We start from the raw sequence: 70410 nt of genomic DNA, 5'->3' as shown, positions 1-70410 counted from the left end.
AGGAGTTTGAGAAGCGATTTGCGCGCCTTTCGCCACTGGACCAAACCGTGCTCGACGTAGTAAGGTCATGCTATTTATCAAGTCGGTCGACCCCCTTGATCGGGAAAGGTAGGTCTCCTATAGGAGATGGATGATGGACTCACAACCGATTGGACTGTGGTAAAAGGGGTCAATGCAACTGTTTCGATAAATGGCAAGAGTGGAATAACGAGGGCACGTCGTCGGCAGGCATGACTATCGAGAGGATGACCGGAAAAGTACCGATTCGGCCAAGTGAAACGAGTCAGAGAGTCGAGTTAGCGCCGATACCGACGAACGTTGTCGGCGACTCAATGGGAGATGCAACATTGGAGGAACTGACCAAAATGGTGTGAGACCTCTAGACTGCGCAGGCATGAAGGGAAGGTGGCGGTTAGTCGCGCGATCGATGCCCACCGAACGACCTGAGGTGCATGTGGTGCGACGCCGTCAGCCACATTCGGAGGGAGAGCGCCAACTTTGTCTACACACTCAAGAGCAATGTCGTGTACTTATGGAATGGTCGGGTACACGTGAGTGAGACCCGGAAACCCCTCGAGATGAACACCGGCCAAGGGGGGATGAAAAGACTAATGGAGGAGGTTGCGGCGCGACACACAAAGGCTGTTCCTGACACCGTATTTTGGCCGGTGGTGCTTGAAGGCTTCTCCAGAAAGAAGTTAGGGAAGCATGAGGTGGACCGCGCAGAGAGGCGGGTCCGGGAGGTCACTAGATGGGATGACCCGGTAAAAGAGAAAACATGCTTTGTGGAAGCGGCATGCCAAAACTGCGAGATTCTGGTTGAAGATAAGCGAGTCTGAAAGGTCGAAGGGTTAGGACCTTCGGGGAGATATGACACTTGGAGCGGATTGAAGAGAGGTGATGGTGGTTATTACCGATTAGGAACATTGTCTACGGTCAATCGTTCGACGTAGACCTCAAGGTGACTGTGTTGCAAGGAATGGTACCGTCGTACCGTAATACGTAATGGGATACTCCCTCATATCCTAGTAGTGTATAAGGGAGACGGCTACAACCGAACTCGTTAGGAAGTGCACTAATATCCGCACTTACGCCTACACCCTTACGATTAACAATACGCAACAGAGAACAAAGAACACAGTAGATAAAACCACAGATATGCACAGAAATAAGAGAAGATATTATTCTATTAGAAAAACGCTCTATGCACCAAAATTACATGCTACCTCTTACAAAGGATTTCTGCCCTTTATATACACAGGGCCTTTAGCCGTTCATGCTTCCCGCGTGAATCGTTACATGCGTTTCATACGCTTTACTATATTATAAATCTTATGTGCTTCTGTCTGTCGGTTACTATTCCAGCGGACAATAGTGGTCCGACCGGCTCGCAGGAGAAAGCAAAAGAGAAATTTCCGAGCTTTCGGCTGAGCTCAAAAATTGAGAAGACTACAAACCTACGGAAGGTCTTGGAGGAGCGGATCCTCGACAATTGGGTGGAACTCTCATTATGTGAAGTGCTGAGAATCACAAAGAAAGAGTTCCACGACTCAATAATCGACCTGGTGAACAGAAAGCGGCTCTCAACGGAGCCAAAGAATGAGAAACCAATCGAGGTAAATGCGGCCCACATCGACGATGTGGTAGAAGAGGACGACTATGCCGACAACCATTATATTGAGGCCGCACTGGGCAAGAGTGACAACGGAGACCCCGGTCTGGATCGGGGACGCAAAGGAGCCGGTCGTGGCGTTGATCGACCATGGGTTAGAGATCAATTTGATGTCCATGGATTTCTATAAGAAGGGCAAATGGCTGATCAACACGCACAAATGAAAGATACGTGCGACAACCCGCGCAATAGAGGAGCTTCAAGATGCGTGCCCGAATGTCCGGGTGAAGGTCCGTGACATCGAGATCGACCAACACTTCTTCATTCAGGAGCCGTCTGCCCACCCGGTCATACTCGACGAACCCTACATTACGTCGGCTTGTATGGAGACCAAAGTGCTGGACAATGGTTCAACCTATGCGCGAGTCAAGAGCTAGGATAGTTGGCACTCCGTCCAATTTTTGACGGTCCGACCGAATCATGAACAAAATCGGGTTTCCCTCGGCAACGAGGGACGAGAGGATTTTTGAAGAGGACTATCAAGGTGTGGGGCCGCAATAGTCCAGATGAACGGAAGAAACCCCACACATATACATTAGGTAGGAGGTTTTGGATCTCCAGTAATGGAGGTTGTATAGTAACCGACATTGCTAGCTGGGAGAAATGATAGGTCGAAGGATGCTTGAAGGCTTGCAGAGCTTTGGGCCTCGACGATGAGATCAATGGCCCCATGGAGGCGGTCTGATTCGACGACACTCTCGAGGAGATCGAGAGGGTGATCGAAGAAGGCCTAAGCGAAGACCGGACGATACCGGTTTGTTCGATTGACATGTACAAAGAGATAGGGGAGTTCAGACAGATGATCGGGGCGGATCTGACTGCCTATGTAGACAACAAGTACAAGACTGTGGACCAGAAGGTGAGGCCAGTCGTGACATCCTTACCAGAGGACAATTGGGAGAGGATGAAAGGGGTTGCGACCGACCCAAGTGTGAAGAAAAGATGCTCGGCCACAACCGAGTTGAACACTCAAAGTTCAAAACAGAAATGGAGATAAATGCACTTACACAAACAACAGAGACGACACGAGATATTTACGTGGAAAACCCTAATCGGGAAAAACCACGGGAGCTCACAGACTCCTACTATCACTATCTGATAAAGAATACAATGCGAGACTCAAAGGCAACGACTTCGAGCTCTATGTCATCGGCAACCGACGGTTACAAAAGAAACAAGTTTTGTTTCTGTCTTGTTCTCTCTGTCTCTGTCTTTATCTATCTCTGTACAACGATAACAATATCATACATATCATAAGCGATTGCCCTAAGTCATATTTATATTTTTATAACTTTGAGACTATTTACAAATATGGCCATGACAGACACTGTAGAAACATATTTACAAATATGTCCCTGAATCTGGTTCACACCGAATTCATTCGGATATCTTCCGATCCGTCCGGTCCGGTTCCTCTGGTTCTCATCCAGATCCCATATGGAGGGACCAAATTACCAACAAACTCCCCCTTTACTCCGGCATGGGATGTCTTGTCAATCCGATCCGTCTCCTACACACACCCAACTTGTTGGCTGACAACACCTTGGTCAACATGTCCGACCCGTTCTCTTCGGTATGGATCTTCGTCAGCAAGAAATCTTTATCTTCTACCTTCTCCTGGAGCCAATGATATGTCCTCTAAATGTGCTTGGTCCGGGAGTGGTAGGTCGCGTTCTTCGCGAGGTGGATGGCACTTTGACCGTCGTAGTGGAACCAGAACTCCTCCTGTTGGATCCCTAACTCTTCGATGAAGTCCTTCATCCAAATTACCTCTTTATCGGCTTCTACAACTGCCATGTACTCCGCTTCCGTTGTCGATAGTGCAATGGACTTCTGCAGCCTCGACTGCCACAATACGGCTCCCCCCGCATAAGTCATGACATATCCGGACGTAGACCGACTGGTATCCGCATTAGCCGACATATATGAATCCGTGAATCCCTCAAGTTGGGGATTTCCTGAGCCAAATCGGAGGCACATAATCGAGGTGCGTTTCAAGTACTGGAGTATCTACTTGACCGTTGTCCAGTGTTCTCTTCCCGGATTGCTCATGAACCGGCTGACCACTCTGACTGCATATCCGATATCTAGCCGGGTACACACCATTGTGTACATTAGGCATCCGACGGTAGAGGTATATGCTACCTTCATAATCTCCGACTTCTCCGTCTCGGTCTTCGGGCTTTGTTTCCCGGACAGCTTGCAGTTTTCCACGAGTGTCAATCCGACCTGTTTAGCATCCGACATGCTGAACAATTGAAGTATCTTTGTCACGTACTTCTCCTGTAACAGCCACAACTACTTCTTTGACTAGTCTCGTATTATGTGCATCCCCAAAATCTGTGTCGTCGGACCCATATCTTTCATTGTGAATGACCGGCTCAAAGCCTTCTTTAGCATTCCAATTTTGATTTGGTCCCGCCCGACGATCATCATGTCGTCCACATACAACAATAGTATCACGAAGTCTCCTCCGTCGAACTTCTTCACAAATACGCAGTGATCGGCCTGCGTCTTATGGTATCCTTGGTCAGTCATGAAGGAGTCGAACTTTCGTACCATTGCCAGGGAGCTTGCTTCAGTTCGTAGAAGCTCTTCTTCAACCGGAACACTAGGTGCTCCTTCCCTTTCTTGGCAAACCCTTCCGATTGTTGCATGTAGATCTCTTCTTTGAGGTCGCCATGTAGGAACGCCGTCTTGACGTCTAGTTGCTCTACCTCGAGGTCCATGCTTGCCGCTATGCTCAACACCGTCCGGATGGATGTCATCTTCACTACCGGGGCAAAGATCTCATCGAAATCCACTCCTTTCTTCAATTGGAAGCCCTTCACCACAATGTGGGCCTTATACCTTGGTGAATTTCCAGAGTCTCCCGGTTTCAGCTTGTACACCCACTTGTTCCGGAGTGCTCTCTTCCCTTTCAGCAGCTCTGTCAATTCGTATGTGTGGTTCTCATGAAGGGAATCCATCTCGTCCAACATGGCACTAAACCACTTGCGGCTATGGATGTCTTTCTTTGCTTCTTCGAAGCTTTCCGGAATCCCCTCATCGGTCAGAAGCACATGCTTTGCATTGGAAATCTCTGGGGGCCGCTTCTCTCTCTTAGAGGGTATCTTCTTCCTTGGTTCACATCCACCGGTTCCGGTGTCCAAATATTCTTCTTCTTCAATTGGTTCGGTCTCTGGTCCGACTCCGGTCGGTTCTTCAAGCGTCATCCGGTTTCCGGCCAGATGAGTTATTGTATCTTCCGACCGATCTCTGTTGGTCGACTCGGAGTTCGCTATCTTCTTCTCCGACTCCCGATCAACAATGTTCTTGTCTTCCATGAAGACTATGTCTCCACTCCGGAAGACCTTCTAGTCGACGAAGTCCCACACTCAGTAGCCGAACTCATCATCACCATATCCAAAGAATATTCTTGGCCGGGACTTCGTATCCAACTTTTCTCTCTTGTCCTTTGCAACATGCACATAAGCGAGACAACCGAACACCTCCATATGCCGGTAAGATATGTCTTTACCACTCCATTCTCTCTGTGGTGTGTCTCCGTCCAAGGGTGCCGAGGGTGATCTGTTTATCACGTACGTTGTAGTCATCGATGACTCAACCCAAAACGTTGTCGCGGTATTCCGCATGCACGTGTCAGATCGGCGGGACCACCGGGGTCATGGACCAGGAAGAGATGGATGCTGGGAGACCGACTCTCACTGGAACCGTCTTCATCGGCTATGGCACAAACCGGGCGATTCCGGACGCGTACCGGAGGCTACCGAACAGGAGAGAGGGAGGGAGAGAGAGAGCGTACACGCAACACCGACTCAACACACGCCACTTATGTACAAAAACGGAAAGACGAAAACACACCCGACACCAATAGAGACATAGATATGCACAACCTGATGTATGTGTATTTACAAGACAACAAGATACAAGAACCTGCCGAGCGGGGTCTTGCATGAGGGATGGGGCAGAAACGAAACCGCTAGTACATGCGAGCTCTCCGCCCGACTAAACCCCAAGTGGGTATGAGATAAAGAAACCTTCATAACGACGAAGGAGAACACCTCCTAGAAACCCTAACAGAAAAAAAGAAGAAGGACTATCATACCTTGGACCTAATGGTATACCCTCCTAACTCAAAATGGGCAACCCCCCTACAAGTGACTTCTCCCTTCCTTTTATAGCCTAAGGAGGGAGGGGCATTACAATGTGGGATAAATACTCCCATTTTATTTCTATACACCATTTCCTAATATACATGTGCACATGTTGTACACCGCCGACTTGCCCATTCCACCTCGGTTTCACACCATAGCCGGAAATCTTCACGACAATGTTTTCGGCAACTTTGCATATGTTAGCATGTTTCAGACTCTCTCCATTACTATCCGGTTTATTCTCTCAGCCAACTCTTTCAGCTCTAGTGTCTTCGGCATGGTAAATTCGAGCCGAATTCCCTTCGACCGACAGTACTCCTCGAACTGCCCCCGATATTCTCCTCCATTGTCCGCTCGAACCGCCTTCAGCTTCCGTTTGGTTTCTCTTTCCATTCTTGCATGGAGCTACTTGAAGACGGATAATACTTGATCCTTCGTCTTCAATGGTGAGACCCACAACTTCTGGTTGTGGTCGTCAATAAATGTCATGAAGTACTGCGATCCAGCATGTGACTTCGTGTCCACTTGGCAAACATCGGTATGCACAAGTTCCAACAGTGTATTCTGTCTCGACTGTGGTCTCGACCGGAAAGAGGTTTGGTTCTGCTTGACGGCCAAGCAATCAATGCACTTCTCAAGATGCATGTTTTTCACCGTCGGAATGAGGTTATCTTCTGCAAGTCTTCTCATGTGGCACAACCTTTTGTGCCATAGCTCACCGGCATTTTTGAATGCCACGTTCACTTCTTCCTGGCAGGTCCATGCATGCATCAGGTACAATGTGTTGATCTTCCGGGCTCGGGTCAGGATCAAGCTTCCTTTGCAAAACTTCATGACTCCGTTCCTGATGCTACCCGTGTAGCCTTCATCATCTAGCCAACCAGCTGATATTAGGTTCAACCGAACCTCCGAAACGTGTCAGACATCTTTCAACAACAACTTGCACCCGATTGATGTCATCAACCACACGTCTCTTATGCTAACAATTTGGCATGCACCTTCATTTCCAATCCGGACAGAACCGTGATCTCTGGCTCTGTACGATGAGAAGCACTGTCGGTCGGGGGGTCAGATGGAACGACGCGCTCGAGTCGACCACCCATGTTGTTTTGTCGCTGACAAGATGCAGCTCACTCTCCTCGGTGATTAGCAACCGTTCTTCTTCACTTGTCGCGATCGCTGACGTTCCTCTCCTTTTCGAAATCTTCTTCGGTTCAGGAATGTCGGCTCCCCCTTTGGTTTTCTAGAAGTGTTGGCAATTCTTCTGGAAGAGCCCCGACTTTCCACAATAGAAGCAAGTGGGCCTCCCCCTTGACTTCGACCTCGTCCCCAATTTGTCCTGGTTCTAGGGACTCCGATTCCAGACTCCCGGTCCTTTCGGCGAGCTTCTTCATCCAGTAAGCTAGATTTTACCCTTGCTAGGGACAACTATTTTCCTTCTAGCCCAAAGTGACAAATATCGTCTCCCAACTATTTGGGAGGGAAGTGAGCAGGAGCAACGCAAGTACCTCATCGATTAGAGGTACTTCCAGCGAGGTTGTTTGATTTATGAGCCCTTGGAAAGCATTCATGTGCTCCGCCATGCTAGATCTGTCTTGGTACCGAATCTCACTAACTTCCGGAATACCGAAACCCAATTTACAACGTTCTTGCTCTCCAGCATGATACTGATTTTCTCCTTGAGCACATGAGCCTTACTTTCTTCATTAAAGTTGTTGTACATGCTCATGTCGATGAAGCATCTAATGTATCCTGTCGTCTTCATATGCATCACCTCCCACGTTGTGGCATCGATATTGTTCAATTTCCTATCACCGAACTGCACCGGCAACCAAAGATCTTTAACCATGAGCATGTCCCTCATCTTCAACTTCCACACTGGGTAGTTGGAGCCGGTGAGCTTGAACATGCTTTTGAATGACTCTTCCATTTGTTGTTCACTCTAATACTAGTTTGTGAGGAAAAGACGCTCAACCACAACTGAGTTGAACACTCAATGGAAGATGAAAATAGAAATGGAGATAAATGCACTTACACAAACAACAGAGACGACACAAGATGTTTACGTAGAAAACCCCAATCGGGAAAAACCACGGGAGCCCACAGACTCCAACTATCACTATGTGATAAAGAATACAATGCGAGACTCAAAGGCAACGGTCTTCGAGCTTTATGTCTTCACCAACCAACGGTTACAACAGAAACAAGTTCTCTCTCTCTCTCTGTACAACGATAACAACATCATACATATCATAAGTGATTGCCCTAAGTCATATTTATACTTTTATGATATTTTGGGACTATTTACAAATATGGCCATGACAGGCACTCTAGAAACATATTTATAGATATGTCCCTAAATCTGGTTCACACCGGATTCATCCGGATCCGTTCGGTCCGGTTCCTCCGGATCCCATCCGGAGGGACTAAATTCCCAACAGCAAGCTTGCGAGATCCGGCAGGCATAGGGCACCAATTCACTGACGAAACGCTACGAAAACTGAAGGTCAGTGGGGGTGGCTTCCTACTGCCCGTAGAGGAGGATTGATTTTGAGAGGATGCTCGAAAGACATGCGAAGGATTTTGCATTCCCGCTGGAGGAGATCCGGTACGTCGACCCGGTGATAGTTGAACCAATGGTGATCTTCACGATACTGCATGTAGCGTGGAGCCTGAAACCAATTCCAGTGTCGAGAGCTCACATCCCGAAGCTGATGGACATGGGGATCGTCGAACCGTTGAGCGCCCCTTACTCAAATTGGTGATTCACAGTGCCGAAGAAGAACGACACATTGTGCTTCATTCAGGACCTACAAGAGGTCAACAAAGTGACCATTTGAAATGCAAGGGTCGGGCCGACCATTGACGAGTTCTTAGAGACCTTCTCTGGAAGGTTGATCTACCCGGTCGGAAATCTATACTCGGGGCACGACCAATTCGAGCCTGAAACCGATTCTAGTGTTGAGAGCTCACATCCCGAAGCTGATGGAGCTGCTTAAGGAGAAGATCGACATGGGATCCTCGAATCGTTGAGCGCCCCTTACTCAAATTGGTGATTCACATTGCCGAAGAAGAACGACACATTGTGCTTCATTCAGGACCTACAGGAGGTCAACAAAGTGACCATTCGAAATGCAAGGGTCGGGCCGACCATTGACGAGTTCTTAGAGACCTTCGCTAGAAGGTTGATCTACTCGGTCGAAAATCTATACTCGGGGCATGACCAATTCCAACTAGCCGTCGAAAGCAGGGACATCACGACAATGTGAACACCTCTCGACTTAGTTCGGATGTGTACCTTGCCGCAAGGAGGGACAAATTCGGTGGTGCACATGGTGCATGCGATGACTAAGGTGTTGAGGGATTGCATCCTGGACATCACCATGCCGTTTATGGATGATATCCCAAGAAAGGGGTGTCTAGAGGACACGAAGGATAAGACGGTTGGGGAGGATGAGTTTGTTGGGATTATGGTCCCTCCGGATGGGATGGTCAGATGTCCGGGAATCGGGAATGAAGACCCGAATGAGGAGTACCCGGTATCAGAGCCGGATGATGAAGACCCGGTTTCGGATCCGAATGATGAAGACCCCGGCTACGGAGCCGGATGACGAATGTACCCGGAGAGAGATCCGGATGCGGGGACATATTTGTGAATATGTTTGCCAAGGGCCCTCTAGGCTATATTTGTAAATAGCCCGAAAGTCATATGTGTATAAATATGACTTAGGGCAAACAATTTTGTGGTTGTTGCTCATTTTTCTGTTTTCCACTTAGAGGGAGCGAAGTGAGAGCAGCCGAGAGAGAGAGAAAGGAAGAGGTCGACGCCTCTGTGTAATACCGCCGCCTGTGGCGAGGACAGCGAGCTCAAGGTCGTCGCCTTGCAGCTCGCCATTGTACATTCCCTGCGTATAGTGATAGTTGGAGTCTTGCACTCCCGTGGTTTTTCCCGTCTAGGGTTTTCCACGCTAAACCCTGTGCATTCGAGTCTCTCTCTGTGTTTTCGATTTACTGCTGCATTGACTCGTGTTTCCTCGGTTGTGGCCGAGAGGCGAAGGTTTTGAAAGCGTCAATTTCTAACAATCTGGTATCAGAGCAACTGCAGTGCAGAAAATGGAAGGCGGCAGCAGCGGGCAACCGGGGATGATGGTGCTGAATGCGCAGAACTACGCCGACTGGAAGATAAAGATGGAGGATCTGCTCATTGTTCGGGACCTGTATGAACCGATCGACAGGTCGGAAATACCCAAGGGGGTACTTGAGACGGAATGGAGGCTTCTGAACCGGAAAGCCGTTGCAACCATTCGGCAATACGTCGACGTGAGCGTTCTACAACATGTGGCGAACGACACCAACGCATATGAGATGTGACAGAAGCCGTCGGCCTCTACCAGAGGAAGAATGCGTTGAACCGGACCTCCCTGATGAGGAAGATAGTGAACCTCAAGTACCGGGACGGCGAGAGTATGGTGGAACACGTAAGCACGTTCATGGGATTCGTGAACCAGCTTGCGGCGATCAAGTTCCCGTTGGAGGATGCAATGCAAGCCATCATGCTGATGTGTACATTGCCGGAAAGCTGGGAGAACTTGGTGGTGACTCTCAGCACCTCCTGCACCGAAGATAACTTGTCCCTACAAACGGTAAAGACAAGCATTTTGAACGAAGAAGCACGTCGGAGAGATAAAGAACCGGCCTCCGATCCGAAGATGCTGCTTACCGAATCGGATCGGGGAAGACAACGGAACCGGAGTCCGCAAAGACGGGAGAAGTCGGGGACCCGGTCGCAGTCAAGAGGAAGGCCCACATGCTTCCACTGTGGGAAGCCGGGGCACTTCCGAAAGAATTGTCGACATTACCGAAAAGACAACGGAGCCGACGACACCGATTCGAAGAAGTCTTCGGAACGGAACGGTGCTTACCAGGGAGCCACGGACCGGAATGGTTCGGATCGGCGAGGGCAGGACCGGAAAGGAACGACGGCACTCGCGGCAAGTGAAGAGGAGATCATGCTCATCACCGAAGAAGGTGAACTAAACATTGCCGGCGATGAGACTACCTGGGTGGTCGATTCCGGAGCGTCGTTCCACCTGACCCCGGAAAGAAGATACTTCTCATCCTACACAGCTGGTGAGCATGGCTGTGTTCGGATGGGAAATGAAGGTACGTGCCGGATTGCCGACATAGGAGACGTGTGGTTGACAACCTCGACCGGATGCAAAATGTTGCTGAAGGATGTCCGACACGTTCCGGAGGTTCGATTGAACCTGATTTCGGCCGGGAGGCTAGACGATGAAGGCTACACAGGTAGCATCCGGAACTGCGTAATGAAGTTCAGCAAGGGGAGCCTGATAGTGGCTCGGGCCCGGAAAGTCAACACACTGTACCTTATGAATGCCTGGTTGTGTCCGGAGGAGTTGAACGTGGCAGCCGACACTGCCGGTGAGCTGTGGCACAAGAGACTGTGCCACATGAGTGAGAAGGGGATGAAGAGGCTTGCAGAAGACAACCTTATTCCAGTGAAGCATGTGCACCTGGAGAAGTGCACCGATTGCCTGGCCGGTAAGCAGAGCCGAACCTCCTTCCACTCAAGGCCACCGACGAGACGTAGCGCACCATTGGAGTTGGTGCACACTGACGTGTGTCAAGTAGAAACGAAGTCACATGGCGGAGCCCAGTACTTCGTGACATTCATTGATGACCACAGCCGGAAGCTGTGGACGGCACCGTTGAAGACAAAGGACCAAGTGTTGTGCGTCTTCAAAGAACTCCACGTGAGAGTGGAAAGGGAATCCGGCAAGAAGCTGAAAGCGATACGAGCGGATAACGGAGGGGAATACCGGGGGCAGTTCGAGGAGTACTGTCGCTCGAAGGGAATCCGGCTCGAGTTTACTGTGCCGAAGACGCCGAAACTGAACGGGCTGGCCGAGAGGATGAACCGGACCATAATGGAGAGGGTCCGGAGTATGCTGGCGCATGCGAAATTACCCAAGGGGTTTTGGGCTGAGGCAATGTCGACGGCGACATACGTGATAAACAGATCACCCTCAGTACCTTTGGACGGAGACACGCCGCAGAGAGTGTGGACCGGTAGGGAAGTATCCTACCGGCATCTGAAGGTGTTCGGGTGTCTCGCATATGTGCATGTGGCAAAGGACCGGAGAGGAAAGCTAGATCCAAAGAACCGGCCATGCATATTCCTTGGTTACGGCGATGACGAGTTCGGCTACCGAGTATGGGACCTGGTCGACAAAAAGATATTCCGGAGTCGTGATATCATCTTCATGGAGGACAAGACACTCGCCGACTGGGAGTCGGAGAAGAAGATGAAGAGCTCCAAGTCGACCGGTGAGGATCAACTCTACGAGGATCAGTCCCGACCGGCAAGGGACCGGTTAGCACTCGAGGATCCGGCCGAAGACGGTGAAGAAACAGAACCGGCCGAGGAAGATGAAACTGATACCGGAACCGGCCCCGATCCCGAAATGGATTCGGATGAAGAGGAAACGGAGGAGCCGGTTACCGAAGCTCCGGAACGGAGATATCCTCTAAGAGAGAGAAGGGCCCCCCGGAGATTTCCGGAACTAGAGCACGTGCTGCTAACCGACGAGGGGGAGCTGGAGAGTTTTGAAGAAGCAAAGCTTGACACCCATAGCCGCAGGTGGTTAAGTGCCATGCAGGAGGAGATGGATTCCCTGCATGAGAACCACACATATGAACTTGTGGAGTTGCCGAAAGGAAAGCGGGCACTTCGAAACAAGTGGGTGTTCAAGCTGAAACCGGGAGATGCCGGAAACCCCCCGAGATACAAAGCCAGGATCATGGTGAAGGGGTTCCAGCAGAAGAAGGGCGTCGACTTCGACGAGATATTTGCCCCGGTAGTGAAGATGACCTCCATCCGGACGGTGCTGAGCATAGCGGCAAGCATGGACCTCGAGGTAGAACAGATGGACGTGAAAACGGCATTCCTTCACGGTGACCTCGAAGAAGAGATCTACATGCAGCAACCGGAAGGATTCGAGAAGAAAGGGAAGGAGCACCTGGTATGCCAGTTGAAGAAGAGCCTTTACGGACTGAAGCAGGCTCCCCGGCAATGGTACCGGAAGTTCGACTCTTTCATGACCGACGAAGGGTACCACAAAACGCAGTCCGATCACTGTGTGTTTGTGAAGAAGTTCGAAGGAGGAGACTTTCTAATACTCCTCCTGTACGTGGACGACATGTTGATCGTCGGACGGGACCAGGTCAAGATACGGATGCTGAAGAAAGCGCTTCACCGAACCTTCTCAATGAAGGACCTGGGTCCGGCGAGGCAAATACTAGGGATGCACATCATCCGGGACCGGAAGAAGAAGCAGTTGTGGCTGTCACAGGAGAAGTACGTGACAAAGGTGCTTCACCGGTTCAACATGTCGGAAGCAAGACCGGTCGGGTCAACCCTCCCGGCAAACTGCAAGTTGTCCAGCAAGCAAAGCCCCAAGACAAAGGCTGAGAAGGAGGACATGATGAAAGTACCATATGCCTCAGCCGTCGGAAGCTTGATGTACGCAATGGTGTGTACAAGACCGGACATAGGATATGCAGTCGGAGTGGTGAGTCGGTACATGAGCAATCCCGGCAAAGAGCACTGGAACGCGGCCAAGTGGATACTCCGATACCTGAAGGGCACGGCAAACGTGTGCTTCCGATTCGGCTCCGGTAAGCCCGAACTCGACGGCTTTACCGATTCGGATATGTCGGCTGATGCAGATACCAGCCGGTCCACATCAGGGTATGTGATGATGTATGCAGGGGGAGCTGTTTCGTGGCAGTCGAGGCTACAGAAGACGGTTGCGTTGTCAACCACGGAGGCGGAGTACATGGCGGCTGTTGAAGCCGGCAAGGAAATAATATGGATGAAGGACTTCATTAGAGAGCTCGATATCCGGCAGGAGGAGTACCGACTCTACTGCGACAGTCAGAGTGCCATCCACCTTGCGAAGAATGCGGCCTATCACTCCCGGATGAAGCACATCCAGCGAAGATATCACTGGATCCGGGAAAGGATAGAAGACCAGGAGTTCGTGCTGACGAAGATCCACACGGACGAGAACGGGTCAGATATGTTGACCAAAGTGCTCACACCCGACAAGCTGGAAGCGTGTCGGAAGAGGGTCGGACTGGAAAGACATCCCATGCCGAAGTGAAGGGGGAGTTTGTTGGGATTACGGTCCCTCCGGATGGGATGGTCAGATGTCCGGGAATCGGGAATGAAGACCCGAATGAGGAGTACTCGGTATCAGAGCCGGATGATGAAGACCCGGTTTCGGATCCGAATGATGAAGACCCCGGCTACGGAGCCGGATGACGAATGTACCCGGAGAGAGATCCGGATGCGGGGACATATTTGTGAATATGTTTGCCAAGGGCCCTCTAGGCTATATTTGTAAATAGCCCGAAAGTCATATGTGTATAAATATGACTTAGGGCAAACAGTTTTGTGGTTGTTGCTCATTTTTCTGTTTTCCACTTAGAGGGAGCGAAGTGAGAGCAGCCGAGAGAGAGAGAAAGGAAGAGGTCGACGCCTCTGTGTAATACCGCCGCCTGTGGCGAGGACAGCGAGCTCAAGGTCGTCGCCTTGCAGCTCGCCACTGTACATTCCCTGCGTATAGTGATAGTTGGAGTCTTGCACTCCCGTGGTTTTTCCCGTCTAGGGTTTTCCACGCTAAACCCTGTGCATTCGAGTCTCTCTCTGTGTTTTCGATTTACTGCTGCATTGACTCGTGTTTCCTCGGTTGTGGCCGAGAGGCGAAGGTTTTGAAACCGTCAATTTCTAACATGTCGGAAGTTCGTGGCCGACCAAATCTCCGACTATGAGAAAATATTGCAGAGGCTGGAAGGAGCACGTCTCACCTTCTGCGGACAATCAGAGGTCTTGGTGGTCGGTCACCTGTGCAGGCCATACGGCCGAAACCGTCTCCGACGAAGGTAGAGGCCATTTTAGCGATGAAGGAAATATGCAGGTCGACCGCGGAGGTCCGACGATTCGTGGGAGCGTGTGCCTTCAACCACAACTTGATCCCCCATTACACACACATTGCCGAGCCGCTCTACGGCTTGCTGAAGAAAGGGTGGAAGTTCGAGTGGAGGTAAGAGCACGCAGAGGTGGAAAGAAGACAAAAAAGGATGTTGATGGCAACACCGGCTCTCCGGAAGGCGGTCTACGGAAAGGGAACGTCGATGTACGTTACAATTGACGCAAGTCCGACCGGAATCAGATGGGTGATTAACCAGGAGGATGAAGGCGGAACGCAATTCGCCATCCGATTCGGCGCAAAGGTCCTATTGTGAGCGACAAAGAGGATACACCCAAGTTAAGCGCGAAGTATGGGGTATCGTTTTGCCGGTTAAGGCCGTCAAAGATTAGTAACTTGATCGGGATGGAGGTAGTAATCGAGACGGATTGCCTCCAAATGGTCGAGATGGTATCTAGATACACAACTTCGGACCTGGCAATGCTCAGGTGGATCGCGTACATTAAGTCCCTCAATCCGGAGACATGGCACATCTTCGGAAAGGACAACTCCATGGCCGATATGCTATCGAGAACACGGTACAACAACGAAGATGGCATGGTGTCGGAAGATGAAGAAGTCGGCGTGACTTTGAGTCGACTTGACTATCGGTGAACAAGCGAAGCACTCTGGCCCTGCACAGGTTCAATGAGGACGACTATGATGGGGAGTGACTTCAAATCGAAAGATTTTTTAGCACGATGACGACGGATGCAACGTGGACAAAGGAAGAGGTCGATCAAATCTGGAGGAAGGCTTACAAGTTCCTTTTACGAGACGGGGTGATCTAGCGATACTTGAAGAAACGGAAAGGCACACCACTCCGGGTGGTGACGAAGAGAGAAGAGCAGTCGATGCTATTGTCAGAGTTCCACGAGAGCCCTTGGTCTGGACATCGAGGGACGTGGGCGACGTTCAAGAAGCTGAAGGTGAAGCCCTTGGATCCTACGACAGGCCCAGATCGGTTACGTGCCTGTGTGTCGTGCGCTCGCCCATCCGGAATCCGGCAACCGGCCAGATAATCCATATACATTCGCCCAATTTACTCTCTTCAACGGCTCCTTGGTTCAAGACCTTGGCGGTCCCACCCTGATCCGACACGAACTTGCAGAAAACAGTGACACCGTGTTCATTGTGTATGTTTTTACTATTGATACTTTTAGGCACAATAAAGTCTTCAAGGTATAGTATAGAACTTTATTAGTTGTGCCAACACGAGGATACTCTATAACATCACCAACTATTGCTATCATAGTACACTATAACATAGAAATAAAATTCCGAAATACATTTGATGAGAACACGAGCATCAAAACTCACATCCAAAATATTTAATTGTTTTAAATAATTGAGTTTTTTTTTCCAAAAAATAATAATTGAGTATTGTATGTAGATGAAATAGTATTATAACGTTAACTCTAAAAATAATGTGGTTTTCTTGTCATGGACACAAATTTGGATGTTCTAATGGCCCCGATTAAATCAAAAGGACAAATAGCTAGAAAGTATAGTTAAATATAATATGGAGATGAATGTAAGATGCCATAAAGAACAACACATGTAAAAGAGTTTTCGATTTCAAGCACAAAGAATACAAGCAATGCTTGTAACACATTGTCCCCATATGTGCAAGAAGAAGAAAATATTTATGTATTCAAGGAAACAATCTCGTTTACAAGCGCTGAAGCAAATGATTAGTGGGCATGATCAGTTTCTCACCACGAACCACAATATCTTTTAGTTCAAACAAGTTATTTCATTTCCACGCTACTAAAAAATAAAAGCATTGCCATCACTCAATGGTTGGGAAGCAACATGTTTTAGAGAAATTGTGTTTGCAAACTAAAATAGGTGAATAAATCAATAATATATATATTCCTATAGATGTCATACATTACAAGAGAACCCACAACATAATGGTTGCAAAACAAGATCTTTTGGCAATGTCATAATCCTTTTCGATGACTTTGGGAGTTCCCATATTTTGTCCAAGCCAACTTAGCAAACTTACATCAACATACAAAATAAATGATGCTCAAACATACATTGGCATAATAACTCATCATTGTAGGCACATCTTTTATGTTTGCAATTGAGAACACAAAGATCAATTACCAATACCATATCCATAAATTGTATTCCTCCATCATTGTGGGGGGAACTTGGAATATTCTTCTCGAAAGCCTATGCTTTGCACCACACAAGGCATCATTTATGGGTATTGCCTGTTAGATGATGTTATTCTTTTTATTTCTTGTTGTGGAAAGTGACTTGTAAAGCCATATTTATGTTATTCTTTTCAAAAGTAATCGTAACGTTGTAGGTTTAGCAACAAACAAAATTAATTTGTGTGATTCGAAACAAAAATTATGAGGAATATTTATAATAAATTTAACATTGAATCCATTGCCCAAGGGTTGAGTGTTTGATTTGCAACCTTAACAACCACAATACACAAGCTCCACCATTATATCCACGCCCATTTTGAAGTTTAAGAATTTTGGCAGGGCAAGTTGTGAATCTATCAACGGAATTTTGTTAGGATTGAATAGATGGGAAACATGATGTCTAGAATATATTGTATGCTAAGTTGTTGACATTTCTTTTTCATAATAACAAGGAGTAATAAACTAAATGGAACACAACATAATGTCTACACAATAAACTATGGTGACAAGCTAAGACATAGTCTAACAACATAAGACTTGTACAACCTAAAATTTGTTATTCGTCTCAAATTCTCTTTTTTTATACCACTTTCTTATGAACGGGCACACTCCTATACCTATTTCATAGACTTGGATATACACAATGATATTTCTATGGTTTTCTAAAAGCATGTACTGAAACTAGTCACGTGGAGAGTATGATAGTCCCAAAGTGACAACCACAATTGCATACAAAGGCCTTATAGGTCGATGTCTATTGTCCATGTGTGAAAACCAACAATAAAGCTAGGACATGGGGGGATAGACTAATAAATATTGGATGGTTAGAACTTAGGAGGAGAGTCAATGTCACATTTTAGTGTCCAAATCTAGAAAGACATCTTACATGCATATAGCCGTGGACAATGCGCACATAGATCAATATTCAAAGCCAAGAATGAATTGTCAAGATAACGAAAGGCAAATGTGCATACGATACATGCATAAGAATTCAAAATTTGGATCCACGAGTTTTTGATTGATTATTAATAAATGATTTCTTCATTTTCACCCACATAAATTTATTACGTTCTCCATCCACTTGTAAGTGATGGGAAATTATGCATTTTCCTCTCATAAGTGTTGAAAGGAACCCATTTCTTCTTATTGACATTTGTGTTTTTGTAGTTGTTTCTCCTCTTTTCTAGAAGGGTGGCTAATTATGCAATTTATTACCAACAAATTAAAAGGTGTATTGATCAAGACAACTTGTTTTTTAAAGACATCCATTATAGATGCTAAGGAGATTGATATTGAATTCAACAATGAGTATGCACATTTCATACCATCCTACTACTTGGTCTTTCTCGAGATGTGAGTACATGCCCCTTGATCTTCAATCAAGTAAGGCTAGATAATCACCGAGAATTATTTATGAAAGTCAAGACAAATTCTATTTTAGGAAACCAACCACCCATTGGTTGCTGTGAAATTCATAGGTTTTGATGCATAAACACCCACACCCTAGTTCGTCAATAATATGTACAAAGGTTCCTTGTAGAATTGTGTTATTAAGAGAAAACTTGTGCACATAAACCTAAATAAAATTCAATGCTGAAGAAAAAGGTTAACAATGTTGTTCATTGATGATTTCCCCCTAAGATTAGGTAAAGCTATATAAAAAAGCATCAACATTGTGATTACGTATCCAAGAATATTTGTCTTGAATACTTGACCATTGTATTTGTGACAAAACAATTATTGGATATTGCCGAATTTGGTTGACCTTCAAAAGAAACAAAAAAAGAGCATCAAAGGCCCCATAAAAATAATGAAAAGAGAAATGAAATAAAAACGATAAAAGAGTGCTTCAGAACAAATGAGAAGTTCAAAAGATAACTAGGAAACATGTTATGGATATGAAATTGGTGATAGGAATCTACATTGGACCATACAACATGAAGATTGAAATGTGAAAGAAGAACAACTACACCATATTTATTGTGTATACACAATGTAGGTAAGGTTGAGATTGCAAAGTCAAAGTGTTATCTCTTTCCTAAGGAGATATCTCGATGTGGGTGCCCTTACAATTGACCAATGGAGGCCAACCTTAGGATAAGCCAAAAACAAAACAACCATGTTAAAAAGTGGTGGCATGGTCTTGAATCTTGATGAGTTCCGAAAACTATTGTCCTCAATGTGACTGTTTTGATGATATTATAATATAGAGTCTCGAAGATCTTCAAGACTAATTGGAAGGTCTACAACTAGTTTGATCAAGAATTTTCCTTTTTTACACATAATTTATCAACACTTTTTTTGGGGGGTGATCATAAGTGTTATCTAATTGATGGGGTGAGTGGCCACTTCCATACGTTTTTGACCAAACTCATCTATTCAAAGCTATTGTAAATTTGTTATAAAAATTGATGAGAGTTGATTTCTCATTAGGGGCACCCTTAGGCAAACAATTGTGCAAGACAAAGAAGTTTCGACAAAGTATAAGTTTACTATGCTATGATTTTGACTCCCATACATCAGAATTTTCTTACTTGTCCATGTAAAGGAAGATAGAAAAGAAGATAGTAACAAGGCCAACATCAAGTATAGTCTAGCTCTTGTGTCCAAGAGTTGTAAAATTAACTAAGAATGGAAGTGTGCATAAACATTTTATAGGTCGATGTTCTCATTATACGTCAAATACTCTTTCCAAATTTTTGTATGCCAACTTTGTCGTGGGTGAACCATCTTTGATGGAAATCCTTAATAATGTTATATTTAATAGAATTCCTTTCTCGAGAACTCAAGAGCCGAATTCAAATGCACATGTACATACTTGTTTTTTGTATCAAATTCAACGTTTAATGATATGTCTCTGCCTGAATTCTATAAAATAAACGAAGTTGTCTTGTGTGATCATTTCAAGACACCTTGCACAGGGTGACAATGTCAAAATAAAATCAAATGTAAGAGTTATTCTAGCAAGAAATTTGTTGACATTAACAACAATCTCATGGTCTCAATATAACAGGCACTCACTATAATTTTGCATAAAGTTATCATCTAATGAGTATTTGCAAATATATTGATTGTGAGCAAGAATAGTTGAATTCCAAGGAGAAATATCGCAATCTATATCTTTGACTTTTAGATGTGGAGATATTGTAACTTTCTCGAGATCCTACAATTCCCTACACTAATAAATAAAAGGTCGTTGAGAATCATAATGTTCTTCTAGAAACTTTGAAATATCATTATCACCACAATGAAACAAGACTCTTCAAACATAGCTTCCTAATTCATAGGCATCAAGTGGTTGCATATAATGGGTCATAATTTGTCTATGTGTTACATTCATAGAAATCTGAATAGGCAACAAATAAAACACAAAGCTCACATTTGAACCATAAAGAGTTTACATGTAGTCGTGCTTCAAAAATCTCCTATGGAAACGGCGTTGTAAAGTTTCAAGAGTTTGCTCTTATGCTCTAGTAAGGAGAAAATGTAAGTGCGGAGATGTGACAACTAATGTGAGGAGTCATATGAGATAAGTATCTTTGAGGGATCAAAGGTGGGAGGGAATGGTTGCTTTTGACATTAGATCGTAAAACATTATTTATCCTAAGCCTTTTGGACAAGCATTACATTATTTATCCTAGGGCTCTACATGCCCCTTTCCAACTGTGACATAATAGGTAAATGTGTAGATGAGAGATTGCTTGTTTGTCCTTGAATGTCATGGGGTGAGAACATGGGGTTGGTTGTGTCCAAAGATTTTCTCAAAAATTCCATGTTGTGTTGATGTGAGTAATAAAATTCCAACATGCAAGGCATCATATATTCTTGCCATCAGGAAGTCTATTTACTTCTGACATGTAATTACAAAATTGAACCCCTGAACTAGAAGGAAATTGGCAAAGAAATTTGATGTTTTTAAGAATGGGCTGGTAACACAATTTCTCAAACTATACTGAGTGATAGCTGATGGAAGAATGATAGGCAATGCATGGAGTTTTTGTCATTTGTATTTTAAAGATCTACTTTCTGGTATTCAAACCAGGATTTTGAACACAGAGCCAATGCTGACTTTTTTTTATTTATTTATGTTCTGTATGGGATATTAATGGCCAACTGGGCAGACACTGATATGTTTTTGTTTATTTATTTATGATAAACAATAATACAACATACAGCTCCTTTTATTAAAAAAAGATATAAAGTAAGGGCTGATAAGAAACTCATTGTCATATCAAGACCTACAAAATATAAAGGGCTTACAACTCTTTTAGCAGTTTACATCCGAATGAGGGGAAGGGTTGTCCTAGTGGTTTGGTTCTTTTCCTCATTAGCAAATAGCTCGGAACTTCAACACCCTTTCCCACCTTCAGTTGCCACACATTGTGAGAAAAACAAATAAATAAACCTTTGCCATTCAAAGATTAGGGCAATGTCTTAGGTAAGTGTCCTATACATGGTATGATTGATTTGATTACTGATTTTTTCAATCTTCATCAACCGCCCCAATGTAATATCAATTTGATTAACTAATTTTCTTCAATCTTCATCAACTACCAGTGTATCTATATATTGATTATAGAACTTTTGGGCAGCCTCAAGGTCACCAAGCTCACAGTAACAATCAGCAATGGATCCAAATGCCTCTGCGTTTCCATGAGTAGTCCCTGTTCGTTTAGAGATTGATAGAACCATGTTATGATAGTCAATCGCCTCTCGAAATTTGCCTTGTCGTTGAAGCGATGCACCTGTAGAATTGTGTTTTGTCTAAACGATTGTGGACTCAGCTATAAATTATACAGTTTTTAAATTCAACGTTACTATTTTCCTCGTCCAAGATAGAACAAATCTTATGCTTTTGAATAAAATACAAAATTCTTCCATCTTTTAATTATGTAAGAGGTACATGAGATGACCTAGAACTAAAGATTCCAAAGACGCAAAAGCCTTTTATTGCTTCTGTGTAATGCTATACTTTTCTCAAGCACGATGTGACACTTTCGCTTTAGGATTTCTAATACGCAGTAACCTTTTCTTGCTTGACACACACCTGAATAATCCATTTGCTTTGGTATGTTTTCCCATATTTTCTCAATGGTTGTGCTTTTATATATACTACTATTTTAGACACTGTAAAGCAAATTGGTTCACCACCAAACACACAAAGAAGCATGAAGATGCATATGTCAAGAAGCACAAAGAAGCATTGATTTTTACCTAGTCCTCTAGCCGCTTTTTTCTCCTCATTTGTATCACCAATTCGTTGCGCGATTGGAAGAGCCCTCTTGAATTCTTCATATGCAAAATCTGGCCTTTTCTCTCTAAGAAACTTTTTCCCAGATTTCAGAAGGTTCCTCAGTGTTTCCTTCTCATTACTCAATTCTTTGTCATCTAGTGGTCGACCAACAGGCGCATAGACTAGACCAGGGGCATATGTTTCAATCATTGCCTTACTCTTTAAGTAGTCATTGATCTTGCGAAGCTGAGTATTTAACTTTTCTAGCTCTTCTTTTCTTTGCCGAGCTAGAGTACCTGTAAAGAAAAATCAAAATGAACTGTGTTTGGCTGTTAATATGCCACTTTGGTCTTTTGCAGTCATCATAATTTCTCTCTCTGGTACCTTTGGCTGTTTTACAAATTTTGGTACTCATTTTGGTTTTTTGTTCTCAAAGATGAGGCAACGTTTTAAGATGCAATATCTATTTCAGTTTGCCCTCTTACAAGACATTAACATGTATTTCTTTCTTCTCTTTCTCATGTATCAGATGATGCTCTTTATCTCTCTCTCTCTCTCTCTCTCTCTCTCTCTCTCTCTCTCTCTCTCTATATATATATATATATATATATATATATATATGATAGAGACACTTGGTTCCAAAAACTATTTGATAATGTTTTTACCCATTAAAAATTTGTCTGGAGTGCAGTCTAGTTCAAACTGTTATTGCAGATCTAGAGGCATCCCTAATGAGTGGGAATGAAGCAGAGAACCATGATCCACGATAAAGCATCCATACCTACAAGATTGCAGGGGCTTAGATGGTGTACCATCAATGGTCTTATTTTCCCAAATGGCATTATGGTTTCAGCATAACCTCTTTGGATACATCTCACAATAGCTCAGGGATTAGCAAAGCCATCAGGCAAGATTCATTCAGCTAGAGACTAGACGGACATGGATTGAACCTAGGCAGGAGTTATTACAAAGATAGGCATCTGTCATGACCATCTTCTTCACATTACTCGTGATGGATGTATTTCACTAAGCCCTGGATATGATATATCCATATATCTCATGGATTGAGATGCCACATCGGCAGATCTACACCTTATCACACTCAATTGGGAATAGATATAGGTTAGTCCCAACATCCAGTTGGATCTCTCCTGAGCCCTCAAATGCCTGATTCTTTGCATTAGAAGAGGCAATTATATCAGCGGATTTGGAGCACCATAGTGCAAGATTGCTGAGGATATGGAGGTCATTCTAGAGAGAATACCCATATGGATTTTTTTAAGATAATTTTGCGTTGCTGGTCAGTTAGTTTGGAAGATATGACTGGATGTAGTGTATTATCATGTCCTTTCTTTGTTTTTATTGTTATCATGTGCTTTATTAAAGCGATTACATCATCCAATGAGCACACTTAACTACATATCTTATCAAATGGATATTGAAGTCATTCTAGACAAACCCATGCAGGACTTCTTGAGATAATCTTGGATTGGGTACAACTTATTTGTTCTCATAGCTCTGTTTGTTGGATATCTCATAGGATGTAGCTTATCAAGTTGTTCTTTCTTTAATTTTCTTGTTATCAGGTACTTTTATAAACCTCACTAGATGTACCTTATTTGGTTGCATAGGCCTTTCAAAATGTTAATAGAACATTTCATTGTCTCATCAAAGACAAAATCTTTATTATTGTCAAAATCATATATAAGATCTGTCACAAATCATATACAAGAGCCATAGGTCATACATAGTGTACCTAATGCTAGTGCATCTGTCTGACTGACTGATATGATAAAAAACAAGACCTCTCTCTAGATGGGTGAAGAGAGGTCTATACACCATCATTTTTCTCTATAGTTCTACATGGGATACCTTTCTAATTAAATTCTCACAGAATCATCCTTCTTTCCCCTCAATAACCTACGAAAAAGATTTGTAAGGCCTATCTTTTATTTTATTTGTTTTTGAATCAGTGGTAGGTTGGTGGGATTGGCTTATATTCCAATCAACTCAAGATAGTAAAAGGGCATATAGATCATATTTACCTACATTTGAAACATGTCTATCACTTGTTTCTGGAACAATAGACTAACAGAGCATTAAAAAAGTTTAATGAGAGGCAACCTACCACACAACTGACCTTACCCCAGGTGTGTCACGAACATGCAAATGTACTATATGTTATCACCGGGCAGCCCCCATTCCTCCACCCACATGGCTCATACCCAAATGTAAGAAACGCCATCGATTGGTTACAAATTGGGAAGACCCATGATCAAGATGGATTAGTACGTGAGCACTTTATTTATGCTTGTCACATCTTGCTCCAGTTGCCAGCACACATGTTTAATAGAGCTATGTGTGAAAATTTTACCTACTAGGTGAACAGAGCATATCATTGTGTCAATCTTCAAGAGTGGAGACCCCACAATGTTGAACAGTTACAGGACAACCATGAATTGAGTATATGAGCAGAGAGAAATGGCTGCATTCAGCTGGATATGTAGGCTTTTGGAAGGGGTGTACAACTTTTACACGGATCACCCCAACATCTCTTGGGGTAAAGATGGCCCACTATGAGACACTTTTTACATACATCAGAGAATGGATTCATCATCAGGCCCTCTTTTATGGGCATACATCTACCCTATATGTTCTGCAGTGTGAAACGGTAATGTGAACTTCTTTGCACCAGTTCGAGATTAAGGTAGGCAGATATGCACGAATACCTCTAGAAGAATTGTGTCATCACTCCTACTCATGCTAAAACTCAATCAAGGACTGCAAACGGGCTCCCAACCAAGACATTGCAAAGGGGTTACAATAGATCAGTTAGGCAATAGAAACACATAGTGCACATAGGCCTTGTGGACCACAATCCCACCGTCCTTGTCATTGACAGATAAAGGACATTATCTCCCACCATTGGAGGAGCTTCCCTCGCTTTGGAGACCATTCCTTTCTGGATCGACATATGCTAGAGATTTTCTGAGGATAAAATTACAATGTCTGACTTGAGTAGCATACATATACATATAGCAGATGAGATTCTTTAGTCATGTCTTATTACTTTTTTACTTAATTACATCTATTTTGGTTTGTTGTTCTCAGAGACAAGACAACATTTTAAGATATAATCTCTTGTTTGGTCTTATAGGCAATTTTGGCCTCTTCAAAGATATTAATGCAACTTTCTTTCTTTCTTTCTTTCTAGCTTTTAAGGCAGCTGCAGTTGGTGCTTATCACTGAAATAGATGGATTCGATCTCTAGTCATGAACCTTTTACATCATTTTTCTCTAGGGTTGTACATTAGGTACAGAATAGGAACTGTAGATTGTATATCACCGTTGAATGTCTAAACATACCTACAAGGACTTGAGACCGATGAACAGACAGTTTGTATTCATAATCTCTAGAATACTTTGAGCCAATGCATTTGGGATGAGATGGCTACCAATCATAGGCTTAGTCATATCAGTTTGCTTCATTGTTAGCACATCTTCAATATGGACATGCAAAGCTGGATCTTCAAGTCCCAGGGGTTAGCGCATTTCAAACTTCATGGTTTCAGTTTGTCCTACTTCTCTCAAGCATTCCTGGAGGCATGGATGGATCATATCCCATCACCCAGAGATGGATAGAACATTGCCACATGGGACACATTTCAGGAGCAGAAAAAGCAAAGGCAGGAAATGTGAAACTGAAAACAGCTATCACTTTGGTCAATGGCAGAATAATCAGGCAGGCTGAAAACCTCAGTCAGCACAAGAATTCAGATCGAAGATGGCATGCTGTCAAGACCACTTCTCCGCATTACCCATGATTATATGTAGTATGCGATGGTGATAGACACCCATTGTCTCATGGATTAGAATGCGCCATTTAAACATATTCACAACTTAAAACATCAGCAAGATATACTCAGTATAGGGATGCACCTCCTAAACATACTCAGTGTACATCAGCAAGATATACATCCAGAGATTGAGGAGCACTACATAATACACATGCTACAGTAGTGCGCAAGGCATACTATGAAAGCCGAAGACTTTATTGCTGCCTTCCTTGATAGGAATTTGGACCGTTTTCCCTGGTCATGGATTTCATAATATATATGCCACTGTAGGGTGCACAGTATCCTATGGAACACAATGACATGATTGGTGCCTTTCTCGATAGAATTTGGACTGTTTCCCTTGTCATGATTTTTATGATCACAACTATTTTGGATTTTTATATTAGATATCCACTGATTTTGTGAGTCTCTCACGACAATTAAGGAGCCAAGGAGCCAAGGAGCCAATTACGGAATATTGCAACAGAGGATATGCAGATTCCCCATGCAATATACCATGCAATATTGAGGACTCGGGAAATTGATATCATTGAACATTGCTCTACGAGTGTAATGTAGACTAATATATATTATTAGTGCTTCATAGCCTTTCCACTGTCTATCCAATATTACAATATAGATTGCACTTCATAGGTGTATGAGAGTTTTCTAGATTAATCTATATTATAAGTGATTCATGGGCACCTATCCAACTGCTTTGTATTGTATGTACCATATACCACAATATTACAGCATAGAGTGCACTGCAGCTCCCTGCATATTGAAAAGGAACTTCATCTTTGCAGAAATTACTGATCAGTTTTTTGCCTAAAAAATAGCCACCAAACCAAAGCTAAAATAATATATGGATTAGGGCAGCTAATCACATTATTAACATTGAAGTTAAGTTGTTCTTTGATAACCTGATTAATGAATCAGAGAAGACAAAGACAACAATTAATTGTTGAAATGGTTTCCCTATTAGCAAACATTACAGAATTCAGTGCACAATCAGCACTTCGTCCGAGCAAAATGAGAAACGAGGGACGAAGAAGAAAGTATGAGATTATTACCTCCAACGGCTGCACCAATAAGTGCAATTGCTTGAATAGCAACCAACGCATACATGATTTGTCCATTAGGAGCAGAAAATATTGATGGCACATCACTCACATCTTGTACGGCAAATGCTTGTTTTGCTCCCATGCATACAAATGCAGCAAGTGGTGCAAAGCATGAACTTGCCTTTAATTTGGTTTGTTCCTAAAATGATAAATCATGTCAATTTTTTTGTTCTCATAAACAATGAAAAGTGGTGTCTATTTAGTTATTTTGTTCCTGTAAACTAACAAAGTGGCGTACATTCAGTCATATTTTCCCTATAAAGAGTATAAAGAGGCATAGGTTCAACAGACATCAGCTATTCCATTGTTTGAGACATAAGAATCCATTCTTCAAAGAATTAACAATCATAGGCAACATAGGACAGATTAGGTCCTCTATCAGCTCTACCAATTTGGGCAGCTTAGAAATATTTACACAACTTTTCAAAAACCTAAAAACTTGAGATTTTCTTCATTATTGAGAACAAAATTAAACAGAGTGGCATCAATTAGGTCCTGCATCAGCTCTTAACAATTAGGATATAAGTTTAAGAAATGAATCAGGAAGATACCACATTTATAGAGAATAAACAAGAACTTGACTTTGAAACCCATTTTAACATAGCATACAGGAAAAAACACTATTTAACTTTCACGTCATTGGACCCAAAATAATTTAAATGAACTGCGAATTCGCATTGAAATTTAGATTTCTTGGTCAAAAACTCTAAAAGAAAAGACTATCTTTTATTCTTGTTCTTCTTTAATTAACGACAAAAATAAAACATGAGTCTGTTGTAAACCAGATTTCCTTTTCAAAATCCCTAACAGAAAAAAAACTAACAATACCTGTTGAGGAAGAGAGGAAGTGATAAGCGGAAGAGGTAGAGGAAGAGGATGAACATGCGTGTGGAGGAGGGGAGAAGGTAACGATGGGAGGAGAGGGGAAGGTTTTCCTATTAAACGCAGGGCCATGGCAGAGTTTTCCTTGGTCTTTCTTTCTTTCTTTGTTCTCTAAAATTCAAGCAGAGAGCTTCATCATGTTACTCACAAACCAATGAACTTCTTCACCCTCAGTAGATATCACCAGCATGTAGGCACGCATATGATAACAGAGGAGATGTGTGTTTCTATATACATATACATATGGTATGGTATGGTATGGTATGGTATAGTATGGTATGCAATGTGCATGCACATACACACCATCAAAACTACCCTCATCCTGCCTCCACACTTGGGAATTTGTATTCTAGGCATGTCATGATATGAGAGAATTGGGGATCCTATGGGATTCTAGCAACTAGCAATTGATTCATGGATGTCTATATTTTTAGAAGAGATAGAGACAAACATGGGAAGCTAGAAACATGACCCAAATTTTGTGTTAAAACTAAGGTTTAGGGTTTTTGGTCCAACACCACCACCAAATTTCTTAGGATTTTCTCCATCTAGTCACACTTTGTACAATTTCCAAATTCCATCTTCACTATGAAATATACTAAAGTTGTGCATTGATAGTTAGGGTGACTTTTCTTAAATCTCCATGTTACTATAAAGTTTGATTTATCTCTATTTGTAGAACGGCTTTAAAAAACACAATCTTCTAAGAATGTTGTTTTTAAGTTGAATGCCAATTTCTACGTATCGCACAATTGTGCATCTAACAAATATTGTTAACACATGGATAACCACCTGCAATTGATGGATAATGGTCATGTTTTAAATTTCATTGATAGGTCAATAAGTTCAGAATAATGGTTTTTGTACTCCTGGTGTATCAAGACCCATCAACCCCATGTCTTTTTCCCATGGTTGGATATTGCTTAACTCATCCAAAAATAATAGTCAACCCCGTAACTTGTTCTGCCAGTTGACTGAGTTGATGCATCACATTTGTAGTCATTTCCATGGTCATAGAGAGTGAGCTATGGATAGAAACTTGTATTAATGCAATGCACAGTTTGCAAATGTCAGCAAAAGGTTAAACGCCTTTAGAAATTAGTGGAGCACTTGTCATAACTTAATAATGGATTATAAAACTGATTCAGTTTTAAATCACACAAACCACAACATGATATGTGTACGTCTTATGTCAGCATCTCATTCTTACAGAGCTTACAAAGATTGCATGCTCCCAACATGAAATGTTTACCATCTTCAGCTATACATGTTGGCAAGAAAAGAGGTTTTTGCCAATAAGGCAGATGACAATCATGGTGGGAACATCGTCACAAACAAACTATAACAAAGAAGACTTGCCAATCGGACTACTACAAGAAAGCAAGTTTATCTCATCCACATAACTGTAGTCACGTGATAAATTTTCTTGAGCCTTTTTATGAATAAAATTAATCCCTGCAAGCTGAAAACTTAAAAAAACAGAGTGCTTTCATAAATTATGGAAGATCACTGGAAAGATTATCACAGCAGAAAGAATTGCACAAAAGCCATCACAGAAAACTATATAAATAGCTAAAGCAGAAGACTCTTTCTTATCAGATAATCACAAAATGAAACAACAATGGGCATGATATCAAATGCACAAAAAGAAAAAAATACAAAAGATGCAACCAGAGTTTGGTTCAGATTCTGAGTTTAAAATTTGGCATTATTAACATCAATTGAGACTTCCTTTATATCCAATCTTTCACATACATGATCCAGCGCAATCCTTTACCAATGGTTCAGGATTTATTTGAAGCTTTGGTTCACACATAGATTGCAAAAAAATTTTGGTAAGCCAAAACAAATCAAGAAAGCAGTGTATGAAACCCTAACATGCTTAAGGAAGGGTTCGATTGTAAGGAACTTCTGATCCTAGAGACTCCCTTTCTTTTCTTTCTGCTTTCACCTACAAAAACATGAAAGTGGAGGAAACAGGATATTTAAATACATAAAACCATGGCTTTCATTACCAATTCAATCAATCACCACCACCAATAGCCTTATTACCAGTTTCAACATATCTTGAAGATACGGCTGGAAAGGAGTTTGCAATTTCTGCGTAGGAAAGAAGACAAAATAAACTCATCACCAGACAATTCTAAAGGTATATAAAACTATGACACAAGTAAGCATGAAATGAATACAAAGGTCATTAACAAATATGTGAAAACCATGAGATGAAAGGCAAAAGACATGAAAATGTGAAACAAAACTAAACATGAGGTGAATGCAAAAGGACATGCTCTTCAAACCGCATCCCATAAAACAGGTGTAAAGGAGAAATTAGATAAGCATAAAAACCTATCACATTTTACTTAGCAGAAAATAAAAAAGAAATTGTCTGCTGGTTAGTTATCTTAAAATTCTTAAAACTAGAGAAAATTCTTGATATTGTCTAGTAGCACCTTAAGATCTTCGGGAAGGTGTGAATGTTTGAGTGAAAGATCCATGGCACGCTTGAGACGTTGGTTGCGTGCATCAACCACAGATTGCGGCAAACGTGTCAAGGCTTCTTTCACGTCTAAATCATGCATATCATCATACAAATCATCATAGCGCAGGCCTGAAATTAAAATGAAACCATGGAACAATACCAATCTCATTAGTTCAATTGTTTTTGTATTCATTGATAATACTTTTAAAGCAGATGAAATGCATAAGCATGTTTACACACTTCCTTTCAGTAGTACAATACATTACTGGTGCAAAACAAAATACTGCAAACATAGGAAGAATGACTTTTCTCAACAAAAATTGCAATAATTCTCCAGTCAATTGAACATCGCCGAAGGAAAGTTTTAAGGCTGTCTATTTCAATATCAGTTTGCATTGCAACTTGGGTGACACCAAATGCCAGGGTTTAATTATATAGGTTTTCCAAATAAATAAGGAAATTAATGGTCTGGTGAGAACAAGAAGCATATACAACTCGGTAGAATATGCAGAATGAATGTTTTAAGACTGTCTATTTTAATATAATTTTGCATTTCAAATTGGGATATGTGGGATGGCAGGGTTTGAAGGTGTGATTTTTAAGCATTTAATTAGAGATTACAACAAAGATTGTTGTTATAAAAGCTGGTTCACTATAGATGGTTGCTAACAAAGACGAAGACTGATGACCTATTGGAGTAAGAAAAGGCTCCTTAATTTCAAAGAGTTTAAAAGTTCTCGACAAAAATGAAGTTTTTTCCACATCATTGGGAAAAATAGGAAGCGTGTTTTACACAATAAAGAAATAAAACACAATATGCGTATGATATTATCCACATAAGTTGTGGAAGCAGGGATAAATTTTGACATTTTGAAAGCAAATAGGAGGAATTTTTAATAAAATTTTAGAAAAATTCATTGTAAAAGCAAAAATTGAGATTCTTAAAAGCTTTAATTTTCTGTGTTTTTCTCATGTTTATAGTATTAAGAGATTGGTAATAGCTTAATTGTGAAAAAAAAACTATATTAACATCTTTCTAGAGACAAAAACGGCCTAGAAGACAGAACAAGAGATTACATCTTAAACGTTTCTCCTTTATGAGAACCACAAACCAAATAATAGGGTAATAAAACTTCTGCCTTCAAAGAATCTCCAACAAAGGCTGTTCCAAGATGGAGAGATCTCCAAACCGGGGGATGCAACTTTGGCACCTTTCTTAGTCAATGACAAGGGTGACAAGTCTGTTGTCCAGATGGGCGTGTCCTCTGTGCACGGTACACAGCTATTGCTTCATCTATTATAACCCACTTCCAAGTGTCTTGGTCGAGGGTCCATTTGTGTAGCCCTTAGATTGACTTGTAGCATGAGAGCAAGTGTTGGAGCTAAAGAAAGCTGTGACTGACTGTTCTGTGTTGATGAGCTATTGTGGTTGTATTGTTGTTCAACAACTTCTCCTATGTCTCTTGCGTTCTAACAAGAACAGTCCTAACCTCTGTTAGTCTTTGTATTTTATTAACTTGTGTAGTGGATCAAAGCCCTGTTTGAGGACGACACAATAGAGAACATGGTTCTCTTCTGATTCCAGTTCCCAATTATATGATCAGCAGATCTGTTCTATAGATTCGTATGTGTATCTGGCTAGATCTATTTATATTGGATGTGAAGAGGTCTTGATTGAAATCATTCTTGCATTTCAGTATACCAACAATGAGTACCTACATAACTAGCAACTTGTTTTGATTACGTAAGTGCCCATCTTGAGTACCTTTGCATAAAGATCTCCCAAATACATTGGACACCAATCACCTTGGTCACAATTGGGGCTGCTCTCATCTCTGCTCAAATAATATCATGGAGCATTGATGTATTGCTCTTTATCATGAAGGCAACCATTGACACTAAAGATCTCCCCTAAATTGCGTAGTTATGTACCCTATGAAGGCTTGGTCCCCAAATTTCTATTCAATAGAAAGAGTCAGTTTTACAATTGTAGCAAACAAACACAATTCAGTTCATGGTTCTTGGAACTGGAGATGTGCACATATGTCATTTAAGGACACCAAAGGCAGCATACCATGAGAATGTCGAGCATAGGCAGCTTCCTTTAGGAAGAACCGAGGCCTATGAATGTTACTCCTCAATATAACCAGGATTTGTATGCCACCTTTTCCTTTACCAAGCAGAACTTTGGCTCTGATCTCTTTGGCTTTATCAAAAGGTTGATTGAAAAATCGTTATCTATACAAAATTATTTTCAAGTATTCCTTTGCAGTCCCTATGACGAGTTCAAGATCAATACACTGTCATAGGCATATAATAGTATCAGTATGCTTGCCCTTGCAAAGCATGCTCTTGAATGACCCATCCTATCTATATAGTTATATATCTTATCAATATAAAGACTGAAGAGAGTGGGTAATAGTTGGCACCCTTGTTTTACTCCAATCCTGCAAGTCACAGCATCCAATAATCCAGTCAGAGTGTGCATTTTTTCTGACACTAATTCATAGAGTGCCTGACTTCCCCATTGCATATCTGTTAGTGCTCCAAGGGTTTCCAGTCGCTGCATGAGGTAAACACGTACTATAGTTTCGATGTCTTTCCAGAAATCACAAAGCAACAATAGATTCTCCTTTTATGATCTCTTCCCTCCTCAATAATAATTCACAAGGTCGATAAGTGATCCAAATTTGTGAACCCCTTTTTGATACCTGTTTGTCTGGCTAAACAACAGCCATTTCTCTTTGCCCATGCACTCAATTCTGACTCTGGGACCAAACCATACAGTTTACCCGAGTAATAACCAAACATTATAGTCCCATAATTGCCAGGTATCATGGGATCTCTGCTCTTGAATATTGATACATGCTATATTTGATCCAGCTACTACGGAAGCCTTCAGAAATAGAGCTATTAAAGATGCGTGCAAAGAGTGGGAGCAAGGTGCATGGGCATAGATAAAATACTTACCTACCAATCCATCATGATCTCGAGCTTTTCCAGATTGTAAGCTATTAAAGGCATTTCTCACGTTTTGTGGAGTAAAAGTGGTGAACTCATACTGGCCTGAGCCATGTGGGTGAGAGAGGGGGGGCTTCTTGGAAATGTCATAGAGCACCGAGACCAGTTGTGTCCTGAGTTGCCTCTCATTAGACATTTTCCATGCTCTTTTATTTTTTCCAAGGAACAACAGGTATACCTCTGCTTCAAGTTTAGCCAACATGAGACAGAGAGAGACAGACGGAACCCATGTTGAGGACATCATTGGCACTTCCTAAAGCAACATGAATGTAAAAGGCATTTGTTTTGCTTCACCACATTTACAACAATGAGCTCTCACAAATTTCCTTCTTATGCAAGTGTTATAACGCAATCAAATTTCAAACTGTTTTAGGGTGCTGCAAATTTGTTGGTTGTTTCAAGGCCCTTCACCTGATGTTTTAGATAAAATTTGTGTTTTACTGCAGGCCATCAAAAGACAAAAGAACCACTATTAAATGTGCATAGCTCATCAAATTTAGCGTTCTTGAAGTGGTTCACCAAAAAAATTTGTCACTTCCTTCGACCAAAGGTTCACCCTTACAAGACTATAATTTCTAAAGGTTGAACTTTTCATGTGGCCTTTATCATCCCTTTCTGTCTTAACATCATTACCATACATTTCATACAGGTGACCAATTGCTTCGAAAGGCGCTCCAAAGAACCACCTTGAACAAGAGTGCAAACATTGCATAATCACTATCAAAAAAGCTTCTGTGCATATTTCACCCATCTAGAGCAATGAGGGGAGTGCTTATTTAGAATAAAAAATTCTTTACTCCCTTCAATCCCAAAACTTGGATACTCAATGACATCTTTATCTTTAGTTCAAAATACCGATATAGCATTCTATAAACTCAGAGTTGAGGACTGTTTCTGAGATGAATAAATGGAATGCTAACATACATAAATAATCCTTTACATTTTTATATAAGCATGCACATTATATATATATATATATATATAGATAATATATAAAATGCTGTGAGAGACGAATCGTTCCTCAAAGATCCCGGGGCCTATTCTTTCAAAACAAGCAACAGAAAATGAATGAAGTCTGGCCTCTTGCATAAATATCACACTTTGTCCCTTCCACAGGATTCATATATGCATGCACAGTGAGAATCCTACCAAGACTATAAAGACCCTTCCAGTCTCACTTCAGCGAAAGAGAAAACCCTAGAAAGGATGCATAATAATACTTCACAGATTTCCAAATCTGCGAGCGGAAACCCTAATACCTATCAATCTCAAATCAGTGTGTGCAAAACCGTAAGAAGTATGTGTAACTTCTACAAATTTCTCCATCGGTGAGATGAAACCCTAAAACCTTGTAATCTCGCATCAGTGAGTGAAAAACCCCAAACAAGGTTATTCAGTACCTTCCATAAAGTCTGGCATCAGCGCTGCAGAAACCCTAACAAATGCTATAGTAATATCTTCCAAATGTTCACATCAGAGAGAGGAACAGGCATACATAAAGCAAAGATTCAAACGGAATATCATCTCTATCCCGCAATAAAAAAACAGAAAGTTTCCTTCTTCAAAGATCGAAAAGAAGCGTGGAGGGAAAACTAACAACACATACAGAAGGAGAGAGAGAGAGAGAGAGAGAGAGAGAGAGAGAGAGAGAAGGAGGAAGGGAATACTTACCGTAGTTCCTGAGCTTAGCGTCAAGGGCTGCGGTGTAGCGGCGAGAGGCCCATGTCCAGACAGGAGCAAAGGCTTTGCTGAGAAACTTCGCCATGGCAGAACTGCTGTAGAGATCGAAGAGAGAAAGGGTGAGAGAGGGGGGAGGAAGGGAGAATATGGAGATGGAGATGGAGATGATAGGAAGGAAGGGAAGAAAGACAGGTTTCAGATGGAGGAAGGAAGGAAGGAAGGAAAGAAGGATGGGTTGGTTGGTCTCTCTAATGGGCGATGATGATGATGATGTTTAACCTCACAAATGCAAGACCCTCCTCTCTTCCGGGTCTCACGAAATCACGGGGTGCTCCATGCAAGAGTTCTCGCGACTCATCATCGATCACTCGGGCGGATTGACTGATGGACAGATGAATGGACTAACCGACAAATGGACACACTCAAAGCTCCTTGCATCACGGGCCATCATCATGTTGCTTCTCGTGGGGTTCACCATGTTGGACGTTGTTTGCTTGGCATGGCCTCGCTCCCAACACCTAAAGAACGACTACTGGCAAGAATGAACATATCTTGGACCCATGTTCACATCATGACCCCCCCGAACTAGGGTGGACGGTAACCCTTACAGCTAGAACCATAGTTTGGGTTATGCTCATGTGTTGTGGCAAGACAACCAACTCCCTCACCGACACTATAAAGGGGTGATCATTGTTATCTCGAGGTAGAGTCTTTAAATCCTCGTATGTTGCAATTATGTTATTGCGCTTCTAGAACTAGTATTTATAAACCAGTTATGTTCGATATTGAATGTCATTTGTTCTACACATTATCGATGACTTAGATGTTGCACATGGAGTTCTAGTATCGGATCATGTTACAACTTTAACAACGAGGTTGACATGATTCCATTGAAAAACATTGTGCCAAAGAGACACTATGTGTTATACCAGAATTGAAAGCATTGCCTTCAAGAAAATATTAAGGTACAACACCACAACATTGTATATAAACCATGGCAGTCTTGTGGCAAAGCTCCTCTTTACCACTTCAAGATTGGAACTCTAGTGTACATCCATGAGTTTGATGTTGTATTTTGCATTAAACATATTTTTTCACTTTAGGTATGTCAGTAATAAGTATCTATCAATTTGCTCCTATATAATGGTTCAAAACTCGCACATTGTCACATTTCCCCCAATTGAAACAATGAAAATAGTAGAGTTGCCCTTAAAAGGTAACATTGACAAAAATATTAACAATGACTAGTATTGACAATATAAATGAACTCAAGAAAGAACGAAGGTTGTGCTAGAAAGCAAATAAGAGTAATAAATGGCCCAATACCCATGTCTTCCATATACATATGTATAACATAGCAATATTAACTTCTACACCACCTTCTCATTGGTGTTATATTAGCTCACATGCACATGATACTATTGATCAACAAGTATGGGTTGCATTATAAAGGTTCAAGAAACCCACATTGTATAGAGATGTCAAAAACATGAAATCCATATTTTTATCAAGACAATGATATAAGTGTAAAGTTATTCAATAGGTTTGACAGTGGTAGAAGTATTAGGTTCAATTCAATACATATTGTAGTCATGCAAAGACACAAGAGTGTTAAGAGCTCAAGGATCAAAATGTGGTCACGTAAAGCTGACATTCGTGGTATAAAACTCAATCTATGTAGGTTACATCACGATAACATCTATCTTGACTATGAGACTCTAATTGTTTAACACTTGTCTACTTTTATGTAGCTCTTTTATATGCTTGGCAACAACCACTATTAAGTTGTATTTTAATATAGGAATTAAAAATGAAAAAGTACTAGCTTTCAACTTTCAAGAGCCTATATCAAGAATGAAACCACTGACACAAGGCTTATTCTTTGATTGATTAATCAACCACAAAACCAAAACAAATGGAAGATCTCTTAATGTTCCAAGCGATAAGTAATGCTTGTAATAGGATTTTGCCTTCTTCTTTTAATTCAAACCATGTATGGTACGGGACATTCTCTTCTTTTAATGTCTTGATTGGAGCAAGAGCTTATACATCTAATGAATCCTTCTTATCATATATAATAGTTTCGGAGGGAAAATTGCAATGGGTCTCTATGGAGGATGATCTTCTCAATTTAGTTGAATGGAAGCCTATTAGGGTGGTAGCAAAAACAGGGAAAATATGTATTATTGATCCCCATCCTGAAAAAGTAAACCCTTTATGGGATATTTTGGGATCCGACGGAATGGTGGGGGAGAGATGTTAATAATAAGATGATTTCTTTCTTTGACTACATACTCTGTAAATTAGGTAGTGTCATGATATGGCAAGACTCGAACCCATAACCTTATGTTACATGGGCCAAGCTCTTGACCATTAGACCATATATTGTAATACAAAAGATATTATTTTCATTTAAGTTTTACTACAGAAAATTAGTGTATATTCCATTTTTCTCTAGAACATTCTAGAAACTTCAAGAGTACTCCTGAGAACACTATAAAAGGAGGCACAAGGCATTATTTCGAACCAAATCGGTTCAAATTGTCAGGAGCAGTACTAAGACAGAGAAGTACTATCAGGAACAATACTAAAACAGAGAAGGAATTAGTACTAAGGGAGGTGTAGAACTCTCGAGAGACAAACCGGCTTAGACTTCCATCGTCGATATCCAAACAAACCGGGTCCTCAATCCAAAACGACTCGTGACACTCGTCGTTTTAAAGAGGGAAAAATGTCATGATATGGCAAGACTCAAACCCATGACCTTATGTTACATGGGTCAAGCTCTTGACCATTAGACTATATGTTGTAATACAAAGAATATTATTTTCATTTAAGTTTTACTATAGAAAATTGATGTATATTCCAAATTTCTTTGGAACATTCTAGAAACTTCAGTACTCCTAAGAACACTAGAAAAGAAGGCACAAGGCATTATTTCGAACCAAATTAGTTCAACGCCAGTCTTAAGCCTCTTAGCTACTATTGTATATTCCCTTAACATAACATATATCTTTTGTTATCCTCATTCTCTCTCTCTCTCTCTCTCTCTCTCTCTCTCTCTCTCTCTCTCTCTCTCTCTCTCTCTCTCTCTCTCTCTCTCTCTTTCCTTCTCTGGAGAGTTCTACACCTCCCTTAGTACTAATCCTCATCTTTTAGTACTAATTCCGTCTCTGTTTTAGTATTGTTCCTAATAGTACTTCTTTGTCTTAGTACTACTCCTGACAGGTAGGGAATTCCAACAAAGGAGGAATCCAGTTATGCCAGTTGCAGCTAAGGTATGGTTAAATAATAATATTCCTATGCATTCAGTATTGGCATTTTGGAAATGGTTATGGGCTCTACATATTCCTCGCAAAAGCATTACATTTAGATGGTTATGTGTCCACTATGCACTTCTAGCCTTGGAATGGATGCATTGGGAAGAGGGAACCAAAACTTGCTCTTTTTGTGGGCTTCAATTGGAATCAATGCAACATGTCTTATGGAACTGTATGGCCGCATGTTCTGTTTGGAAACGTATGTTGCGTCTCATTGATGTTGCATATGGACCTAATGTGATTACATGAGGAAATGTCTTTTGGATGGACGTAAATGTGGATAAGCATAATTATGAAAGGGAAAAGATACTATTTACCCTTCAAACTAGGGGAAGGCGAGTTAAGGACATACCATACTCAAGCTCAAATCGGTTGAATGTGGATGCTACAATATGGGCTACGATATCATCGGTGGTTCTATGGAATATTTGGATAGATCGATGCAAAAATGTGTTTCAGCAAATAAAGCAAAATCCTATTCATTGTGTGAAGGAAATTTGGTCGATGTTTATCTCAATTTTAAAATGACAATATGACTCCTTCACAAGTAATGAAGATCGGATTTTTATGAAACAACAATCCTTTAAAGGCAAATGGAAGGATTTGTTAGTTTTTGTGGAGAGAAATGAGAAAATGGATTGGCAATATGTACCCCCACGATGGTTTTTTCCTCCATAGGTGGAGGTTGGTGTCACGTATGACATAAAGGGGGATATCTTACCCGCCACTACATTGTATTATTATATGTCTTGTATATGCTTTTTGGATTGGTAATGGAAACTATGGTGTAGTTTAAATAAATAAATTATAAAAAAAACAAATGGAAGATCTAAATGATGCATTCCATGTAGTTTTTACATTGCGTTTTTGTTTTGGCATCTAAATATCCCCTCATCTAGGCTTTGAAGGGAGTGCTTTGTAATAATTGGCACTTTAATGGGTCACGTTTGTCTTTACAGACCTTAATATCTCATCATCTCTCTCTTTTCTGTAAAAATATACATGGTAACAAAACAACACTGAAAACCCCTTGTCACCTCATACAAATGGGAGGATCCTCATGATTGAGGAGAACAATCGAAGATTTCTTGACATAAAGGCACTCTTCTAGAGACAAGGTTCTTGTTGAGCTCAATCGCACGCACATGCTACCAAATAAAAATTCCTTTCAGCCTATGGACAACATTACATGGTTCAACGTGGAGACCACAAAACAAGAACCAATTTCTCACACTCCAAATTTGCCATAGATCCCAAATTGGCAAGAGAGGCCATAAGAATATGCAAAGAGGTTAATGATCACTAAATATGACAATTTGAGAATAGAGGCAAGAAGAGCATAGATGCGTAGAGAAGCTTATTCAAACAGTTCTTAATGCCTCAATATGTTTTAATCGATCCGATAGGAAAACATTTTGTGCATATATGAAGCCATGATTCATGATGTATCCATTGAATGTTGAGAGCCATTGATCAATTTCATACACAAAAATGAAAAAATGTTTCACTTTGGTTCAACAATTCATATTTGGCCCCACTTGAATATGACAAAACTATATCCTCTTTGCATCTCTCTCTCTCTCTCTCTCTCTATTATGACACATAAACACACCAAAAAGGCAATGATAGGAAGATTAGAGTAGAAGGCAATGACCATAACATTACAATTCATACCCGAGAATACAACACAATCTCTAGCATGATTACAAGTATTTATTTATTCAAAGTGTGGTTGGTTACACAATGGAAACTATGAACACGAGGTTTATGAAGATAGGTATAATGATAAAGTCTCCCTCTTTCTCTCTTTCATTCATATTCCTGCGGCAGAGACTAATCCTCCATGAAATGCAAAGCTTCCATCAAGAAGGACACGCCTATTATTAGCATTGGCATCGAAGCTGTGATTTCACACAGAAAAACAAAGAGCAATAGAGGATTAATCGTGGATTGTATTGTATAAGTAGGACTTGAACCCCTGACTTGATCCTTTAGTGAGAGGATCAGTAATCATGCCTACTAATTATAGTGACCAGTTTAATGTTGTCCTTACCATTGGCCAATGCTGTTATAATTGATCAGTGGATAGAGGGATAAGACGCTTATTTCATCCTCCATGCTTCTCTTCCCGCACCTTTAACAAATGGATCACATAATTAAGATTAGCTCACATTCAATTGAAGATTGAATAAAATAGAAATTAACCACTCAAATCCACGTGATTGATCAAATATGCGTAAATTTCGTGAGTTGGCGCAATGTTGATTGATCTCGCTCAGCCTTTGTCTGGTCAATCTGGCTATGCATAGTACTTTGGCATGGTCACTAAGCACAGTAGACATTAAGGGTTTCGCTATGGTTGGTCGACAGTAGTTAGGTACATAGATCTCACTGCTAGGCTTTGCGAAGCATCATAATAGTCTAGTAGGTTTGGCCCCTTCTAATGGGTGGACATTCCAGATTTAGTTAGGAAGACAAAGGCTTACTTAAACCCATTGTAGCACAATGTGAATTGCATGGATCGATTCCCCCCAAAAGTTCAGCACTCCCTATCTCTCATTTACAAAACGAAAGTGACACACTAGGAGCCAAGCTCATGGAAACCCTAAAGCCAAGAGAGTGTGGTAGTAGTGGACTTTTGAACCCACATTTATCATTAATGGTGGTGATTTGAGGATATACTCTTTTTTAAAATGGTACAAATTGTTACCTCACTTCTCCTAACTCAAAAAGCCAATAAAGTTGTAGGGCAATGATGATCCTGATGGGGAAGAGAAAATCGTGTAAACACTTAACATGATAAATATTGGGAGAATGAAGCCTTGTTAGCGTGATCAAGAGAGTTTTAACTCAAGTATGCAAGCAATATTGTTAAAATGTTGTGTGGGAACTTCACCTGCACCCACTCCCACATTGGCAAGATGAGCCACAAGAACAACTTGAATTTCCACAACCTGACATTTTCAGCACTATATTACCTAATGTTTGATATGATCTCTAGTCCTCTCTCTCTCTCTCTCTCTCTCTCTCACCGCAACAAACCAAGGAAATGATACCTATGGTTAAAATTTTTGTGACCTATATAGACATTCACCTTAGTAGTACACGACCAAATTGTAGTACAACTTTTGTTTCATTATTTTATTCTTTCTTTCGTGAAAACTTGAGATTCGTTTGTACTCCATAATGGATGTAGTACACCCGCTTACACTCTCATGCAATTTGGGGTTTACATGAATCCATGATGAATGCCGATGTGCATGCAACCTAGGAGCCAACAAAATGGTAGTACAACAATACTCATATTAACATTGTTTTGTCCTCATTAACTACATTTGGTATAGTTCTCCTATAATAATCAAGCCTAACATAGCATTCTAAAACAACTTTGACAAGTCCAAATACTCTCCATACCTCAAAGAATATTGTCATTGAGTGATATTCTAAGATGAGAAATATTTGTTGGTTTCAAAGATATACAAATCTCACATTTTGGTATTGTCATATAGTGTACTCAAAATAAGCATGGGCCAATTAGTTCTCGAATATATTTCACTTTTAGATTGTCCCATTCAATCGCCGCATTTTGTTATTATCTTATAGGAGCTTGGAGCTATGTGCATAGCAAAATGTTCTGAAACATGGTATAAGATAAGTCCAAGAGGAGTTAGTTGCAAACAAATTCATGATGACCTTATGAATAGCAACTCAATTATTTCTAACAAAGATTACATTATTTTCAAAAGAAAAGCATGAATGTGACTTTTTGAACTAGCTTTATCACATAGAAAGATCAAGTTTATATATAGTCATGGCTAAGAAATGTAGATTTACAAAGGCACATCTCTAGATGGACAATTCGCAATAGTGATGTCGATCATAAACCATGTAAATAATTTACTAATTTAATTTGCAAAAAAAGGTCTACTAATCTTATATAATCAGTTAAACATGGATTTATATCTTGCTAGATGCTTAATAGAGCTCCATACACACACACACACACACACACACAAAGAATTTTTATCTTTCATGGAGAGGGCAATATTGACCCATGGGACTTGTTTTTTCTTGATGTGCATCTTCCTCGTGAGAGGGATGCTTTTATTGAATCGAAGCACAACGACTATATGTGTGAATAATGCATACACCTATTGGCTCAACATTTTTTAGTGGTGTCTTAAGTATTCACAATTTGCACTATATGCTTAACATGTAAAATTAAGTGATATGTTCACCATCAAATATGCCTTCAAGTATATTTTATGCACATTTTGATACCATAAATGCAACATCGTATACCTAATTCGTGATTGAGCGCTCTCGTGATGCAGAGAGTGCATAGGAGAAAATAAGTTAAATAAGGGTGAGGTAAGAAGGACAAATATATTCCTGTCAATGTAATGGAGCCGAGGATTTTCTCGTTGTATTTACATGCTCTCGTGAACTTGTAAAATTTTAATATAATCTATATTTCAATTATCATGCGCAAAATCCGTGTTTAACCTAATCGTGATCAAGCAAGGAGCATGTTGGAAATTTCGGCACGGGAATTCCGAGGCAATAGGAGAAAGTTACAAGAATTTGACGAAATCGGCATTTAGGGTGTCACTGACGCCCATGGGAACCAATGTCTCGTCCACAAGACAAGACAGTGCCCCGGAGGATAGCCCAAAAATATCAAAACTTAAATCTTTTTGTTTTTGCTATGGCCGCGAGCCTATATAACTTGAAATTTGGGAAAGTAAAGAATAGAACAAAATATAATAAATAAATAATGAGGGAGCCTTCGACTCTAGTTAAAGGCTCCCCCCACCCCCCTTTGAGCTAGCTAGCTAGCACAGTGCACTAGCAGGTAGTATGTATGTATGTATTATGTAATATGTATAGGAGTCGAACGCTGCTCTGTTCGGCTCCAGTCGAACCGAGCGGGGCCGCCGCCCACCCTCTGCACGGAAATCTGCTGCTGTGCCTCCGCCTACTCTGTTGCCACCTCCATCCATCTTCCACCACCCACCCCCTCCCTCCTATTCATACATATTTCCTTATGCCTATTCATCATATCCCTACTTTATCTCATTTAATACCAACATGAGCCTCTCACATAGCCCTCGCACTCCATGTCGTCGTGTCCAAGTTATGCGGGCGGGCCCCTTAGCATGTGGATTAGACTGGGACACTTGAACCAGAGAGGATGGGTTGAATCGAGTCTGCTAGGTATTATTATTATAGTGTTTCAAGATGTTAGATGTTCTTTCAGGAATAATGTGTTTTAGGCATTCGTAACAGCGTGCTGCGTAGGTATTTGTGTGTGTGAAAGATCTACGTATAGCTATTTCAGTGTTAATGTCTGGTTTAGTGTACTTTGATATTTGTCGATGCCAAAGAGATAGGTAATTCGTCATTAGTACCATTAATTATTATAGGTAATTAATTAACTAACAATTTGTTTTTTATAATTATTATCTTCTTTAAATTCTTATGATTTATTTATATTAAATATTGTTATTAAACTCTTACCATTACGTTCAGTTTATTTACTTAAATTTATCACTATATGATTATTTAGCACGATAATTTATTATTATTCTTATTTCTTCGTTAATATTATTATTATCATCGTTATTGTTATTTATTACTATTTTATGTATTTACTTATTTATTGTGTCAGGATGTATATATATTATCTTATTCGAATTATTTAGTAATCATAATTATTTAATTTTATTTCTTTTAATTAATTAAAATATTGGTATTAATAATAATATTATTTTACGTTTATTTACTAAATTATTTATTATATCATGAAGCGGAAGGTTGACATGTGAAAACTATGGGGCAAGGATTAAGGTTTAAACTTTAGGGTTTTACACAAACTATGTGAATTGGACGGTTATAATATATTTAATATGATAAATTTAACATTTGAGAGTGCATAGAGCTATTCTACTTTTAAGACGCCAAATTGGGAGGTCCTAATATTTTATAACAATTACAAATACAAGGCTCACTAAATAGGCTAGTGGCAATTGCTATGTAAATTATTTTGTTAAAATGTTAAAGCTTGATGAGCATTAACAATCAATAAGGATTATAATGGCAGGTAAGAATTTTGTGAGAAGTCTGTAAATGAGTTTTTAGGTTAACTTACAAAATATTCTTCCTATTTGTAGATGTGATCTATATTGATGATTATGAAGTGAGTTGATCGAAAACCTAGAGGAGATTATGCACAAATTTCCAAATGGTAGATTTTTGCATTGCGTCATGTAGTACAATATAGGTTGTATTATGTCATTCACTCCAATGGGATAAACTCAAAGTGATAAAAAGATCAATATGGTATTCCCCCAATTGTTTGTCTTAATTTTATTGAAGTACAGAAATCATAAATACATGGCTTAATCCAACACTTATAACTAGAGTAAATACTTTCTCCACAAGGCTAAATATTTAGAATGAGAAGTTTCAAGTGACCATCATGGAATGTTTGTTTGAGTGGGATCAAACAATTATGAGAATATATCATAGGAATGTGAGGAACCCATTAGAAGAGTGTAGGTCCAACTCCATAGTTCTATTTTCAACATGTGATATGTGTTTTTAATGCTAATTGCTAACAATAATTTTATGAATGCCATCATTCTAGTTAGGAAATGAAATGAGATATCTAATATCAATCGCATGGCTCATCTAAGTATTAGCAGAAACCAACCCATCAATCCAAGAATTATGGATACCCAAAGGACTGATGGAAAAGCTAATCCATTGAACTTCCATGGCTACTATATGTTGCACTTCCATTGTTCATTTTCTTGAATAACTTTTGTGCCGACTGGTGCGTTATGCCCCATACTGTTTTTAAATGACCAATGACACAATGCCACATTAGTCTAGATTTTGAATTCACGTACTACTCTACAATCATCAAATCCAAGCAAATGTGTTCCACAAGAGAAACACATACAAAGAAATGTTGAAAGCCTAAAACTTTAACTTGATCTAGAAGCTCTCCTTTGTTCCTTCCCCCTATAGAAGACTAGTTTCAATATGAGGACATTGAAGCTTTGGGGTTCAGGGAAAGGTAGAGTGTGTTTACCCGGGGGCCGGAATAGGGCTATGTTTTCAGAAATTTCCAAATGATCCCTCTGTTTACTAATGGGTGGGTCATAGGGGTACCATTCTGATTTTGGAAATGCAGGGGTGTTTTGTTTCTGTAGACATGGAGATTCAGAATCCAGATACTTTCATAGGGGCACCATTCTGATTTTGGAAATATAGGAGTGTTTTGTTTCTGTAGACATGGAGATTAGATTCAGATACTTTCAAGCTTACCATAAGACCCTGCTTTTACCCTATTCCTCCTTCTTCGCTTTCCTTCAGGGGAATCATCGCAGAGCAACAAAATATGACATGGCGGGTGCTACAAACAGATTTCACAAGCATTATAGCTCTGCAACCAACCAGGTATGAGTTCTGTACAAAAAGGAGGAGGAGAAGAAGGTCGAGATTTCCAAACTGCTGGTGAGAGTATAAAGGATAAAAGAAGCTCTTTTTGAGAAGAAGTTAGCTTCATTCGTGGCATGCGATGAGGAAAATGATCACCGTATGATAAGAAGTCACCTTCTTAAGAAGCATTTTGTATAATTAAGGAAAGCAGAATTATAACATTAGAAAGGTAGGAAATGCATGCTACTAGTGTCAAAACCCAACTTCCTAAGTAGGGACATGCTTTGATTGCCTTGGTTAACATATATTCTTATCGTCTCTTTATAAAGCTTTCACTTCCATTCGATCATAAACAAGTATAACAAAAGTTAAAGGGAGTTCCCACTGAATAATGGACACTTGTTATTCATCATGCTTGCTAATGTCTCTCTCCCAATACATTTGTAATAGTTTAGTATCTTGTTATTTTTCATAAACATTTCTGCTTCAAAATGACCGACAGTTAGCAACTTAACGCGTGAATGTTATATATATTAAGTTCAGAATATTTTCAGAACGTGTACAACCAATCAGAACGTGGAAGTTTAAAAGAAAAAGGTTTGATAGTAGTTTCTTTGCGAAGACTCTTTGATTTGATGCCATAAATAGAAATGTATAAAGGCCATTTGACAAAGGGGAAGCGTCAGAGTCAGGGTAATAAGACACTAGCAAAGAAGGTGATGATAACTAATGAAGAGGTTTTTGAATATGTATGCCTTATTGTATGATCTCTCCTACCCTTATTACAATCTGCCCTTCCATGGATTGCTCTAAAAAAACAATCAAGCTCATTTCTGCAGCTTTTTCATTGGTTCTAGGATAGTCCCATAAAAAAAGGATTGCAAATGTATGTACCACCAAAAGGGATTGCAAATGTATGTTTTGATTTATCTATATATATCTGTTGACAATGTTTATTAGGAAAGAGAGATCTAAAAAGGTTTTTGGTTTGTTAGCAAACACTTTATACTCAGGAATCAGCAAAAATCCTTCTCAAAACCTATTACAGGATACGCTTCCTAAACAGCAACACCTGCAAAATCCGTAGAAAAAAAATCATAATGTTATCAGCATAATTTATAATGCAATCTTCTTCTTGGTAGTCCCATATGGAGTTAAAATTTTGATCTAAGGACTTCAGCGTGGAATAAATAGAAAAAACGTTTTTTCTCTCTTAACAAATACAGTAGTCATATCACTGAGCATTTACAAAGTTTCAAGCTAAATCTTCCGTATTAAGATGTTTCTTTCTTTAGACGAAGATATGTGCAGATATCATACCTCTGTAAGATGGTCTTCCTTGTGCACCATATCCATCATCTAAAGCTGGTGAATCATCCCCATTGTTCTTCATAAGGCTATTTATACCGTAGATACCACTAAACGCCATGCTGGAAGAATTGAAAGCATCACCAGATGGTTGCCACGCAGAAGAATTATACTCAGAGCTAAATAAAGCATTGCTTCCTCCTCGTAATCTGTTTCCTTCGAGCAAACTTCCAGATCCACCATTACGTCCCACATAGCTGAGTTTGCTCGAGTTAACAAATGAAGCATAACTGTCCCTTTGCCCATAGGTATGATTGCTATATGCAACATTGTGATCGTTCGTTGGTTGGGAAGAAGCCGCCCATGTTTCTGATCCTCCATAATTGCTCATGGTAGTAGGATTAGCAGAACCTCCACTTCCTCCTAATCCTGTTGAGCTATTAAAATTGCCATAACTACTTCCTTCAGTACTCCATACACTTCTACCAGGGTAACTACCAAATGCATTGTTCAAAATGCTGTTACTCCCTATACTTCCATAAACACTGCTTCCATTTGGATTTGGCGAGCTCCTATAAGCTCCATCACTATAGAATCCAGCTGATACATTTGTAGATGTACTATGATTCTCATATCCAATCGATCCATTGGCGGAATAATTGCTACGGCTTGGACATGGGTTGTATCTGGTTTCTAATCTCATATTATATGTAGAAATTGAACTCGAATTAAAAGCTGGTACATAGTTCCCTCCATATGAACTACTCTTTGTAAGGCCGAAACCGAGCCCAGCAACTCCATTACTTCGGTTAGGACCTGAAATTATATCCTTCGGCACTGCCCTCTTCACTTCCACTCGTTTTTCTTTAAGGGCATGAAAGGTTTTGAGAAGGACCCTATCCACTGAATCTTCAGATTCATAAGTGATGAATCCAAAGCCCCGAGGTCTTTGGGTCCCGTGATCATACATCACAACCACATCTGTGATCGAACCAAATTGCTCAAAGTAGTTCCGGAAATCAGTCTCAGTAACTGTTGACGACAAGCCACCGACAAATACCTTCTTTGTCCGTGTCCGGGTTGATAGCATTGGGCTGCTGCCCCCGCCGTTGATACCACTTCTATCTATACCGTGCTGCTCTTCTCTAGGAACTGCTTTCTTAGCTTCCACCTGGGGATACGAGGAATATTTTTGTGAAACACTGATGTAAGAAAACCAGAAATCTAGATAGGAATTGGTACCCAGCCATAGATCTGTATACTAGAACAAAATAACACAGTATAGCCGAGAGCAAAGGGCAACGAATTTTGCTCAAAAAAATAGTAGCCCTAGCATTAAGCATACAGAACTACCATAGACATTACGTAGCATGGCTAGATTAAAATAGAGTAGCCAACCACAGATGTATGTGGCATTGTCAAAGCATGAACTGTAGCCTTTTCTAGCATCTGAGGTATTATTGGACTATTTAGCTATATTTTTTTGAAACCACACTACATAAAACACCCTGGAATCCCAGGGCAGAAGATTTATTCGAATCATAGCTTGAACAAACGCCAAAACTATCACTCACAATAACCCTAGAAATATGAAGTACATTCATACCACGCAGACTATTCCCCTGAGCTCGACGTAAAAAACATACCCTTCCTAATCATCTAGCATACGTACAGGTGCCATACGACATGAAACCACATTTATGTTTTCGTGAGCAATGCGTCTTGATTAAGAGAAATTGCCTTCTCCAGCACCACCGACGGCTATTCTTGGAGGCTAAACCATTCCTAAGTCATCTAGTATAAATAGCCGTGCCATAACACGTGAAAAACCCATCCGGATTGAGCTGTGCAATGCTTCTCTTTTCTTTCTCTTACTTCTTCCATCACCAGAGACTAATATTGGACTGTGAGTTCTTGTGATGTTCACACCACACAAGTCATCCAGGAGTCATCTCAGTATAATTCAAAGCCTAATGATAACTAATAGAGCAAGTAAAAGGAATTACAGTCACCATTGGAATCACTGAATTAAGCAAACTGCTTCTTGGTTTTTAAGAAAAGGATGATTTTGCAGTCATAACTGAGATAATGAGATCGTTTTGTGAAGAAAATAGATTGTTTCTCTCACTCACCATTCTTCCATCAATGTTGTGCTTATCTAGAAGCACCATGTCTGATACCATTGGATCTGCAAAGACGATAAACCCGAATCCACGAGCTCTTCCTGTGGCTCGATCCTTCATGATCACTGCCTCCACAACCTCTCCAAACTTTGAGAAATGATCCTTTAGCTTTTCTTCTGTCGTTTCCCAGGAAATGCCCCCAACAAAAATCTTTCCCTGATCAGAATCCATGGGAGATTCAAATCAGATAATCCTTTGAAGTGATGTTATAATAGGATCCAAGAAAGCTTCAGCGTCTGATCTGAACAGATCAAAGGAACCGAAATATTGTTGTGTCGGCTACCTTCAAATATTAAATTTGAACAAAACTCTGGAATAGATCAACAAGTTTAAAGATGTGACCTTGAATATAAAATCTGATTAATAGAAGTATTTCCGATTAGATTCTAAGAAATAAATCCCTGAAATGGATCGATCCCTTCACAAATGAGAAGCACGCAGAGAATGGCATGTGTATTCAGAACCCCCCGATGGTCTCTTTGGATATGTTGGAAACCCAAAGAGTCTTTCTGCATATGTTGGAAGCCGTAAAGATCTCTCTTCATACGTTGGAAACCCTAAAGTTATCTTTGCATGTGTTGAAAACCCCAAATCGTTTCGTTGCATATGTTGGAAACCCTACTAAAGTATCTCTTTGTATAGTTGGAAACCCTGAATGTATTCGTGTATAATTGGAAACCCAAATGCAAAGAAGAAGAGCAGAGATGTTTTGAAGCAGAGAAAGCTGAAATGACAAGCAATGCAGTTCAGAGATGAAGCAAATGTTACAACCCAAATGCTGAAAAGGGAAAAGAAGGCGAGAAAAGCAGAGAGAGAGAGAGAGAGAGAGAGAGAGAGAGAGAGAGAGAGAGAGAGAGAGAGATGTCTATCAGGATAAAGGCATCATCGTCAAGGTGGTGAGCTTCTCTCTCAAAATCTCTCTCTGTCTTGCTTTGCTTAGCTTGAAGAGTTGGGATATGGTGGTGGTGATGATGATGATACATACATACATACATATATTCATGCATACATGCATACATACATATATACATATATACATACATATATACTTTGTCCTTTGTAACACAAACCATGTTTTAATGTGCCCCATAGCAATTGGCTACTTGCATAGGTGCTCGTGCATGTGGAGTGAGCTGAGCGCCTACACTAACACTCAACCGTGTATTTGGGCACTTTGGGGCTCAATGTATGGTCACCTGATCTACATGTGTAGGGTATCCCCATGTCCACATGTGCTAGCATGTCCATGGGGGCATATTGTATATTCAACAATTGGAAGTGAAACATCATATTTGCCCATGTGTGTTTTCTACCCGCGAAGAGGATCACTCTATTGTTGTGTTGGACAAGCATTGGTTGCAAAAATTACAAGGTCCTCATCATCAACTTATGATTCAATGCAGTAGATATGGAGGGGCTTCATTTCACCACCGTTAATTAATGGTATTGGCAATAAACTATCCTATGGAAGACCAAGTCTACGTTTAGACTTAGTGCTTGGGATGGGAATCCATGTCGATGTGGCACAAATTCGTTGGGCATAAACTGTGGGACATGACTTAATTGATTGGAATAGATAATCAAAGCACACTAGGGCTCCCAAGTGCACAACATCATTTGCCACCCAAAAGTGTGGGGCATGGCGAAATTTGTTAAAGTTAATAAGCAAGGAACAATAGAGTACACCAAAGAAGGCTCAATCAAAAGCCGAATTTTCAACCATCCACTTGAGCTTCACACTTTTTCACAATTATATCATTGTCTAAATAGAGAGAGAGAGAGATTCACGTACACTTGGGTTCGATTCTCTCTTTATACTTGTTTGTCTGCTTCCGAAATCCAACAATGTCTTACATGTGTGTCATACACGTATGTATAGTACCTAGCAAATTTTGTGTATGTTATCATCGATGTAAATATCAAGTGGCCTAGTTTGTATATATGCACTTCTTGCACTTGGTAATTCGTCCTTGCTTAACTATGTGTTTGTGCTTGTCGATTCCAATGTGCATCATGCATGTAGGTGTGGTGTATGATCTATTGCACGGTCATTTATTTATTCTTACTAGTGCCGCAAAGAACATGAGGATATGAGAAGAATAATTTCCATGTTATGTAGCCATTCTAAATATATTCTTATCCTTCGGCATTGAAGTTTCTTGAAAACTCAAAACGAACTTGGCTTTCTAGACAATTTTCATCTCCTTAGCCCTAACATCGTCATTAGTAGAACCATGGAGTTCCAAGTGTCAATGTCTTTCCCACATCCGTCTAAAGACTCATGTAAGGTTGGCCTTCTATAGTTCCAATTATCGTTGCATTAATTTGGTGGGTATTATTTTGTATTGTATATGTTTGTCATATATGAAGAGTGAAGCCAAATATAATGTCTTATCTATATTAAGAACTTTCTTGTTGATAACATCATACATCACTTTGTCCATAGCTTTGGCATGTCATCATCATTACACTACTAAACGAGTAAGTAAACAAAATTTGGTATATGTATAGGAAATTGAGACTTACATTCTATAGTACTTGCCATGGTCACAAGGATATGGTGTTTCGTTTATGATTTTGTTGTGTTAAATAATTTTCACTTGTGTTGAGGGAATTTTGACATCGTCAATCTTCTAAAGCCATCTGCTAGGAGCAAATGTTTTAATGTGTATGATATGAAAGTAACTGTCTAAAGAATTGTTTTTTTATACTGAAGGCAACATCAAAGTTATTGATCATGGCTTGAAGCAACAAGCTTTACAATTCATTATCATATATATCTATGAATAAACAATTATATATGAACATCACAATTTTAATAAGGAAAGCTCATGAGTGTATAAGCAATCAATTGTGGGGACATAATCAATCTTTTATGCAATGCATAACGGTGGTGCATGTACATTGTGCTTTAGCATGTAATGACGTGTTACTTGTATGTTTATCATGTGTGGGAGTTGTGCATGTTTCCTTACACGCTTTCATCTTCTTTCTCATAATTCAAAACCTATGGGAGTGAACAAATTGTAACATGACATCCCATTAAAACTTGTACAGAGTTATCTATACATGTGTGAGTATAGTTTATTCATCTCTTTGGATACCAAGGACTCCTGTTAAAAGTTTCAACCTTCCCTCTACACAATAGGGCCTCTATCACTATGTAGTGTTTCCAATCATCCAAGCACAATACGTCATCATCGATAATGATGATTAGTAAAAATATATTTGCTTATAGGTTATAGGAATTACAAATGTACGCTTGTTTATTTTCAAAAGATAATAAAATGTGCCTACCCCACATCATGGCAACTAATCATGGGGAACTTAAGGTTAAGCATATAATCAACCTTGAAGAAATTAGGAAATCTCGTATGCTAATCTATACATTCAATGTATGTTATGTCATATGATTATACTTTTAATCTTAACATTAAGTGCTTGATCAAACTTGATAGAATACATATATATGTGCAATTTTGAAATTAAGTAAGCGTACTCATCTAGTTTCGCTTATAAGTAAAATTTCAGCAATTTTCACTTGTTAGGATAGTACAAAGTTTATGTGTATGCTTACATGTCCTCAAGAACCAATGTTTTATTTTGTTCCTTGTTAGTTGATGTACATGTGGAACCACATGTTTCACATAGCTTTATTATTTTACACTTCATGCGAAAGGGATGTTTTCTGTCTTATGTTTTTAGAGTCAAATTTTGTCCTTTTTTGCTAAATCATAAAATCTTCCACCCCCTTGGAAATGTTTTAAAATGTCCAAAAATATCTCAAAACATGATTTACAGGGAGGAAATAATATTATACACATATTAAAATTGTGATCGGAAACTCCTATATGAAAGTGCCAAGCCAATTTGTCATTGCAAACATTTTGGGAATAGTCAAGTGTTGTGTGTTTTAATATCTCGTTGTACTGTGCCAGTGTTTTCAGCTATGTAATGTTCTTTTAGAATAATTAGCACCTTTTATGACATAATTCCCGATAAGCTAAGATTGTTTATCGAATAGAGTCCATTTTTTCATCATTGATATCTTGAATAATAATCACTTACACAACATGAATGTATGTCATATTATTACCTATATGTCTTGTGTGCTTTATTCTCACAATAATATTTACAAAACCTTTTACCTTGATTAGTCCATATATGACCATGCCTAATGCCTATCTTTGTTTATACAACATAATATTCATGATTCTATAGGTTTTATAACATTCTCATCTATAAAATTTTATAACTAGTGGAAGGAGTTTTTTTTGGCATGACCATTTTGTCGGTCATAATGGGGTGTTGTTAATGGCTAAGTTGGTTAACTACCAAAGCTTAACAAATTGGCCACTGTGCTGATATTGTGAATCTCCTTGGTCTCACTTACAAGCTATAGAGTGGGATACCAACTTGAAACACTCATTCTTTATCCCTTGTAAAGTACAAAGTATGTTATTTTCACAACATACCCCCTCTTAATACCATTTTAATTGCCCTCTCAAAAAGTGACTAAACTACATCACTCTTTTTACTGTTTTTTTTCCAAAGATTTGCTTCAATAGTATTAAGAAAATCACCCAAAGGCTACAACTTGAGCTTGTCTACCCAGAAGCTTACAACTTTTTATGTACAACGATATACAAGAATCCTAAGACCAAAGATGGGACTTTGTAGAAGGTGTTGGAATTTGTTGATGCGCAATGCCATGATTTACTGATATTCAAGAAAGGGGCCATGGAAGTCGATAGTGACATTGAGGCCTTTGAGTTGACTCTGTAAATAGGGGCAACTTTTTCCATGAGAAGCTTCTTCCTTCTCTTGTTCACAGTCTATGGGGAACCATGCATATTGTCATACCGGCCACAGACTACTACCAGCGAGTTCTCCCATATCTCATGCAAGACATTTGAGAGGTGTTGATCTTCACATCATAAAGTTAGTTACATCGACATTTCCATAATGCACATAACCTTACCGTAGTCATTGTTTTCCAAACCTGGACATATCGCACCTGCTTTCGAGGTTGCGGAAAGGGGCTAACTAATATCAATCTTCTATTATGTACCATCATTGCCTCCTGAACATTGTCTGCCTCATACAATGTCAAAGTGGAATGCAACACTCCCCTTAAATGACAAGATCCATCTCCAGTAGGTTTTTCAAATGCAAAGTTGAGACACCCCAAGTGGTCCAATGTTTCTGAGCAGCTGGCGTCGTTGCATTTCGAGAGAGCAGTAATGATCTTCCAAGTTTTACTGAGTACTAAAAGAAGAGAACCTTTATGATTTGTTCCCCCAAGGAATGAAACCAACCCCCCGGATCCCATGTTAATCTTGCAATAGGGTCTTTTGTGTATAACCACAACATATCACACATATGAGCAATTGAAGGATAAGGATCGAGCATCCATTTCTTTCCAGTTTTAGCAACCACTCTGACTGGTGCACTTCACAAGTGTTGTAGATTACTGCAATCAAAGGTATAAGGTTGTAATCTATGGTTGTCTAAGACTTCAAAATAAGAAGTGCACCCGTTAGATGAAACACCCTTGACAACTATCAATGTGTCAATTTATGAATAATCCAAACCATAGATGTTCTTGTCTAGGTTGGAAGGTTGTAGCAAACGAAGAATATGTTATTGATATGCTAGCAATCATTATCCATACATTCTAGGAAAGAAGATGTAAGGTGTCCATATTACACAGGTTTTAAACTACGTCACTTTAATGATAACTAGTAAGCGTAACAATCCATAAAGAAACCATACCTTAATAAACACAACATCTGTCTTGGCTATTAAGTGTACAAAGAGTGTTGGCATGCTTGTGTATGAAAAAGTGAGAGAATATACTAGTCTAATCACTTTCCTACTTTCATGTGTCTCCACTTGCATGTGTAGGTCTCATTAGCACAAGATATAACATAGTCATCAACAAAGCTCTGGATGCAACTCTAACATGAATTTCATAGTCATCACTTCGACCCATGACTTATCATTTAAGCATAAAAACAATATTATGTGTGTAGCAATTGTATGAACAGTGCATGTTTCCTAGGACATCTATGACTTGTCCTCATTTATGCAAGTGTGATAAAACTTTCTAAAAATGTGAAGTTTGAGATATGTTTAGGTTTTGTTGATAATACCTGCATTGAATAGTTTCATTGTGATCTAAGTATGCACGAAGAAAAATCTCAATCTACTGTTGATGACCAAATGGTGTCGCTTGTATGCATATTATAGATGGGAATGATGGGTTTTTTTGTCATTGATATGGATGGCATCGTATCATGTTATTCTTGTCATTACAACACTAAAGGAGTTGACAAAATACATGGTGATCGCTATATCACTGGAAATAAATTTTAATGTGTTCACACTCCATCAGCCATTATTCACTTTGCAATATATTTTCACTTGTCTAAGTTTATGGGCCATTGAATGAAGATATTCCATCATTAGAATAGAATGACTTTAATGCAAATAGTATAATAGAAGAGCGCATTTGACCACATTGTAGAAACACTAAACACTATATTAAAAAGTTTTTTTTTGACAAACTTCTCAAAACAAAGCCTCTAGGGTCATAGTTGAAATTGATTTGGACATGGGGAAATACACATATCTTCCTATTGATATTTATGCCTTCATCAATTTAATGTTTATCCGTTAATACTTTATGAGGAATCATTTCAATTTGAAAACAATTCTCATTTATGGTTGTTTGCATATCAATGTTAGTGTTGTTTGAGCAATATTCACACATGAGACTAATAAATTGTTATAACTACATGACGTAAGATTAACATTCACTTATATTTTGATGCGTAACAAATTTATTTTGAGTGATAGATAGCTAATTTTTTACCTACAACGCCTACATGTCAATTTGTATTATCGTGTAATACACATACCATATGCTTTGAACTAACAAATGCATGCTATATGCAATGTATTCTTGGATGAGTTGCTACACTTGTTAGTTTCTTGTTTATCATCATCAATAGGAATTTCTTCCATGTAGCAAGCATGATTAATGGATCAAAGCAATTATAGAGAGAAACAAAACTTTTAAATAAAACTTTTTCAAATGTGACACCTGAAAGAAACTCATTTCAAGTAAGCAGATTTTTTTATTTTTTTCCCAAAAAATCAAGTAGATATTGTGCATGCACTCAAATAGTTTGGTTTAATTATTCCATTGAATTGATAAAACAATTTTGATACCTAAAAGAATAAATTGGCATACACAACTCATTCTTACTTAAGTTTCAAATTTGAATGCATGTGTCAGACCCACATATTTTTCAATAAACTATCACAAATTTTTAGCACGGGCATCCGTTTCCTTCCAAGTTTGATCATTATTAGTGTCTTCACTATTTGTATTTATGTCTCAAGCTTGACTCAAAGTTGTACAACCAATAAATGATTACTCTATTTTTATGATCCGTGAATATTCAACCACAAGGATATTAAAGAGAATTCCACGTTTGAATTTGATCATATGGTGAGCCTTGGCTTGATGATTGTGCCAAATAGTTTTTTATTGTCACACATGGAGATATCATGGCCTTCAAACCTATACGATTTGGGTTGCATATACCTCCTAGATATGAATCATGATCATATTTGGCAATTATTTTCTATTCTCCCTATTCTTGTAGACCTTATTCCACTAATGGTTGTTGAGGGATAGTGGAGAGATAAGTTATTTGATACAAAAAGTTTAATACCGTTGACTCCTAGTACTATCATAAACCAATGGTAGATAAAGCATGGTTGGTGACGAAGGTGCCACTTGCGTGGCGTATTAACGATTGTGCATGATGGTGGCATTGAGTGTACAACATGAGGATGTGCACAAGTGACATAAGTCAATTGTAGATGAAGTGTCATAAATGGTCGTGTCATATGCATACTTGGCATATTACCCTAGTGTGTATAGTGGCAGCCTTGACTATTGGATGTAAGATGACAATCTCATTTTCTATTATATGTGAATATATTTCACTGGCAAGAATTATTGGTTGAGCTTTGGTGGTGGTTTAAATGTATGACATATTTCAAATGGGTCAAATTATTTTCATAAAAGTGACCTTTGAGTGGGTTTCCAATCATGGCGCCAAGGTTTTATTCCCCCCATCATATAAGTAACATTTGACGAATGCATTACGATCAATGGAGTATGAGAAATTAGTTTCTTTAATGTCATGTGATCTCCATGGATATCATAAGTGCATGGGTGGAAAGGAATTTTGATTTGTTTGTTCTCATAACTAGGTTTTGTGTGTACTTTTATGCCAACTAGGCTTGCCATATTATCTTAGAGAGAGAGAGAGAGAGAATTTTGACTCTTACAAAGAAGCGCTATTTGGGAGATTTACTAAATGCAAATGGTATTTTGTGAACAAAGTTAAAAACGTCAAGTCCCTATATTCAAGACAAAAATGCCTGTGTTTCCCATAAGAAAGAAGACACAACCAGTTGACAAAAGTTACATAACACAAAGAATGTTATCTGCTGTTATAGATCAAATGCTTTCTTCAAATGAATTATGACTGAATTATTTGAACCATAAGTCTTTTTTTAATTTAATAACATAGGTTATGATTAGATATGTGACCATTTAATTACAATGGTTTAAAAATGGCATTGGCAGGATCAACAAGATTTTGTATACAAAAATGATGGCAAAGTACCAGAAATTAATATTATCAATGAGTGCAAGGTATCAATCGGAAGCACATCATAATGATCTTACAAACTCCTATCCAAGTGTTTTACAATATGCATTCAAACAAAACATTCCTCTGCATTGAGTACAACCCCAAGAAGGAAATGAGTTATCCAAGAACTAACCATGAAAGGACACCATTAAAAATAGTCAAAGCTATTCCCATGCCAAAGCTTCTCCAATATGCAAGTGGTACATTATGAGGCATCAACAACACTGTCCTCATCTTATTTACTTATACATTTTGGAGCTCTAACGAATCATTGTTTTGCCATCAACCACATAGTTAAGGATTAATCTTGTATTAGGGCAAAATTTTAGGATTAATCTTGTATTTTGCCATCAACCACATAGTTAAGGATTAATCTTGTATTAGGGCAAACATGCATTCATCTAATATATATAGACATAAGTCATATTTTTTCACTAGAAGCGTCATTAATCGCAATGCTTAAAAGCTTTTCAATGCGATTTTCCAAGTGTGCCTCATGATCCTCGAGCCTTCCGGCTACACCTCCATTTTGCCACAACATAAGTGTTGGCACCCCCTTGAGTTCAAATCTTTTATCAAGCCTCCAAGGATGTGAGGGATTCCTCCATGTTGGCCTGTCTCCAACATATGCCCTCAACAATGTAAACTTCCGTTCAGAACTCTCGAATTTCTGGTATATCACAGGTTCAGCTCTCACGCAATCTACCAAAACAATAAGAACAATGAGAGGATCATGTGACCATGTCAAAGGACCCATTCGAAGCATCGAAGAAAACATGGAAGAGAAAAGAATGTGCATGGTGTTCTGTGTTGTTTTTAAGTGTTCTCCATGGAGTGCTTGCGTGCCATACATTCAAAGAGTAGGAGCTTCATCTCTAACTAGCAGACAGCACACGAGTGGCTATTATCAGTAGTTTATTGTGGCCTAATCCACAATTTTAAACATGGACCTAATCCAAAATCAAGGATTTCATCTGAATCTATATCAGTGAAAACTTTCACAACATGGAGTCATTCTGAAACCCTAAAACAAAAAGAAAGCAAAGCCATCCCTTTTCCAACATTCTAAAACAGATTGTGGAAACAAGTATCAGAAAAACAAGGACATATCGAAACTTCCGTAGGTTTCTCTTACATATTGGGGATAACGAAAACCTATGCCTCCCAATCTCTCAGGGAAAACCTTCACAACATAAGAGTCATTGGAAAGCCCTAAAACAAAAACAAAACAGAGCCATCCCTTCCAAAATCCTAAAACAGACGAACAGATCCAGACTTTCCTAAACCCTAAAACAAACAAATAGAACAGAACCACTGATTACAAAACCCTCAAACAATGAAAAAAGGATCCATTCCTTCCGAAACCCTCAAAGAACAAAACAGATCCATTCATTCAAAACCCACAAAAAAAGAGAGAGAGGGCATAGCCATTCATTTTGAAAATCCATAAAAAGTAGCCATGCTTTCCTTAATGAACCAAAAACCAAACACAGAAAGAAAAAAAGCAGAGTGTTGTCAAAAGCCATTGGAGAACAAGAACAGACCCAACTAGAAGAAGAAGATGAAGAAGAAGATAGGGAGGAAACTGACCAGGGCACCAACTGCGGCCGATGGAAGGATCACGGTTTGCGAGGAAGAGAAGGAAGAGCGGCCCATGAGACTGGGCGGTTGCAAAGACGGTGTCGAAATCATGAAGACCCGCATCCAGCATGGCAATGGCCATCTCAGTTTTCTTTCTTTCTTTCTTTCTTTCTTTCTTTCTTTCTTCCTTTGCAGCCAACAACTTGTTAATTTCTCAGACTACGAAACCTTCCTTGTCGTCCTACTTGTCCAAAAATGGGTGATTCTTCTTCTTTTGAGATCCCACGATGCCACTATCTCATGCCTTAACTAAGCCCAAACATGCCATATGGTTAAAACTCAGCTCAGACAGAAGTTATGCTTTCTCTTTCCGATGGGGGGATGGATGATACCATGTTTTTGCTTAGAACAAACCTAAATTACAACAAATCATGCCATTTTGCACTCTCTATCCTCACCTATCAAGATCCTCCAATATCATGCTCATAATGTCAATGAAGAGTATTAGCACCACTAGGTGAAGTACAACTTTTAAGGCAGATAGTAGTGCTCATTCTAGTTAGTGACACTAGACGGCTAGGAAAAAGTGTCAGTTAAATTTGGTTTGACTTATCGACACCTTTAACTCCCTAATTCTTTTACAAAATTGTGTAGCGTGATTTTAGGTAATCTTTTAATTACTCCAAGTAAATTCATCAAATTGTTAGATAATTTATAATTGCGGGTGAAGCAAATGACATAGATTGACATAATGATGGCCCATGGGGAAATCTTGTATATAAACAGGGTTGAAAAACGATCAAGCATTATCCGCTTTTCAGTTATGAATTAGTCCCATTGTCCGAGTGAAATTATGTTATTGAAGCTCTACATCAGTGTTTAGATCTAGGAATCTTCAATTTTTCCTGAAAAGGGGTTCAGAGGATGAGAAGTCTGATCAAGACTCATCCGAACTATGAATGAAGCAACAACTCTTGCTGTATTAAGGAAGCAAATGCACAACCCTCAAAGGGTTCAGACTGTCAATATGAGGATGTTGTTTTTGCTACTTTACGACTGTAAACATACAGCTAGATCTAGTGCATGTTTTTCGAGGTCAATGTTATCATGTGTTCTGCATGCTCTTACAAGACATGACCATGTTGCTACATCAGCTTGCGTCGGCATGCTCTGCAGAATATCCTCAGCTCTTTTGAAGTCTCCTGCCCGACCCAGAAGATCAATTATACAAATATAATGCTTGATCTCTGGAACTATGGCGTAATAATTGCACATGTGCACAAATATCCTAATGCCCATATTTACAAGGCCAGCGTGAGTACAAGCAGCCAAAATAGAAAGAAATGTATATTCATCTGGCGTGGTGCCGCTAAGTTCCATCTCTTCCAAGGTTCGTAAGCTTGAGGTATAATCTCCTTCATGAGCATAGCCTGCAACTAAACCATTCCATGACACAATATCCGGATCCACCAATTTCTCAAATACTGATTGAGCATTAATCATGCTCGCACAATTCCCATATGCGTGAGCAAGGGTATTAGCTAAATCTGGACCAAAATCATAACTGTTTGATGCTATTATATTATGAGTTTCCGTGCACATAGATATGCTTCCTGTCTTACCACTGATCTGTAACATGTGAATAACTGTTGCATCACTGAGAAGCAGGCTCTCGTCTAATATTTTCTTGCAAAGTTGAAGGGCTTTAGCAGCTTGGCCATCATTAGAATACGTTGAAAGCATCATATTCCGTAGTACTGTATCACATCCAGAAAAGCTATAAAAAATATTCTCTGCCCCAATTATACTCCCACATTTACTAAACAAGCTCATAAGGGAACTACAGATGACTGCATCTGAAATAAATCCCTTCATTTGGCAGTCCAGATACAATGCCTGTCCAATCTCTAAACACATTATTTGAGCTGAATTCCCTATTCCTTCATGCATTTCCATGAAAATGCAACATGCTTGCAACGTTATTGCAACTGTGTGTTTATCCGGACTGAAAACATTTTTTCTTATGTGACAATAGAAACACAGAGCCTTTCCTGGTAACCTGAGTTCAATATATGCTGAAAGCATCGCATTCCATGGCCCAATACTTTGTTTTGGCAACTGAACAAAGACATTTTCTGCTCCTATTATATTGCCAAGCTTTCCATACATGCTTATGAGAGTGCTCCCTACAAAGATATTTGAAAGTAATCCCTTTCTTCTGGCTTCGGCATGAATTGCTTGACCGATTTGTAAACATGCTAGGGAACCCTCTACCTCCATATCTTGAAAAAGAACACAACAAGCTTGCAAGGCAATGACTAGACATTGCTCATCTGGAACAATTCCTTCCTCTTGCATTTGCCTGTAAAGTTGTATTGACTTTTGTCCTTGACCATGCTCGACATACACCGATAGCATTGTGCTCCATAATACCGTGTCACTTGTGACTGGCCCATTGTAAAAGACAATCTCACTGTCAGATAAACTGCCACAATTGCCATACATGGTCACAAGGGAGCTTCTCACAAAAGTATTGGAATCAAATCCACCTCGCCGTCGGACATCAGCATGTAGCTTTTTCCCCTTCTCCAAGTCACCGACGCTCGCACAAGCTTTTAAGAGAAGAACAAACGTGTACTTGTTCGGTTCCACTTCATTGTTCTGCATATGCTGATATAGCCTCAAAGCTTCTTTATTCTCACCAGAGTTAATGAAGCCACTAATAATAGAAGTCCATGAAAAAACAGTTGGATGAGGCAACTTCTGAAATACACGTAATGCATATTTGAGGCCATTGCATCTAATCAATGTGGCAACTAGATCTTCACCGAAAGAGGTAAAAAGATCTACACCATAGTATATCATGCAGGAGTGCACTTTTTGGGCATGATTTAGAGCCTTGGTCTTATTGCAAGTGTTCAAGATCACCCAAAAATAATCGCAATTAGGGGCAAAAAGCTTATCCATGTGAACAAGCATGTGCAAAGCCCTTTCTGCATGCTCCTCTTTATATAGACAGTGAGGTACATTCTCAAAAGTAGGTGCATTTGCACTCTTCTGACTCTCATCTCGCCTGATGTCAGGGCAACAAAACTCTTTGAAGATTGGATCTTTTAAAGAACAAGGAAAAGCTTCTTTAGGTGCAACCGAAATCCCCCTGGAGCTGGCAGGTGCACAAATGTGCCTCTGTAGCATTCTCTACATTAATTTACTGAGAGTTCTAGTGTAACAACAGAAAATGAAAAACCCTAAAAAAGAACCTTTCCATGCATTCTTGTTAAGGGCATTCGGTACAAAATGAGAAAATAAAGGGGAAAGCACCAATATACCATTACAGTTTGTGCAAATCCATTACCAATATATGTCATTGTGACATATTATAATGATTATGGAGCCAAAAAGAGAAATTGTAATCGCTTCTAATTGAGTGCTTGAGTGCTTATAACTTTCTATCAACTGCTAATCACCCTCCAGCACTGATAATCACCCCAATCGAAGGAAAATGTGTAATCACCTCCAACTCAAGTGCTAGTAAGTTCCAATCAACTGCTTATCACCCAAAAATGTTCTAATCACTGCAATGGTACAACAATCACCCCAACATCTCAATCAAATACTAACAACTCCACTGTTAAAAGGCTAGCCGCGAACCAGTTCCACATTAGCACCCATAAACAATAATAAAACCCATGACCAGCTAATCATTGATCATATGAAATTGATCCCTGTTCACCGTAATAATCACCCCAATTTAATGAAAACAAACTCAAATTCAGCAATGGTCAACCCCAAGTGAGCAGTAATCACTTCCACTAGAGTAAGGGTCACACCCATCAATCAAATCCAGAGTTTAACTGATGGTGTCTTGGTTATTTTTCAAGATCAGAGGACAGCATTTCCGGAATTTCCTCAAATAGTAATGGATCAATGATAATTTCAGAAACTACACATTTGAATACAGGATCGTTGCACACAAATGTTCCCACCGATCTGTGCACAAAGTTTGCGATGCGATATACATGTAGATACTGATGCGTGGATGGGGGGGGGAAGAACAGAAGGAAACCCCTAAATAACAAAAGATGAAAACATGAATCCATACTTGTAAGGGATTACCCTACGCTTGAAATTGTCTGTCCAAGCTAGTTATTATGTACATGAGTCTCCATCGTCAGCAGGAATGAGAACAGGACAATCAATGTAAACACACACACACACACACACACACACTCTTTCTCTCTCGCTCTCTCTTTCGAAGTCTGAGAAATCACAGATCCAAGGGTAGAGTCTCGAGACGAAGAAATTGCTGAAATGCCCCTGAAATTGTTTGTTGTTCTCTTCTCTACCCTTTTTTCTTAAAAGATGTAACTTCTTTGTTTGGTCTTTCTTATAGGCCATTTTGGCCTCTTAAAAGACGACGTTAATATACATTTCTTTCTTTCTTTCTACATCCATCATCCACGCATGCCCGCCCGCCTGCCCATGTGCTTTCGCTTTCGCTATATCAATCTCTTAATCGTCAATCAGTATGATTGACCTTTGGTTTAGCACTAGTAGTAGTACCACTTGCTAATATTGGAAGATCTTCGTGATCAAGAACTCCATTACTCTTGCCTATTGGTCCTTCTATATCAATTGTTTCAAAACATCGTAGTGAGATTCTATTTTAACTTTCTTGTAGGGAGCACGCATGAAAAGATGGACATTTAATCGTGTTGAGCATGCACAAATTTGTTCCTACAAACATTATGATCATGTCTAGTCCGTGTTGGCTCTAAAATTGCGACACAATTGTACGAGTTTCATCCAGGGTTGAAGTTATCAAAGTTCCATAGCTCAAATTTCACATAGCATAGCAACAAACATATGAAATGTATATTTCAAACAAACATTTCGAGGTTCCACTAATAAAATAGAAAAGAGATATGTTCATGATCACATAACAAAACCCAAAAAATGGTCTAATGCAAATTAACAATTTCGTCAGGAACCATGGTTGGACATTGACTCAAGGATGGATGCTCCGTGGCATAACTCGAACCTACAAAATGGTGGCACCATATGCTCTAGAGTCTAGCTGTTGAGCATGGTGCATGATGAATATATAGGTTCTTTAGATCCAAACCTAGGAAATGGTCTCACACAAAGAAAGCACAATGCATGTCATGCTTTCGGGTCTTGAAACACTTTCACATTCCATGGGTTCAAGTCTACCCGAGACACTCCTTGGAAGATAGTAATATAGGTTCAAGACAATAGAAACCCTCGCGCATCATAACTCAGAAGACCCCCGAAAAACTTAGGCCTCCAGAGTTGCGCGCTTCTTGGGAACACAAACCCTAGAAATCTTGATCCCAAGATTTTCAATAGATCCATTGGAGACGAAAAGAAATAAATATCTGTTTGTTTGTTTGTGTGTGTGTGTCTCTCTCTATGTGTATGTATGTATGTACATAATGGAAACATGGATCACGTTAATCACAATCAGAAGAGAGAAACCTCAGCGGAGGCAAGAAGAGGAAGGAAGGGAGAAAAGCAAAAGCAAAAGACAAAGTCTAGTCAATTATCAGAGACAGAGAGAGAGAGAGAGAGATCTGAGTTTTTCTTATATACACCCCTCTGTTGCTCCTCTTCTGCAGAGCCATTGTCTCGCATGATGAAACTAGACTTGTGGGTTTTCATTCCACACTCAATCCAAGAAGAGGAAGGAAACAGGCGGAAATGCTCCTTCTCGACCAACGTTATCCTAGCAGGCTTCCTCAGCTCTTGATTTTCCATTAAAGCTTCAAATTGAAACCATTTCCCCACCGTCATGAGCAGTACCCAACGTCGCTCTGTTTTCGGTAGGAACTTTTTTTCTTCTTCTATCGTCAGTTCTGTCTCTTTCGGGTTTTTTGTTCTCTCGGGTGTCAGTAAAGTTAATGCTTATTGGGTTCTCTCTGGGGTCAATATAATTAGAAATTTCTGGGTCCATCTCAGAGGTCAGTAAAATTAGGGTTTTTTGAACTCTTCTCAGAGTACGGATGTTTTCCGTATTTCTCAGAGGTTAGTGAAACTAGGGTAAAAGTTGAGTTTTTTGGATCATTCTAAGAGTTCAGTAAAAGTTACTGTTTTATTTCAGGATCTATCCATGTTTATTAATGGTAATAGTATAATTTCATAATCTACTACGTTTTTAATCTATTGAAAGCGTTTTAATGGATCATGGATCATTTTCATTAAGCTACTTAAAATCACCTCAAATAATTTAATTTATGAAAAATTGAGCAGTAGTCAATGAGTGTATTACCATATGCAACTTTAAAGTTAACATGGAATACATGCTTAAATCAATTTCTGTGACACAGTGTTCATGCAAAGATTACTAAAACATTTTAACAAAGCATCATAGCGTGCCAATCTTCTCAGGGATTATGCTAATGTAAATATACCTTGACAGTGGGGAATATACCATATGATGCCACAGAAGAAGAGTTGATTCGCATCTGCGAGGAGGTTGGACCAGTCGTCTCTTTTCGGTGGGTTCAAGATCAGGAACTCCCTTTTTTTGAACGTCTCAGGCCATCAAAGAGTTTGTTCTTCTTTAGAGTTATGAAAAGCTTATAAGTTTAATATGTTGGTGTACATCTTCTGTCTATCTCTGATATTAGCATATACCTCACATGTTGAAAAAATGTGCATATGGAAAATGCTTGGTGGAATGCAACCTGGTACTTATAAGCATGCAGAACGTGTTCTTTTTTTCTCTATGGAAATTATATGTGCAAACCTTTTGCTTTAAAGCAGATGATGTCGTTACCTTGATCACGTATTTGGAAGTTGGGGCATTCTCTATTGTAAACTTTCTGAGTGATACGAACAACGCAGATAATTTTGGTTTAATTTCAGACTACGATAGCATGACATTGCATGTGATTCGCAACATTTGTGAAAGTCTTACGAGGTATTCTAATTTGTTGTTGATGCAGCCTGGTTTTTGAATTTAGTTGTACTAAACTTCTCACTAACCAATATGACGTTGTAGCAGCGGTTTGGGTGAACATGTTCGATTTTGTAAGTTCATTTTGCACACATTAACGAACAACAAAGAATATTCATTGTTTTGGTAACCAGGATAGATGTCAACAGGTACCCAAACGAAGATCATATGGGTGGTGCTTGTAGAATCGCTTATTGGTAAAATGTGAGGATGGAGGAAGTTGTTCTCCAATAAGATTTTGTTTGTAATCAATCTTAATGGTTCTTCCCGTCTGAGTATTTGGGGCGTGTGGGTTGTACAGAAGAAAAGATTCTTGTTAGTGTATTCTCATCATGATCTTGAATTTGTGTCATGACTCATATTAATTTCAAATTGTTGTATACGTTTGTGTTTTCCAGTTATATGGTATGCTACACAACTAATTGTGCCAGCTTTATGTGCCGCTATTACCCTCTCTGTCTATCAATATATTGTAACTCTTGGCTGTTGACATAGCAATATGCTGGAGTTATTTGTAAGATAATCAGTGAACCATTCATTTGTTCATGTAACCTTTGCCAAATCTTGTACAGAATAAAAGAGCTAGTGATTAGCTACTTTAAGCATCTATGTGAATGTATATGAATCCGTTTGATTACTAAAGAGAATCATGATGGAATTACATGCCTGTTGAATGCAGCATCCCAAAGAATGTCATGAGTTTCCTCATCTTTGCAAATTAATTGTAACTTTATCACCAACTTTGACTGAAGTTTTCTCCGAACATTTGGAGACAGGAAATTAAGCTATATATTTGAGGATTTTATTGACTAAAATGGCTCCTCCGTATTGGCAAAGCTTAATTTTTTGGTTTTCTCTACATGCCGACGGCAAAATAAGAATATCATGTATAAATCGATGGTCAATCCTGATAAGGACACATGAGTCAGGAAAGAATATTCTTTGATAGAAATTAAGCACACTTCAATTTACTATCATACCGGAGAAACACGTTAAGCAGATGAACACCCAAGCCTGAAACCCTAAACCAAAACCCAGAACCCAAAACCAATCAATAAGCTTCCATCCCTCTCAAGTTTTATAGACCAATTTGATGGCTCCTTCCCATTCAGATGTACATATGTTGTACAATGTTGTAGAAGACTATTATGAAATCATGGGAAAACAGTACCTCAGTCTTTGCTTTTAGATTTGATTTACAGGATCTTGCTGTTAGTCTTACCGATATGGTTTCTCTGGCAGTTTGGTACTTGACAGGGACACAGGAAAACCAAAAGGTTTTGGTTTCTGTGAGTACAGAGATGAGGAAACAGCATTGAGTGCCCGGCGTAACTTGCAGGGCTATGAGATAAATGGACGCCAATTACGAGTGGATTTTGCAGAGAATGAAAAAGGGAGTGCTGATCGGTCCAGAGAGCAGGTAAATGTGAACATATTGTTTTGGAAAAACAATTTGCTCTTCTTAGAATATGAATGATCATGGACTTGCTGATTATTTGTAGGGCCGAGGAGGGCCAGGCTTTCTAGGTAAGTATCTGACCAGAGTACTATATTAGTTTCTAGTTAGGGGTTATAGGTCTTTGATATATAAGTTAATTTTCACTTGATACTTGCAGATTTGTCCAAGCAAGCAGTTGGACCTAAAGTAGCCAGAGACCTGTCTTTACATCAAGCTGTAGGCATTACGGCTGCAGTTTCAGCTGCGGGAGTAATGGCTGGTCTTTTAGGAGCTCCACAAATGCCGATTAGATCTAATGCCACAGGCGGTGCTGGTAGAGTAGCCATGACCGACCCCCTCACTGTTTATCTAGCTGGTTTATCAAGATTCCAACTATATGAAATCATTCATCTGATGAAGGTATAATGTGAAGCCATTTGATTGATTTGGGCTTCGTGGAAATTGATGGTGGGTGATATAATGTGAAGCTTGTTTCCTATGGCAGGACTTTATCCAGCAGAATCAACAACAAGCTCGACAAATCTTGTTAGCAAATCCACATCTCACAAAAGCACTGTTTCAGGTGTCGAGATCCTCTTCTAAATGCATATGCAAATTAAATACTATCTAGTATCAAGTATATATGCGAGTCTATAAGATATCCACTCAGTGCTCACTTACGCTTTGTGGTTACCTGCTTTTCAGGCACAACTCATATTGGGATCCGTACCTCAGATGGTACGTTAAGCTTAAACTAAAACTTAAATTATTGAAGTTCGGTTAGTTCATTGTTTGTTTCCCTAGAATTCCTTGTAATGGTTTTTACTACCCACAGGGTGGGCAAATGTCTTCAATGATCACGCCTCAACAAGGGAAAACTCAAATAAATGTTTTACAAATGTCTTCAATAGTCTCATCAGAACAAGGGAAACCTCAAATAAATGCTGCAGGTCAATTACAACCCAGTGCCCAACAGCCTCAGCCTCAGCTTCAACACACTCAAAATTTCCCTTTCCAAATGACTCATCATCCACCTCAGCAGCAGTTGAGCATCCATCCAACAACAGAACTTACTCCACAATCTGCTCTGGTACAAGTACCACCAAGTACCGTTGCCTTGCCACAACATACACAGCTTCAATTGCCTTTACAACCACCTTTGCCCCCACAAGCTCGACCCCCATCACCTCTTCGAGCTGCTCAAGGAGTTGGTTCTCAGTACTCTCAGAGTCAGCAGCCACAACTTTCACAGGTTTTATTTTCGTTCAGTCTGTCCATCTCTTGATACTTATGAGGACTCTAGGGGGGATGGTAAAATATAATCATTATGGTCATCCATCACTTGGATACTTAAAGAGGACACAGACTCATTCTTCTGATCTTGGACTGTCATGGATGATTACTATGTCTTTCTTTCTCTATAGAAATATAATCTTTACTGCCAAATATCCTGTTAAAAAATTCCATTAATCATTATTTTCAGAAGTTCTAATCCTGGAAGTATTTGCAGCAACCTAGTGGAATAACCCCTCCCTTAACTGGATTACCACCATACCAAGGCATGCCACCACCTCTACCGAATCAGCCTCCTCCGCAACATTTACAGGTGAGCTAAAGCCTAATGCTACTGTCTCGTGAAAAGATTTGATAAGAATGAAGGATATGTGCATTGTCTATATGGAGGTGGGCGATAGTGGAAATGCTTACATAGTGACATTTGAATCAAAGGTATCAGCCAGCTTGACTTTAGCTGGGGTTTCTCAATCCGGAAGAGGACCTGACATGGATATGTTCAGCAATTCTGCTCAGTTTGCATCTTCTTCAAGTTCAATAGTGGGGCCTCTGATGCAAGGTACTATGGGAGAAGGAGCTGCTGGAATTATGCATCCTCAAGAATATAGCCATACTATGATACAGCCTCCAAGTCAACCGCAAACTCAGGTTAGTATTAGTGTTCAAGATTGTTATGATTGGGCAGGTGTATCAATCGTTTTTGTTTTGGACTATGTGAAGGTTTAGAGCTCATTGTTTAGTGTTTAGATTTTTATGATAAGGGAAGCTGTTGAAATTAATCATTGTTTTTCTTTCGACTATGTTCTGGTATAGTGT

The 70410-nt window shown here is 39.9% G+C and overlaps 6 protein-coding genes and 2 long non-coding RNA genes across 9 annotated transcripts in view; 1 reads left to right on the top strand and 7 right to left on the bottom strand.

Moving 5' to 3' along the window:
• Positions 1–21210: 21210 nt before the first annotated feature.
• Positions 21211–28339, bottom strand: LOC147870332 (protein FLUORESCENT IN BLUE LIGHT, chloroplastic-like). Its single transcript, XM_087338951.1, has 4 exons — positions 28072–28339; positions 27193–27382; positions 22265–22579; positions 21211–21795 (listed from the first exon to the last, which is right to left on the bottom strand). Exons 1-4 carry the CDS (start codon positions 28195–28197, stop codon positions 21587–21589), a joined length of 840 nt encoding a protein of 279 aa, XP_087195077.1. The 5' UTR covers positions 28198–28339; the 3' UTR covers positions 21211–21586.
• Positions 23640–24588, bottom strand: LOC147870333 (uncharacterized). The gene is made up of 2 exons (XR_015532286.1): positions 24068–24588; positions 23640–23782 (listed from the first exon to the last, which is right to left on the bottom strand). It is a non-coding gene; the product is annotated as an uncharacterized LOC147870333 (long non-coding RNA).
• A 1454-nt stretch (positions 28340–29793) lies between the features above and the next one.
• LOC147870331 (cytochrome b-c1 complex subunit 7-2, mitochondrial-like) lies at positions 29794–35528 on the bottom strand. Its single transcript, XM_087339054.1, has 4 exons — positions 35297–35528; positions 30576–30733; positions 30178–30225; positions 29794–30076 (listed from the first exon to the last, which is right to left on the bottom strand). Exons 1-4 carry the CDS (start codon positions 35388–35390, stop codon positions 30008–30010), a joined length of 369 nt encoding a protein of 122 aa, XP_087195180.1. The 5' UTR covers positions 35391–35528; the 3' UTR covers positions 29794–30007.
• A 4724-nt stretch (positions 35529–40252) lies between these two features.
• On the bottom strand, positions 40253–41675 carry LOC147870330 (uncharacterized). Its single transcript, XR_015532420.1, has 3 exons — positions 41522–41675; positions 40679–40759; positions 40253–40526 (listed from the first exon to the last, which is right to left on the bottom strand). It is a non-coding gene; the product is annotated as an uncharacterized LOC147870330 (long non-coding RNA).
• A 5290-nt stretch (positions 41676–46965) lies between these two features.
• On the bottom strand, positions 46966–50442 carry LOC147870329 (heterogeneous nuclear ribonucleoprotein 1-like). Of its 2 annotated transcripts, none has more exons than XM_087338941.1 (3): positions 49515–50440; positions 47395–48553; positions 46966–47146 (listed from the first exon to the last, which is right to left on the bottom strand). In XM_087338941.1, the coding sequence occupies exons 1-3, from the start codon at positions 49734–49736 to the stop codon at positions 47133–47135; spliced, it is 1395 nt and encodes a 464-aa protein (XP_087195067.1). In that variant the 5' UTR covers positions 49737–50440; the 3' UTR covers positions 46966–47132. The 2 variants fall into 2 exon arrangements, with proteins under 2 accessions (XP_087195067.1, XP_087195061.1); XM_087338935.1 differs by lacking the exon at positions 46966–47146 and having other exon boundaries at positions 47176–48553; positions 49515–49806; positions 49908–50442.
• A 7877-nt stretch (positions 50443–58319) lies between these two features.
• Positions 58320–60088, bottom strand: LOC147870328 (Thioredoxin superfamily protein). The gene is made up of 3 exons (XM_087338926.1): positions 59894–60088; positions 58695–59005; positions 58320–58639 (listed from the first exon to the last, which is right to left on the bottom strand). Exons 1-2 carry the CDS (start codon positions 60024–60026, stop codon positions 58725–58727), a joined length of 414 nt encoding a protein of 137 aa, XP_087195052.1. The 5' UTR covers positions 60027–60088; the 3' UTR covers positions 58320–58639; positions 58695–58724.
• A 484-nt stretch (positions 60089–60572) lies between these two features.
• LOC147870327 (pentatricopeptide repeat-containing protein At4g13650-like) lies at positions 60573–63520 on the bottom strand. Its single transcript, XM_087338913.1, has one exon. It carries the CDS (start codon positions 63077–63079, stop codon positions 60935–60937), a length of 2145 nt encoding a protein of 714 aa, XP_087195039.1. The 5' UTR covers positions 63080–63520; the 3' UTR covers positions 60573–60934.
• A 1914-nt stretch (positions 63521–65434) lies between these two features.
• LOC147870326 (cleavage stimulating factor 64-like) overlaps positions 65435–70410 on the top strand; it is a 6410-nt gene continuing 1434 nt past the window's right edge. The window contains exons 1-10 of the mRNA XM_087339034.1: positions 65435–65727; positions 66324–66402; positions 68106–68283; positions 68366–68390; positions 68480–68721; positions 68807–68884; positions 69007–69039; positions 69137–69553; positions 69812–69907; positions 70030–70242. Coding sequence (XP_087195160.1) covers positions 65697–65727; positions 66324–66402; positions 68106–68283; positions 68366–68390; positions 68480–68721; positions 68807–68884; positions 69007–69039; positions 69137–69553; positions 69812–69907; positions 70030–70242 — 1392 coding nt within the window. The 5' untranslated portion in view covers positions 65435–65696. The remainder of the gene's footprint in view (positions 65728–66323; positions 66403–68105; positions 68284–68365; positions 68391–68479; positions 68722–68806; positions 68885–69006; positions 69040–69136; positions 69554–69811; positions 69908–70029; positions 70243–70410) is intronic.

Source organism: Azolla caroliniana, unplaced genomic scaffold (genome assembly GCF_043228905.1).
Source record: "Azolla caroliniana isolate FFs.n. ecotype wild unplaced genomic scaffold, voAzoCaro1.0.p SCAF_1, whole genome shotgun sequence".
Lineage (NCBI taxonomy): Eukaryota > Viridiplantae > Streptophyta > Polypodiopsida > Salviniales > Salviniaceae > Azolla > Azolla caroliniana.
Note: the sequence above shows the minus strand (reverse complement) of the source record. Positions and strands in the feature narration are given on the sequence as shown.

Excerpts from the sequence above, each read along its gene's own strand:
- LOC147870332 (XM_087338951.1), bottom strand. The coding sequence starts at position 28,197 with ATGGCCCTGCGTTTAATAGGAAAACCTTCCCCTCTCCTCCCATCGTTA. Across the intron at positions 22,580-27,192 it reads TATTGGTGCAGCCGTTGGAG|GTACTCTAGCTCGGCAAAGA; the intron begins GTAATAATCTCA and ends TTTTCTTTACAG. Across the intron at positions 21,796-22,264 it reads AAAAGCGGCTAGAGGACTAG|GTGCATCGCTTCAACGACAA; the intron begins GTAAAAATCAAT and ends ACAATTCTACAG.
- LOC147870329 (XM_087338935.1), bottom strand. The coding sequence starts at position 49,736 with ATGGATTCTGATCAGGGAAAGATTTTTGTTGGGGGCATTTCCTGGGAA. Across the intron at positions 48,554-49,514 it reads ACAACATTGATGGAAGAATG|GTGGAAGCTAAGAAAGCAGT; the intron begins GTGAGTGAGAGA and ends TCGTATCCCCAG.
- LOC147870327 (XM_087338913.1), bottom strand. The coding sequence starts at position 63,079 with ATGCTACAGAGGCACATTTGTGCACCTGCCAGCTCCAGGGGGATTTCG.
- LOC147870328 (XM_087338926.1), bottom strand. The coding sequence starts at position 60,026 with ATGGCCATTGCCATGCTGGATGCGGGTCTTCATGATTTCGACACCGTC. Across the intron at positions 59,006-59,893 it reads CGGCCGCAGTTGGTGCCCTG|ATTGCGTGAGAGCTGAACCT; the intron begins GTCAGTTTCCTC and ends TTGTTTTGGTAG.
- LOC147870331 (XM_087339054.1), bottom strand. The coding sequence starts at position 35,390 with ATGGCGAAGTTTCTCAGCAAAGCCTTTGCTCCTGTCTGGACATGGGCC. Across the intron at positions 30,734-35,296 it reads CGCTAAGCTCAGGAACTACG|GCCTGCGCTATGATGATTTG; the intron begins GTAAGTATTCCC and ends TTTTAATTTCAG. Across the intron at positions 30,077-30,177 it reads TTCAAGATATGTTGAAACTG|GTGAAAGCAGAAAGAAAAGA; the intron begins GTAATAAGGCTA and ends ATGTTTTTGTAG.